Consider the following 56181-nt stretch of genomic DNA (forward strand, 5'->3'; position numbering starts at 1 on the left):
CATGCATAGTCATCCAAACTAAATGTGCATGCAAAAATTCAGCTCAATCGGAAACCGGGAAGTGGATCAAATTTGAATTGCAAGATTTAACTACAGACAGACAACGGGACAGGTGAAACTAACTAAAAGCTTGTTGAAAGATTTATTAAAATTTTCGTACTGAACAATGAACAGAGGATATTCAACAAAAATATTTATTACAATTCTCTTGAGAGTTAAATTTCTATTTAATCACTTATTTTCAAATTAAATTAACACAGAACGAAACTAACACTTCATTTAAAAACTATTATTGAATAAATTAATCGAAAAAAAATATAAATAAATTACGCATGTAAAAAACGTACCTACAAATAATTACATAAATAGTTAAATCAACGGATATGTCGATCAAAATATAAAATTAAAAAAAATAATAATATAACAAATTAATAATAATAATTTATTATTATGTTATAATAATAATTTCTTTTAAAAATTCAAAAAATTTTATTACATAATAATGGTTTATAAAATGATTTTTAAAATGAATATCCTTTTTTTTAACTATGATAAATAGAGAAATTTACGCACTACTGAGAAAAAATTAATTATGTCATGGAATAAAAAGTAAGTTATGATGTTATACTTTTTTATACCTTTAGTGCAGTGTGTGCGGTGTAAAATTCCCCAGCGCTGAAAAATATCAAACCGTTCGGTTTTTAACAATATCTTGGGGAAATCGTGTAAGAAGGTTTTTTTGCAATAAGTGGAAAAGCACTTTAATATAATAACAAAAAAATGGGGATTAGTACGCTAAGACAAATCTGAAATAATGAGACTAGTTGACGTGAAATTCGATGGAAACATTACGCTCCGTAAATAATAATGGGGTTTAACCTCCTTTTTCAGACATCTATCTATAACAGAGGCCACTCACATCGTTATTTTTTAATCTTTAAAAAAACTCGCCCCATTATAATTGTTCACATCGCTGCTGCCTGGAGTCCAACCCGCAACCAACCAGTCAGTAATCAAACGTTTAAATACCAAAGTCACTGAGGCGGTGTTAATAGTAACACCCTGAAGTAAAACTCATTTACGGAGCATTACCGGCTCAGTGATTTAGGGAGAAAAGTCGTCTTTAAACGTCGTTGCTATAGAGCAACGACACACCATTTATTAATATTATAATTGTATGGGTGGACATATAAGTCTTTGGATTGTATTTATGGTTAACATTGAAAAATTATTTCTAATAAATTTAAATAAGTAATTGTATAAAATATTATTTATGCAAGCTTAATTAATTCTTCATTTTCAATAAAAATTTTTTTTCATTTATTAAACCATTTAAACAATTGAAAATTAGTCGAATGTTAAATAAAACGCATGATTTATTGCAAATTTTATGAGATAAGAGCGCTGTGATCGACTAAACTGTTCCTCCACCTACCTTGCTCCCAGCCAATAGTTTACAATGCCTAGTGTTATGTCGAACAACTGTTGCTTTTTTTTTTAAATTATCGTAGGATGATTTGAATTAATGTAATATTTGTAAAAAAAAATTCAGTAAATAAAAAATGTCATTATAATTACTTTTTCAGATCCTGGTGCAATTGATTTCTTATTTTTTACAGAGAAAGTTAGATCACGGTTTTTTATTAACCAGAAAAAGTAATAAATTATGTATTACAAAACAAATATGCAAACAAAATTTTTTAATTAACTAATCAAATACAATAATCGTAGTACTATTTTCTCCAAAAATGGGGAACAATAATTATTATGTTATTATGTTGACGTTATGCATGATGACACAAAAATCTTTCGAAAATACCTTTCTATATTCCAAACATCGATGGATTAGAGAGAAAAAAATGCAAATACGTAGTATCGATTCTACTCAAAAACTTCAATCTTGAAAGAGTTTTTCAAAATTTAATCAAAAATTCAATAGACTTCTGAGATAAGCTTTTCACGTCAATGGTCAAAAATGATTTGGTTGACCAAGCAAAAAAAAGGTTAAAGACCATGTTGCTAATCCTAAATTAATATGGTCTTGTTTGGTCGACCATGTTTTATATGGAGGTTAAAATAAAAAATTAAATTCATTATTTAAAAATATTATGCAAGAATTAGTATAATGTCACAATTAGTTTATATTTTGATGTTATGCTTTGATTAATTTTTATTTGATAATTACTCGACTTCTAGAAAGGATATTATCTCATTTTAACCTATAGAAATAAGTACAAAGTAAATATTGGGTATTTCCTAAACAAACAAAAAAAATAAGGCCATCATGGTAAGCCTTTATTGCAGGCATGGGCGAGTTATTTTAAGTCGAAGTCACCATTGTTAAAACTTTATTGTGTATCTATCCAAGTCCGCATTGCTCATAGAGGAGGAGGCGAGACGGCTTTTCTACCTATCTCAGTTTCTGTTATAGTTGGTAATGAGATAGGTAGAAAAAAAATGTTGTCTCTCTGTCTTACTCGTATTTTACGTTGTGCGTAAGCGCTCTACGTACATGAAACTCTACTCAGAACGTAAGGTTACATATATTTAAAAATAGGTTGTGTGTAACCGCTCTGGGATGTTGGACTATAAATTGAATGATAAAAGTTAATACCGTTTTAAAAGTTCAATATTAAACACATATATTTGTTTCTTTTTTGTAATCCTTCACCGTGTTTTAGTCTAGGATGAAATTCTGCGCATTTATAAAACTGTTTTAAACAAAAGTGAATAAAAAAATTTCTTTCTCAAAAATAGTTAATTTCTTTCTCATAAACAGTTAGTCATTTATAAAATACCATATTTGATGGCGCCACACTGAGCCGTTTGCACCTATAATCATTTATAAAACTTGCAATACAATAAATTTTTTTATTAAAACGAAAAAATAAATTTACACATTTACACTACATGATAAAAAACATTAATTGGATAGTAAAATTATGAGAGATATTGGAAGAATCTGGATATCCTCATAATATCTCGAGTGTTTTTTTCCGAAAATTCGTACAGTTTTAGGCGTATATAATATTTAACAAAAACTAGCTTAAATGCATCTGATAGTTTTATTACGTAGAAGTTACTTAAAGTACAAAAATTGTTCAGCAGAATGAAGGCTGAAGTGGAAACTAAGAATTAGAGACGAGAGAATTGAATCAAAAGGTACTATATTGTTGTACCTGGAAGAAAGGAGATAAGATGGCGGATAATCTCTCCTTTTTTTGTTTGACCAAAACATCTGGTAAAAGGTTTTAATGAGGAATGTGAAAATGAGTAATATTTGCGAAATAGAAACTGCTTACGGTATCTAATAAATTATTTTTTGTATAGAAGCGCAATAAAATAATTTTTCAACATAATTTTTCAGTAATTTATATTTCTTTAACAGTTAATATAATTACTGATTGATCTGGCTTTGACTTATATATATTATATAAATAATATCTGTAAAGATTAGTAGATCTGAGTCGAAACGGCACGGGTTTAATTATCCTCTTGATTAGGAAGATAAGTTTACAATCTGGCTAGTTAGATTATCTAACGGAAAGTGCGGAAATGCGGAAAGTACAATTTTACGGTTTTTTATGAAAATAATTTTTATTTCTATATTCAAATGTTGCAATATTGGCATACCAAGTGTTGCATAAATCGTTTCTAACCTTGAAAGAATACATGGGTAAAATGATTCCAATGCAGTTTTACCAAACAGTTTACAAAAAATATTAATTTTTCTTTTAAATTACATTAAACGATTAGCATGAAAACAAAAATCATTGGTAAAATAATCTAAATCAACCAATTCAAGATCCGACACATGATGAAAGGTTTATTTACCTATTATAATTTTACCCACAAAATAGGGATCATTTTAACGTATATAAAGGAGATCATTTTACCGGTAAGGACATATTTGAATAACGTACTAAAAACTGACATTAAAACTTATTATACACCCATCAAAATGTGTTATAATATTATTAAAAGTCAACACAAGTCAAAAGTAAAACAACCAACCGAAAAGCGAAAACTGACGAAAAAGTTTAATGTTAAAATTTGACTGACCATAGATCATAAACACTAAAATTAATATTTTTGCTACGAAAAAACGAGGGATCATTATACAAACACAACTTTCTTTTTAAATTTAAAAATCTATCCGATTATTTTTTTGAAACATTTTATCCAACTTGAACTGTATATTATTTCCGGTTCTAAAAATTATCAAAATATGACATCAATACAAAGTGTTAAAACTATAATAAATATTAAAAAACGTCAATTTTATTTAAAAATGCTTATTTTTTTTGACACCCAATTAAATATGATATCTTTTTGGATTTTCCATAAAATATATGAGGCGAGATAATATTGACAAATAAATTTTTATACGGATAAGAGGCCTTCTTGCATATTCTTAACATTTAAAATCTCTTTCTTTGTTTTAATAAATATAATCGTTAAATGTTTATATTTGAGTAATAAATCAATGTATAATTTATAATACATTTTAAATAAATGTCGTAAATTTTCTTTGTCAATTTTTATATAATTTTTTTTCCTGTATATTTCAAGGGAATTATTATTATATATATTATTATATATTTATAGTTATTCAAAAATAATTATTACTAATAGAGATAATTAACCTTATATAACCTTAAAGATATCTTCCCAGTCGATTAGGTATTTTGGAAAAATAATATAAGAGTTTATTCTAAATAAAATTTCCAATTAAATTTAAATTTTAAGGGAAGAGATTTGAAACAAACTTCACTATTTTGAAGGAAATGTTTTACTGTCATTTCCCTCCTTTACTCAGGAAATCATACATATTAAATGGACCGCATTTGAGAAAAATTGCCTAAGCAGTTTGGCAATGATCAGCACTTATCCCAGTTGTGTATAGATTGGACGAAATAAAAAGTATAGAAGCGTTAGAAAAATTAAACGATTTGTACTGCATGTATTTCTAGATGGGAAATTTTAAAATAATTATTTCCCAGTACATATTAAAAAGTAAAAATATAATTATTTCTTTATAAAAACGTTTGCTTTAAAACGTTGTATAAGCAACGAGAAATGATGTATATATCTTTAACTTTCTGAATATGTAAATTAATGTATTTATTAAAAAAGTTATTGAGTCAATATGGCAGTAAAAAGAGATTTAAATCTTAAAAAAAAAGTGCAGTGGTATTAGCCCGGTGCTGGATATTTATATTAGAGAGTTACCATAGTAACGACAAGCTACTTTATTAATATAATTGTATGGATATACATACAAGTTTATGTAATGTAGTTGATTTCCATATCTCTATATATTATATGTGAAAGTAAGGATGTTTGTTTGTTTGTTTGTTTGTTAGGATTTCACTCAAAAACTAATGCATGTATTTGAATGAAACTTAACAATAATATAGCTTATACATCAGCATAACACATAAGCTATAATTTATAAAAATATATTTAAAAAAAGTAAATAATTAAATTTATTCTGACATATAAAAATAGTAAATGTAAAAAATGCATGGCCATCTTTTCTGATATACTCTTTTTCTGATATAATGAATTATGACAATTTTATTAAAAAAAATTGAAAACTTTACAAATTTTACCTTTGTAAAACACTCCCTACCATTAGTTCGAGTGTTATGGAAAGGGAATAAGTGAAAGCAAGGGAGGTGAAGGCTATAACGCGGTGGTCTTTACCTATCTTTACTTTTAAACCCAGCGAAGCTGGTAGGAATCAAGCTAGTATTATTGGAAGGACGAAGGATGAATGTTTGTTACTCAATCACGTCAGAACGGCTGAATGAATCTGGATGAAATTTGGCACAGGGAAAGATTAGAGTCTGGAATAGCACATAGGCTTTTCATCCCGGTAAAATGTATGGGATAGATTCGTTAAATTTTTCATAGTTAAGGGTAAGCGGGTTTCTATCCGGATTAATATATAGCACACTTATTATCTCAAAAGTATGTTCCCGTAGGAAAATTATTGCTGACCTTTTTTGGTCTTTTATAACTAACAGCTACTTACAATTCCACGGCAGCTTAAAATTATTTCACCTATAGAAAGTTACATTATCAGCGAGTATCATAGGCTAAATTTTTTTTTCAAAAAAAATTAGGGTTTCTGCTTAAAAAATTAAAATTCATGAAATTGTGAACAAAAAGAAGGATAAGTGAGGGCCGTACTACGGAAGTCTTTGTTTTTAGAGTTGAAATTACCCAGCAAAGCGGGCGAGTACCTGCTAGTTGCATATATTTTTAAAAACTTTAAGTTTACTGTGTTAAACTTAAAAACAAACTTAAAAACATACAAGAAATTTTCTTATAGAGAATTTTACGTTTTTGTATCGGTAGTACAACTAGTTTTTATTTAAAATAGTTTAACAGATTTTTTATTTCAAAAATTCTTTGGACAGAAATGGTCCAAAATTTTCATGTTGGACTATTCATCAAACTCTATTTGTCATCAAATGTTTACTTTGTTTGCAGAAAGTGAGAAGTGAAAACCCAAGATGATTGTACAATATTGCGTAACAGTTCTTGAAATATTTCATTTGGAAATTTGAGAATTGATTGTTTACACAGAAACAGTTTTTGCATAATTTTGAATTTATGAAGACACTTCCTGTTTATAAGTCAATCGATTAATATATTTGATTGAAAACTCCACAATATATAAACAATATGGTTGTGCAAAAAAAAAAAATTCTTTATATTCAAAATTTGGTAAGTTTTATGGTTAAAAATAAACTCGCGTGCAAAAATAATGAGGTTAATCACCATTATTATGACTATTTAAAGTTTTTTTTGTACGGAAATCTTACATATATTGTCTAGACCATAATAAACATGGGAATTTATAATTTTAATTTTTGTTAGTTTATTTTTAGAAAAACTTAAATACGCTTCAAAAATAGCTTGGATGCCATATCTCATTCTGATCGGACTATAGTAGAACTTATTCGCACCGTGCAAGAGTTTTACTTCAGGTTTTCATGGCAATGAAACATTACTTATTCATATAATTTTGTGGGTGGTGAACCTTATATAATATAAGGTTCTGTGGTTTGTATATATGGTTTATATTAAAAATATAACACCATTTTCTAACAAATATCAATTATTATGTTAATTAACGTTTAAAAAATATTATTTATGCAATTTCCTCTCATGCTCGTACAATTTTGAATGCAACAATGTTAATGAGTTGTTATTATTCAATAATTTTACTATACCCATTACATGTAAACAATTGAAAAATAGGCATATTTTAAATAAAACGTTTGATTTTTTGCAAATTTCTTGAGCGATCGATCCCTTCACTTACTTTTCACACAACGAATATACACACATAATATACAGCGTGTTCTATAATTGACTGCAGAACTTTCGCTTTCTGAATAGGCTGAGAAAAGAAGAAGAAAATTTAATTTGCCAAATTTGGATCTGAGGCCTAATTTTCGAGATAATTAACCTACTCTTATATTAATCAATACAATATACATTCATCAAAATAAAATTCATCCAATAAAACACTACTTAAACAGAAGATATGTTTTATCATAGTGTGAAAGAGTGACCTAAATAAAAATTACTACAAAAAAAAAAAAAAAAAACAACCAAAAATCGAAATCTTATACATCTACACTTACAAATACGTAGTGTGGTTTGTCCGTGAATACACTGTCCGTTTCGATCAAATACATGCTAAGGTATGTGATATGCTCACGATAGGTTGCGTACTACCAATTTACAAAGAAAGGAGATGTTATAAAACTTGGTTTTTATGGGTAAGTTTTTATAATAATATAAGTAGCCATTTTGCATAACCGTCACTCCTCTACACTATGATAAAACACATCTTCTGTTTAAGTTGTGTTTTATGGGATGAATTTTATTTGGCTGAATGCATTTTTCATTAATATAATATTAGGCAAATTACCACGTAAATAAGGCCTAAGATTCAAATTTGGTGAACATTTTCTTCTTTTTGTTTTCTTAGCTTATTCAGGAAACGAAATTTCCTGCAGTTCCTTATTCAGGAAACGAAAGTTCTACAGTCATAAACATATATTCGAAAATAATATGTTACCGAGATAGAGCAGGATTAAATTTACTTTTGTAAAGTAAGAAGCTAATGAAAAAGTAGCTTTAAACTTTTAAAACAATAATTGAATGTTATTACTTGTCAGTAGAAGATAACAATCTGCTAATTAGTATAATCCAGGAAATAAAACCGAAAAAATTGTCTGACCCAGGAATCGACTCCTTCGCAATTGATTTTTATGGGAGTCGGTGTCAAGTGATTGCCTGTGCGTACTCAACAAAATCAAATTCAAGCTTTGCATTGTGTTTATTTTTATTTACGACCATAAATGGAACATAAGTACCCTACTGCCGAGCACCACATTCTCTTCATTAACTTATTGGTATTTGACAATTTTCGCCAAATCTCACGGTGTTCGAGATATAAGCATTTGAAAAATAAGCGGTATGTAAGCATTTGTATACAAGTGAAATTTATCAAATTCAAAAACTCCCGATCAATTTTTCGGGTACTAAGACCGCACTTGAAACATATCTTTGTACACTCTCCATTAAATTACCTTATTTCCATAGAGCCTTCTCTAAACAAAACCGATTTTGAGGATCATCGCCTAATTTTTAGTTGTTCTGGGCACATAACCCTCAACTTCCACCTGAAACATAGGTAAGAACACTCTACATTAAATTATTTTTCTATAAACGAAACCAAAAATTCAGAATCGGTTCATTCGTTTAGGCGCTACGATGCCATAGACAGACAGGCAAGCAGGCAGACAGACACACACACATACATAGTGGTCAAACTTATAACACCCCTTTTTTGGTTCGGGAGCTCGGAAAAATGTCACAGAACGACTTTTTAAAAAAGTTGGCAACCACACTCTTTACCGGTATAACAATGCTATAACCATGATATAATAAAATTACAATAGATTCATTTTCTTATCTGCAATTGACATATTTAAGCATGTATGAATATAATTAATAATGTTCCTAGTAGCCATAATACTTAGTATTTTAATAACTTACCATTGTAATTACTTACATTTTCTTCTTATGTAAGTTTTAAAATTAAAATAAATTTATATTACATAAATTTTCTTAATTCATAATGATCATAATGTCATTTTCTTAATTCATAATGAATCTCATAATCAATCAAAAAATGCACACATTCATTGAGTAAATTGTTTATATATCCTGTATATTGGTTTTTGAGAATCTTTCACAAGACCAACTAGTGGTCTTGTCCCTAGTGTCAACTAGTAGCCCTAGTGTAAAAAGTGATGTTAAAGAAAAATGATTCAAACAAAAATTGTTTATCTGGCCACAAATAATTTTAACTAGTAGTTTTCGAACTACGGGCGATCATAGCTACGAATATATTATAGTTTTAGTATATGCCCCCAAATTGTTCTTCAGATCGTCTTGATCAAAAACTCTTACGGGCACAAACGAGAATTTTTCGAGCTACTACGATCAAAGCTACACACATATTATATTTATAGGACGTGTATGACTAGGAAAATGGCTTTCTATAAAAACTTTTTCAAACCAACCATAAAATGTTTTTCGTAACGTTCTGATCAAATTGCCCGTACCACGAAAACTTCCCGTTAAAAAATTTTATGGCCGTGAGAGCTTTTCGTGAAAAATATGCTTACTTAAAAAATCGTCCAAATTATGCATACGTAATTAATAAATGGCCACTAATTCTGGGAAAACATTCATTAGTTGTAGAATTACTAGACAATTCTATTCTGCTCCAATAATTTAAATTCTCGTTTATATTTTTTATTCAATGTTACAAAATATAATTGATAGATGTCGTCTGGCTTTTTATATTTTTAGTACAGTTGATTCTCGATAATCGGAACTTAAAAAGCGGTGGTACTCTGATTACTGGAATTATGTGGAAAATTTTATTATATATAAAATAAAGCATTACAAAAACAGAATTGGAATGTATATATTTAACATAGACTGTACACACAGCATTAAGCATTGTGGTGCTGTATGTGTTTTTAAAATCATAACAATGAATCATATTGGAAGAGCCTATATACAAACAAACAATATCATTTTTGAGTGATTGAATGAGAGCGGCGTGAAAAGTTCGTGCAGACGAAAAGTGTTCCGATTATTAGACGTTTCCGAATATCGAGTGCCCCGATTATCGAGACTATACTGTATGCCATTTAATAAATGATATGCCGATGGTGAACATCTAGACACACTGTTTAATTTAAATAACATGCAAGTTCTTTGTATGTACAAAGTGCGGCCGAGAGGTGTGGGATTTTGAAAATGCAGAGCATAACAACGTTTCTAGTTGTTATCGTATGCGGAACCCTAAACTCGAAATGAAAAATAATAAAGAACACTCTCGATCTCGAGCTACGATACCTCAGACACAAACAGATACACAGATACGGAGATATATGCTCTTTATTAGCCGGGGGTTAAAAACATTATACTGTTTGCTTAAAAACACAATTAATTTTTTTTCAGTACTTCCTTAAATGCTTTTTATGAGGAGCTTATTGTAAGGAGATGAAAAGTTAATTTGGAAAAGTTGATGTGAATGCTTTTTACAACCAGCGTCTTCAAAATCACACACTTCTCTGCTCTACCTTGTACATACAATATTATTAAAATAAAAACAAGATACCATTAATGGAAATGAATTTTATATGCATTCTTTTTTACCATTTTATGGAAGAAATCAGATTTAATTAAACAACATTTAATTTGGTAATTTTGTCTGTATCGAATTTCCTATTTGACAAAAATAATAAATGATTACTAATTAATTAGTACCTTGTGTTAAATAATTTTTTTTCCATAATTTCAAATTACACATAATAATTTATTTAAAAAATCATCGGTTGTACTTTCATATATAGTATGTTATAAATTTGAGGTTTCGTGTATGTTTAAAAATTGCATGGTTGGAAAAGATTTAAATTAAAATCAATTTGAAAATTTTGATAAAAATTTGTTTAATATTCCTTATCATTCGAGAAGTAATATTGCCCGTAGGGTGGATAATAAATAAGTTATCGAGTATTTATGCTATAGAAAACTCAATAACAAACTAATTGCAAAATTATGATATTGAATATAGAAAAATTGATCTTTATGCTTAAAATCGGTAAAAAAAACGACGTCATCATACCGTATGTTGAAACGCTGCCACATGCCACATGATGTCGATTACAACTGATTCGGTGTAATCCAAATTATATGTTTTTCTTTAAGGTCTAGTTTAAGAGACGGCTTATCCGTCCAATTAATTCTTTGATATCAATGGTTTTTGTATGAGATTTTTCCATTTAAGATACGATGTAAAATGTTTATTTATTTCGATGTACTTACTTAATAAGATGATGTATTATAGGAAAAGTTTAGGCTAGGCACTATATATTCTAAGACGTGTTGTATTTTAAATTTATAAACTTGCTTACATTACTTGCCAGGTAAACACACGTGTTATCTAATCGTTAAAATATTGTGAATGAAAAATCAATATGATTGGTAGACAAAAGTGGGGTGTAAAATGCCATTCTACAGAATCAATATTTACATTTTATATAAATTTTATTTTGAAATAAAGCGAGTGAAGTTTCACCTCTGTCCCGGGTCCCCCAATCCAGTTAAAGTTTTTTTTAATATTATTTGCGAGATATTGAGATTTAAATTTTTAATGTCATTTTTTATCTGTGATTCATATAGTGCCTAGAACTTCTTATCGAGTTGCGACACTACTTATTGTTTGAGTTTTAATTAAGTGTCAACACTACTTAATTTAGTGTAATAATTTAAGATAGAAAATTTAGTAATTTCATACTAAACGATTATTCCAAATACAATAAGTCACAGTACGTAAACGATATAACTATGTAGTATTAGTAGCATACTATATAGAAAATAAATACTATATATTATAAATGTGAAAGTAAGGATGTTTGTTTGTTTGTTACACTTTCACCCAAAAATTAGCGAATGGATTTGAATGAAACTGTACAACAATATAGATCATACATTAGAATAGCACAGCTATAATTTATAAAGAAATAATTTTAATGATTTATTCTGACATTTTACTGCTTCATCAATGATCATCATTTTAAACTAAAAATTAAAGATTTCTGTAAAAAATGCATAATATTGAATGTCAAACAATTCATGGCCTTCTTTTCTGATACACATTTCAATAAATTATGATTATTTTATACTTAAAAAAATTGAAAATTGTGCAAATATTTTAGCTGTATGAATCAATTCCTCTTCGAGTGTCGTAGAAGGGAAACAAATGAGATCAAGAGAGATGGATATAGCCTCCAAAAGCGGTAGATTTTACTTTTAAGCTAGTATATATAATAAAGCTAGTATATACTATAAAGCATACAAAGCCGATTTTGATTCGGCAAAACCGTTTTTAAAGCAAACACTATAATTTTTTATGCCTGCTTTATTGAGAATTGATGGAGATTAATTTGAAAATAAAGAAAATTGAAGTTGATTTACATTTTTCAATCAATTTTTTTTTCTGACGATTCTTATATGTGCTGTGTAAAAATTAGAATCGACACTCTCGACACAATCGCGAAATTCATGGCTATTTTACATATTGTGTTGTCAATAAGTTTCGCTTAACAAATTCGACAGACAAATAAATGTTCGGATAAAAAGTGAGTTTTTAATTAATACATTTATTAACTTTCAAAAGTGTAGCAAAATTAATACAATTTTAGCTTTATTATATGGGCTTGCAATTTATTATTATTATGATAGTCGAGTGAGTATTCCATATTTTTAATATAATAATAATAATTTTACATGAATTTTCATGTACAACGAAATCAATCATGATTATTGATTTCGAAATCAATGATTAACGGGAATATTTAGAAATTATTATTGAAACAAGTAAACACTAAAAGGTTAAGGATCTATTCAATCTGCCCACGCAATGCTTCTTTTTTAATAGATATTTCAGATTCACTATCTCATATTTTATAGTCAATGTAATTAACTGTAATTTTTTTTTGACATTTTGAAAATGAAAATTAACAAGTTTTAACAACACATGTTTCTCTTAAAGCAATTTTTTTTTTTTCAAAAAAATAATGATGTATTGAAATTCAAGTTTTTCAATAATTATTAAAAATTTTTAATTAATAAGAATTAATATTCAAGCTCAAAAAATCCATAAAATAAATTTTTACGGCATTGCAAAAAAAAAGTAAAGAAAAAAGGCCCCTTTTTCTTTCAGCAAAAAAAAAAAAAAAAAACTAGTTAAAAAACTAGTTAAAATTATTTATTTAAATTAAAAAAAAAAAATTAATTTTATTTTATAAATTTATAAATTACTCATGGAATTACAATTCGTTTACTTATTAATGACGTAAAATTTTCATTGTAAGACAGAATACTGATTCGGTTAGCATATCTCTCCAATTGAATTATTAAAATTTTATTAATTCTCCGTAAATACTATCAAATTTTTCCAAAATGCGGAACTAATTAACACTAAAATTAAATTTTCGTTAATTAATTAATTGATAAAAGTATTAAAATATATTGAATTAAACATGGTATAAAAATATATAGACATGTTTATAACATATTAATTGTATTTTAAATGACTTAGAATTTAGAAAGTATAAATTTTATTATATCCATCTTTGTCTGAACAATAAATAATTAATATAAAATGAAAAACTATCTTTGTTTGTAAATAATATTTAAGTAGTATGTATATTAAATAATTTTTTACCCGTAGAACAAGGTAAGCTAAAGGTAAGTGAAATCAGACTTACTTGTGTTAAGCGATCAGTTGACTTAAAATTGTCATCGGATAGTAACGTGTTCTTTCTTTGTATTATATTGAAGAGAAACGGTTAAGAAACGTGCGGTCGTGTTTTTTTGAAACTTTGCAGAGAAATTTTTCTTAACTAGTTTTAATTTTTATAATTTCTTTTATTCTTAAAAATTAAGTGTGAATTCTTTTTAAAAAAATATGGGAACATGAATAAAAAAATTTTTTTATAAAAAAATTTAAATAAATTTTATGGTGTGATAATGATGGCATTAGTTGCCAAAAAACAAAAATTTTTGTTTAGTAATTTATCTTAGTGAGTTTTTTATAATATATATTGAGCCTTAATTCGTCTACAATCTGTGATATTTTTTTTGTATATTTATTAATATTATTTTTATTAATTATTAAGGTAAGGAAAATTATTTAATATCTTACTTACTTGTCAAAATTTTAAAATAATTTCATAGCTTGCTTCACTAGAAAATTGAAAAGAAAACTTAAATTTTCTGTTTACCATGAGGAAAATAGAAAAGTTTATAACAATATGCTAGATAATAAATTGAATAGGTTTCTATTGTTGCATAATGATAATAAACAATTAAAAAAATTAGAAAATTTCATATTAATTTGTAGTGTGTTTTTTATGTAAAAAAAGAGTTAATTATAAAAGAAAATATTTAAAATAATTATATTATATATTATATATTGTTATTATTACGAATAAGAAAGAAATAGACGGGCACATAGGTACTGAAAATTTTATATTTTATGCTTGAATAAAGTTACTATATAATAATTACATCTATGTAATTGTATATATAAAAATGTATGAGAATGTTCATAATTATAGATAGGTTTTTATTATTAAATAAGACAGAAAGTTTTTTTAAATTTGTTATATTTCCGTTAAATCACATTAAACTTATAATACATTTTTTTTTCGTGAATGAGTAATTATTGTTACCTATTCGGAAAATCGAACATTAATGTCTGTTCGGGGAGAATATTGTATTTGTATCCATAGAAATATGTAGTTATATATTATATCTAGTTAAAAATATGATATATACATTTAAAGTTAAATCAATCTCCTTTTTTGAGATTTAATACCTTTCTTTGGGGTCAAATCCACGTAAAAGAAATTGAATATCGGAAACATATTTTCCACAAAAATTATCCAAGAGCCCTAACAGAAGCTTGCCTTACCGGAGATTCAAAACATCTATTACTTTCTCAGAAATATTTTGAGATCATACATAATATTGAGTGTCAAATTTTCTTCAATGTTATTTGACCGGTGTCCTCTTTGCAATGAAAAATATCACAAAAATTACTTTCAACAAGTAAATATTAGTACGGAGAGTTAAATTTTATCTCCAAGAGATGGATGAGGTATAAATCGTAAACAGTTATAAAATGATTCGGATATTAAAAAATGTTTAAAAATTATTTCTATTAGAGCTATTTGCATATCGATTCTCTGTATCTATAGCTTAGATGTAGTAAAACACACTGATATTTTATCGTAACTATTTTATACAAAAATCAGATATCGTAGAATCATAAATTTTCCCGACTCTAAAAAGTAGGAAATTTTGAATGTAAATTATAGCATTTTTAGTAAAAATTTATTTTTTGCCATACGTCAAATTTGAAATAACTTTGTGAAATAACGTCGATATTAAAAAGAATACAACAAGGGCTAATTTACTGAATTTACTGATTAAAACCGTTTAAAATTTAATAGGAAATAGGGTATCGGAAACGTGCAAGATTTAAAAGTCATAAAAATAAAAAACTGACTGAAATGAAACTTCGTGAAAAGTAAATTATCTAGATTATCTACTATTGAAAACATTTGTTATATAACTCAATGTTTATCACATTTCTCTATAAGTAAAACATCTTCAGATGATTTGTTCTTGAGAAAAATGAGATACATGTGACCAGATTTGAATTGACCTGAGATATAATACATAAAAGGTAGAGCAAATCTAATGATCCTTTCATTCATATTATCAATGTCGAGTAATAGAAATCTTGAGATTAGTTTTTATTGTGAATAAAAAGTTTAATCTGCGAGTGTGATTTCTTAAAACAAAATAAGTGAATAATAAGATTAATTCGAAATAAGTGATAATCATTTTTGTTCATTATTAAACAATTTTTTAATTAATCAAAATTTTTATATAAGGTAGGGGTTATTTTTTAATTGATTTGTTTTATATTTTTAATATTAATTTTTCACATGAATATTTTTCATTTTGATAAATTATTTTCAAAATTTTGATAAATTTTTAGATTAGTTAAGAATTCTTAACAATTTCTTTTAGATTTAAAAAAAATTTGATTTGAATTAGAATATTGGCAATCTTTGTTTAGAAGTATTAGTCTTCTATTTTTTTTTTTTTTTGGAAATCTCTAAATTTTGATTGATTAATATATCGAGAATTATCCGTTTTATCCGATAAGAATCCAATATTAATTTTTATTTTATGGAGAAAAATTATTTTTTGAACATCAATTTCTACACTTACATAGCCAATTTTGGGATCTTCATAATTTTATTTATTAACTAATTTTATGAACAAATTAATTTAATTGAAAATTATTTGAGTTTAATCCAAATAATTTAAATCCAAATTACTTCATTTTTGTCGATTATTAATAATTTTGAATAACTTTCTATAATTGTCAGCTCACAACTATCTAAATATAATTTGGTGGTGAATATTTGAACATAAATTTGTTGTGTATTTAAGCAAAATAAATTAACGACTCATAAAAATTCAATAATATTAAAAAATAAAATTACTTTTGTTATTCAGTGTGTTTCAAATGTTAAGATTTGTGGAAAGTGCACAAATTTGGTAAGATTTACTAAAAAATAAAATTGATTGCTATTATAACAAAATTCTTTGATTGTTAATATAATATAATTGGAAAATATTTTTTAATAAATAAAGTGCTTCAATAAGTTACAAAAACATATATATCGACTAAAATATTTATTTTATGATAGAGACTTTAGAATTGCAGATTTTAAAAAAATGATGCGTTTTATTGTGGATCGACAGGTTATGAGCAGTAGGAAAAATCATTCAAATATACCGAGAAAATTAATCAATTTTGAGACATTCTTTTTTACATACAAGTAATGTTTGTATATCAAATCTTATATAATCTTAAAGTAAAAAATACACAACCAGTGGAAAAAAACAACTAACTTACACATTTAAAAACCCTGTATATACTTATCTGTACGTATTAGTTGATATTTATAGTGACATTATTTCAATATTTAGGTCTTGTTTTAAATCATGATAGCATCTTTATCGAAGGAAAGTATCGTCTTGAACTAAATCAGTTGCAAGAACAGGATAAGACTTATGAATCGAAAATATTTATTTCTTTTTGTTTCTTTTTTTTAGTTTTTTTGTTTTATTATTCTATATTTTCTATTTATTTTTATTTGTAAATTTATTATATTTTCTTTGTTCTTAATAAGAGAAAATAATAATTGGTAAAAAAAATGTTTTTAAGCCAGGATTATCAAAGTAAATAAAAATATTTTCTCAAAGATAGAAATTTTTTTCCATTATAATATTTTCGGTTCAAGCTTTTATTACTTGTTCCAATTTAATTTTTTTCTATGTAGGTATAATCGTTTGTTTTTATAAACTTATAACTTTTTTATTCTTCTTTTGAAAGCTACATTTTTGTGTGCCTCCAATATCAGTGACCGGTAAACCTAGCTATCTGTGTTCGTTTTTGAATAATCGTGAACTCGGCTAAACATAAAGATTTTAAGAAAAAAGGCTTTATCTACCATCAATTTATTTTACACTAACAAAAAGTAAATTATAAAATTCTAAAACCAAGAATAGTTTATCTTAAAATAATAATTCAAAACGAAGAAATATTCTTGTTCCAAGAAGAAATTTGTTTGTGGATAGAACAAATTCTTGCCGCAAAGTTTTTTTCTTGTCATAAGAATATTTTTGTTTTTTTCTAATACTTAGGAGCCACTATACAAACTTTGGAAATATAAATATAATATACTTTTTTAACACTCTTTATTTGCAATCTCAAAACAGACTTCCTTATCAAATAGTTTCTTGTCAATAATAATTTCATGTAGTAAAAGCAATAGCTATATTTTTTTAAAACTATCTATAATTATGAACTGGACAATACAATATATACATATTTTATTGTTGCTGTTTTTTGTTTCAGTGAAGTAGTGAAGTGATTTTATTCAATTTTACTTTCACTATTTTTAAAACTTTGTTTATTTTATAATCTCCATACATACAAACATACAAACATACACACAAACATACATACATACATACATGTATATTTTATTAATTTGTACCTTTGTATTTATTGTATGTAGTAAGAGTAACCAGCAAAGAGTCAAGTCAATCTACCTTTTTAATATTTTGGAAATAAATTACAATATTATTATTACATTTTAAATATAGTTAATAATAATAACAATATAATATGAAATATATGTGGGCTTTGAATTGTAGCTTTTATATTCATGATTGTTATATAAACAAAAATTAAAGATTTGTCATACTATTATTAAATATTTTTAAAAAAAGTGTAGCAATTAAAAAGATTTTGCAAAGTTGTCGAAGGGCAACTCTTACATTCTACAGTTCCTTCAATTAAAACATATTGTACCTGATTTTTGTTGTTGTTTCAAAAGTCAATTTGAATTGTCAATTTTGACATTCAATTCTAACTAACTAAAACAGTAAATTTCAGTATAATTAATGTTAAAGATTGTTATATTATCATTATAGAAGCGCAGGGAAGTGATATAATTAAAATTTCAAAGTAGAAATAAATCCTACCAAGCATCTTCACTATTTCTGTTATTTATCATACCCCTATTCAACAAAGAAAAAATGAAACAGTTTAATTGCTATTACTGGTCCTAAATCAGTTTGTTTAAAGTATGTGTTTGTTTATTCCTATGTCCACCGAGGAAACGATTGCGTAATCAACACTGTCTCAACATGGTATTTCAACAATTAACTCAGTCAATTGTTTGTTATCTTCCCAATATAGGAAGTTGTTGTAATGGCTTCGATTTTCGAAATCGAAATTTTCAACATATCTTTACGTTTTATGGTTCGGACGTGGCTCTAACACCAATTTTGAGAAGAAGTTTGTCTCTGTGTGTGTGTGTGTGTGTGTGTGTGTGTGTGTGTGTGTGTGCGTACGTCCGTAGACATTTTTTCCGTCGTTCCGTCGAAATATAATCCGAAAGGAATTTCTAACATTCGGTCGAGCCGGACGAGTTTTTTTTAAATTCTCTCCTAATCGATATCACACGAACGAAAATGATATCAATTTCTTTGAGGTGTCGATCGAAGCGTATTTAAGGCAATATGATCCGAAAAGAATTTCATTACATTCGATCAAGTCTTTTCGAGTCGGCCGAGTTTTTTTTAATAACTATTTATTATGCTGGGAAGTTATTCGTATGGTCCTCAAGGGTCGCACCACTAATTTAATCGAATATTTTTTTTCATTACTTCAACAATGTTTAATGCGTATTTTTATAAATAAAAATTATTTTAAAGGTTAAAAACACATCTTCTTTAGTATCCACAAATTTAAAATGTTACTTGGATCATTATGGATCTACCGTCCCCATATACGAGTAGTTAAAATATAACTTTTGAAATTTCTTGAAATTGAAATCGAATTTGTAAGTTCGATTCTCATGTAGACGTAACCTTTTGGTAAATATCTTTATTTAAAACACACTTTTAATAAAAAGAACAGTTACCTTATACCTCAAACACTCATATACATTAATAAATATATAATACGGTAGATACGTCATTTAAAACTCATTGGTGCATGCAAGTCCAACACACTTACATGTTAAATTTGTTTCCATAACAGTAATTTATAGCAATTAACTTTCAATTGACGAAAAATTTATTAAATATTTGTACCAGTTTTTTATTTTATTATCCGTATATTTTTGAATTAATTTATTTTTGTATTAATATAGTCCAAGTTTAGTGAAATCATTGAATAAGTTATGAGTAGAACTAAAATTTTTACGAAATTAACATATTGTCCTAAATATATCCCGATCGAGTTTGTTTAGGAATTGATTTTGTTATCGTTTTTTAACGGTGAAGAGAGAATGGATAAAGTGTTTTAGTCGATCCATGAATTTGTTAGTTTATTCATATCGCAATAGATTTCAAAATATAAAGAATTTATGCGGTTTTGTATGTGCAGAGCTATGCAAGTATAGTACTATCAAAAATAATTATCATTATCTAAAGAAAATATAGGAAATATTATTACATGAGTGTAAACACTTGTAATATTTAAAATATTACAAGTGAAATTTACAAAATTTTAAAAAACCGCGACAAATTTTCCGGGTGCGGAACCCCAAACTCGCACTTGAACTAAGAACACTCTCCGTTAAATTACCTTTCAAAATGAAACAAATAAAATTAAAATCGGTTCATCCGTTAAGACACTACGATGCCACAGACAGACAGACACACATGTCAAACTTATAACATCCCTTTTTTTAGTTCGGGGGTTGAAAACTTTATTCTTTCCACTCGAGATACATAATTTAAAACATTTTTTTCCGTAACGAAATAGTGATTAATATTAAAAGATAAAAAGATATAAGTTAAAAAAAGAAAATAACTAGTGAACACAAACAATTGACGGAGATAATTGTCAAAATACCATTTATAGACAATGACAATTTACAGACACACATAACTGATATTCCCGTATAACACGTATTATATAATTTGTGCCTAATTTGGACCCTCGAAGGTAAACAATGATGTTTACGAAAAAATGTTTCAAAAAAAAGTTTTTTATTTTTTTTAAAGGAACATCTTTTACATTTAAAGTTTTGGTCTATCTCCAAGATCCAATTGAGCTATGTTGCTCATTTACGAACTCAACCTCTCTTTTTACTTTTAATTTCAGCTTGATATCTCTTTTCGTTTTTGAGTTATCGTGTTTACAGAAGGGCAGACGGACAAACAGACAACCGGAAATGGATTAATTAAGTGATTTTATGAACATCTATACCAATATTTTGTTTGAGATTCAATATTTTTAAGCGTTACATACTTGGGCCTAAACTTAGTATACCTTGATATATTTCATATATAGATGGTATAAAAAGAAAATTAAAAATTTGCCTTCTATATCTATCCTATATAATTAACTAAAATATGAAGTTACAAATATTTTTGCGAGATGGTGCTTACTTTGGTTTGTAACTGAGCAATAAAATCCCCTTAGGAGATGAATTTCCATTTCCGTTTGAACGTTTGAGTAAAATTTCATGCTTCAGGCCCAGCAGTTTCAACTGTGCTTTGATCGATTAGTCAGTCAGTTATTTTATATATATATATATATATATATATATATATATATATATATATATATATATATATATATATATATATGGATTAAAATATAAGTAGGAAATAAAAACAGTTTATTTTTGGCTCCTATGTCAGAAAAATTTCCTTTGAAGAATTAAAACATTATCACCATTTTTTGTAATAAATAAAACCAACCAATTTTTACGAAACATTAAATTTATGTTAGTTACATTTAATATTAATTTTTTTTTCTTATTGTTTCAGATACGTTTTTGATTACACATACATTTTCCGGTAAAACCGAATGGGGAATATCAAAATTTTTTATTGTAAACTAGTACATATATTATGAGTGATATTATTTTAGTAAAATTCAAGTGTTTTCATAAATACCATCATCAATTTATTATTTAAATAAATTATTTTTATATAAATATTCTTTTTAAAACGGCCAAGTAAGAACGTTGGAGGAACGCGTGTAATTCTATTTTTTAAACAAACAACATAAACAAATTAAAATTATACAATATGGGAACTTTTATACCATTTTTAAATGCAGTTAAATCATCGGTATCAATAGTATTTTTAACGTTAATTATAAGTTTAACAACTACAGTACATCATGGTATTGCAGAAAATGTTTATTCAAATGTAAGTACACTTATTCTATTTATTAAAATCTATCTACTTTTAATTGAATTTATATTAGGTTTTTGGGTAGTTCCTACTATAATATGGTAGCACATATAATTTGACAGTACTATATTAATTTTATTATTAGTGTATGACTACAAGTTTTTTTATTTCATCTCAAAATTTTTCGAACTTGCGTTCATTCTCAAGAGATTACGAACTCCTTTTAATAGATTTTGTGTGGTGAACTCCTATTTTGAGTCTAAATTTCAAATAATTTTCTTTAAATTTTCATTTCAGTTTTTCCAAATTTTGTATAAATTAGATTAAATCTATTGAAAATGAGCGCAAGTTCGAAAAATTTTGAGATTAAATGATTAAAAAAACTTGTAGTCATACACGTATAATAAAATTATTTTTTATTATTTTAATTATTTATTATCTACTTTTATTCCTTTTCTTTTAAATCGTTGTGTCTGTGCGTCTGCTTGCCTGCAGAAAAAATTTAGGATCGATTTTTAATCCTTTTCCCGTGAACCAATCGAGCTGAAAAAAATTTGATTGAACCAGATGGAAATGTTAACAAATAGCGAAAAACTAACAATATACAATATCAATATCTTCTTATACATTGTCCTAATATTTCCACTATTTAAGAATCAAATTTAAAATGTATTTTGACGTATGACATTCTATTGTTTTTAATAATATAAAATTTAAATACTTGATTGTGAACAATTTGTACATAATTTTGGACTTGGTGAGAAACCTCATTTAATTTTATAAACAGATTGTTTGATTTTATTAGTCTAATCTTTTACCGCCATTAAAATTATTCCGCCTCCAACTTTTCCACAAAATAAACTCTTTTGCTGACACCAATAATTTTAAGCTGACATTATTTTAATGTTAGGCAAAGTATCAGCATTGAAGTAATCTGATTATTAAGTAGAAATCTGGAGAGTGGTATAATTTAAATAGCGGTACGATAAGCCAAACCTCCTCTGTGTTATAAAAGTCAAGTATAAAATCACCCCTTTTTTTCGCATCACCCATTGGTTCCACTCATATTTTTGGTAGAATGGTGCTTGATCTTCCTTTGATAATAAAAAAATTTACCGACATAACAAAGCATTCTAGAATATTTTGGATTTTTCGAGAAATTTCTCTAAATTGACTTAAAGATAATGAAATGAAAATTCCATCACTCGATTTACTTACGATCTGAGGGTTTGAATAAGTTTGGCTATAAGGAAATTGTGATTTTAGCCTAGTTCGACTGCAAATTTATGCAAAACGAGTTTTCTTTGTTATTGTTTTTCGAAGATGTTCTTTTGTCTGTCGTTTAAATTAAAACGAAGCGAAAATACAATATCTACGTTAACAATGACAGGTAGTTGATATATACGAAAAAAAATAACCTTTTGAACCCTGTGGGCAGCTGCAAACTTCCTACCATATTTTTTACGTATTGAATTGTCAATGCTTTTTTTAATATTACTGCAGGCAAAAATTATTGATTATCAGTAAAACACTAATATTTAAAATCGTGATTTCTAAACTTTAGGTAAAAAGATTGGCGTTAAAAATGAATAAATTAAAAAGGAACTATTGAAAAACGATATGAGATTCGATATTTAAAATTAAGCTGCTCTAAAAATATGGCACCTTGAACAAACTTTAGTTAATAAACCTTGAATCATAATATTATGATATTAATTCTTTCCAATTCAGATATCGTATTTTACTGAAATTTTGTAAGCTCTAGAACTAGATGGTAATTAATAAATATTTAATCTTTTACTTTTTAACTTAACCTTGTATAAAGTTTCACTTTTAACGGTAAATGTAGGCGGGAAATGACACTCTTTTTATTCAAAGACAATCTTATAAATGAACAATTTCCATCACAAGGACAACTTGATTGACAAATTCAGAACAAAATTTATAAGTAATTTAAAATATTCGCTCTATTAAGAATAGATAAACATGATAAAAATGATTAAAAATATATGATCAAAATTTAAGTCACATTTTGAAAATTAATCGTTGTTATTTGAATACGGATCATAACTATTATTAAAAATTTAGTATGCAAGAATTAATAAAAATAATAAGTTCTATTCAAACATTAATTTTAGAGTATTTTATAATACTCAATTATGTAACTTTATTTTATTCGCTTGATCACAAATGAAATATTTGAAAATATTAAAAAATTTTTTGAAACTTATGTTTTAGTACAAGTAAATTTCGCGTTCTTTTTTTAAAGTACCTATGAAATGAAAATAAAGTTTGTTAAATCGAGGCATCTTACGAAAACGAAATTAAAAGGCTTACGAAATCCAGCACATATTATAAGACCTTACGAAAGCCAATACAATTTACCTAATAATTCTTACGAAGACACAACTAATATCCGTATAGTTTTCATAAAAATATTTCGAATTGGTTGAGAAGTATTCGTAAGAAGCGTCGAGTGAAGTTTTTGATCAACCACTTACCGCCATTAGATTTGACCTTTGAAATGACAGAAATAATTGTGTTTTTTATTTTTCTTAATCTTTGAATGCAGAAATATTTAAAAGTATGAATGTCTGAGAGAAATATTTTGCAGTAGAAAAATATTAAGTAGAAGAAAAGTATATTTAAGTAGAATTATTTAGGAGTATATTTTAATTAAAGAATAATTCTTAAAAAGTAGAATAATTTTTAAAGTATAACTATTTAAAAATAGTTTCTTTTAAGTTGAGAAATTGTAGAGTAGTAAACTAAAAAATAGAATTCTTTTTATGATTTTTGATCCAAAATTAGTTATGTGCATATGTATAATTAGTTTTGGATGTAAAGGAACTTCGTTCCTAAAGGGGGTCTCACGACCACAATCTTTATTTCTTAATATTTTTTCCTCCCTTAGTGAACATTATGTAAAATATGTAATTGCTGTTTATCTCGTGGCCAAAGCCACGGGATACATCTATTAAATAATTAATTTTGTGCAAATAAAGAAAAAAATGAAGAATAGACTATGATTTAACTAATAAAATATTAATTAAACAAAAAATACCTTTTTTAGGTAAAACTATTTAATCGAGGCCATATGTATTTTTTTATTATTAATAATAATTACAGTTATTTTTTAATAAAATAATAAAATAATTTTAGTACCATCACGAATAAGCCTTTTTGTTGTAATAATAATTATAAAAATAATTTTTTTATATAAATTTTTTTAAATAATCATAAATCAGGAAGTAAAATATGAATTATTTTCCCTGAATAATACGACAAATAAAAGCACCCGCGTAATTCAAAAATGAATAAGAAACCTTGTCGAAAACAAATTTATTATCTGGAACTAAATCATTATTAATTGTTAATTAATTATAACTATTTATTAATCAATTTTTTTTTTTAATTTACATAAATTTCTAATCTTATTATGTATTCCCTTTTATTGTGAATATTTTTATTTTTTTTTTTTGTGGTTATTTTTAGATTTTTTTTTTTTTTTTTGGTAATGAAATATTAAATTGTTTTTTAATATTTTGTTAATTTATGATGATATGAGATTATTTACATATTTTTTTAAACTGTTTTTATATGATGCACAATTTTTCGGTTTCTTTACTTATTTTCGATTAATATTATATCTAAAAATATGATTCAAATTAATAAAGTTGTTTCCATTGCTTGTTTCTATTCGCAGCCGGTTTAGTTCAAAAATTTATGTACTTAGAGCACCCACAATTTGTAGAATTCAATTTCATAATACTTATTTTTTTGATTATTAAAATTATTTTGTATTTCTCAGTTCATATGCTTATAACGCGTTTTTTCTTACTTTTATTTACACAAAATAAAATTTTTTTAAATTAAACCTTATTATAAGGTCTTTCAATAAGAGTAATACTTTTTAAATTTAGAATTTAAAAAAATATTAAAGTAAATTGTATCTTATTTTGTAGCTTAGCTACCACAGTTCGTTTTTGCCGGCCTGAATTTGAAAGGCGAAATTTTTCAGCTACACAACTTCAATTACTTGTGAATACGTTGAATGTTGATTTTTAGTAAATATACTTCTTAAATAAATTCAAAGGTCCAATTACAAAATTAGAAAATAATTAGAATGGAGCCCTAAGAAGTTTTTTTGGTAGGTGAAAACCTACAAAGGAAAAAGGACTTCCAATGTCCTAATAGTTTGGGGGTCGACCCCACTGCTCCCAGATGGTTACAACTGAGCTAGACTCAATTAGAAACTTTTCTTTCTTAATGATCTCGAGTTGTGGATCTATCTTATTGGCTAGTTCCATAGTTGTAATTGCCTCTCTCTTTTAAGTCGTCTTGTTATTGTTGAAGCTTCCTCCAACATGGTTAATAATTGCATAATTTCCGGATTTTCGTGACAATGGATCCGGTGGATATGGCTATCCAAATACTTGGTTATATCTCGGTGAAATGCGACACAAGTCTCTATGGAGATTAAAATGCCTCATATAACAAAGAGCTTCAAGTATTGGTCTCGGTACCTTATTTTGGAATGTTTAGATTAAGTTTAAATTAGATTTTTTCGTGCAACCCAATTGTAAATTTCGCCCCAACAACCAATGCATTTTTTTAAACTTTATATTGAGTTCTTCTTTTTTACGTATTCTTTCCACTTGAGCTTGCATAAAGCTCCAGCTATCCATTGATATATACTCTTACCGATTCACATTTACGGTTGATTAAAGAAGTCGTGGTTAATTTTTTATATCTTGTTTACAACAAAACGTAAATGTCCTAGCTTCAAAAGAAAAATCATCAATTTTACTGGAAGACCCTATACATTAAAAAAATAGATTTTATCGGTTTATGGTAATAATTTGCATAATTCTTCTTGTTACATTCATTTAATAAATTCATATGATGAGTTGTTACATAAATGTATCTACGCATACTGACACATTCTATTGTAGGAGTAATCTGTTTAAAATACCGTTATGGTTCTGATTTTTATTAAATATAATATTATAACAATACGCAATTATTATTGGATAAGTGCCACCTACTTACCAAAGCTAAATTACATATCAAGAATATAATCTAAATTAAATTGTCTTTTTAATGCATACTTTTTTATATGGGTAAATTCTAATTATTATTAAGATATCGAGATGTTATTAGTAATTACCCGAATGTTATTAAAAAAATTAACTATTTATATAAAAAACTTTGCAATGAAAAAGGATACATTTTCAAGAGAATATTTTTTTACCTACTTTTTGAAATATCGAAGTAAAGACAGGAAGTTTCGTGTCTGAATTTTTTTGTTACCAATTAGTAATATAATGTACAATGCCAATTAGAAATATAATACCTGCCATGTATGACAAAAAATCTTTTTATTTAGACGGTTAAAAATTCATTTGTCTGATATTTTGAGTAATGTCCATCTTGATTATTACCTAGTTTTAGACTCATTAACATAAAATACATTTTCAAAATATCCAGATTTTATAAAATTCGCTATGTGTGAAACATACTTTAAGCCGGTTTTCCACTAAAATGACCAACAAAAACAAAACTGAAAATGAAACTGCAACAAAAACAAAATTAAAACTGTAATAGCCATTAAATTGCCAGTCTGCAAAAAGTTAGTAAAAATTTGCGTTTTTACAAAAAGATGCCATTAAATTTGAGACCAGAACGATTTTCCCGCGAGTCATACGAACCGAGTACATAAAAAGCGAAAAACGCGATTTGATCTTACCAAGTCTCATTTTTTTCGTTTTATATCTCTAGAATCCACTATTTTTGTTTTTTATCAAAATTATTTATAAAAAAACCTTTCTGATTTTTTTCAAACAACTTCCTACACTCCGATTTTTTCAAAGTGTGTTTTCTCAAAAACTTATGTTTTTCTCTTAAATATCCCGTTGATGAAACGGATGGGATAATTATTTTAAAATCTGAGGAACTTTCTTACTGCACTTTATATCTAAACTCATAAGTGTGGGTCATTAAGTGTAAGAGACAAGCATAAAACTATTTAGGTAAAACAGATCCCTATCTCTTGTAGCTTAATACATATAGTAAAATGTATATTTCTACTTCTACGTCACTGCTTTTGATCAATTCTATATTCAAAGATAATTCTCTCCGTACGTCACTGCTTTTGATCAATTTTGAAGGTACACTAGAATGTTCCAAAAACTTTACAAAAAAATAGGATTTTATTTATGTTTTTAAGCCTTGGAGCGCATTAAATAAAATCAAGGTATTTCTTATAGAAAAATATTAATTTATCGAAATCAGTTCGATTCTATGATGATAAAATCTGAAAGTTAAAAATAGATCACCTACATTGACACTGGGTAAGCAGGTAATATGCGCACTTAGTAAAATAAATCTTGTCGGGTTCAAGACCGTTTTTCAAAAGATTGCAAAAATATCTTATCATGTAATGCTGTAAAATCTTTTCTGATGAAAGTCATTTTACTGAAAAGTAAATTTACTTCTATATACTGTAATTTTTGAAATGGCCAAAAATTATTTTAACATAAAATTTCCGTTTAAAATTCTAAATAATTCATTAGATTTTGTTTGAAGATTAAATTATATTAATAATAACCGATTATTTCATTATTTTTGACATTTAAAAGTAAATAAAAATTTACAAAAAAAAAAAAAAAAATGCAACAAAAATATTATTGAAAAAAAATATTTTTTATTTGTTTGTTAAACATTCATGTGACAAAAAATTAATTTATTTGGTGACAAATTTGTATATACTTACTTAATTATTAATACCTACTAAATTATAGGTAGACATAATATAATCAAATAATATTTAATATAGTTGTTTGTCCAATGTGCGATTAAACATGTTCTCTCAATCTATTCCAAAACCATTTAATCTCATTCCATCCAATCCTAAAGCAAAACTGTTGGCTTTGACAGAGCTTCAGTTGAAACAAAAAAATTTAAGTTCTACTTCAGTTTTGACCTCAAACTCAGATGCTTATATCAACTTATCTGTTTTGCATAACTTGTATAAGCATACATTTTTTTTCTCTCATAAATTCTCTCATAAATTTCGTAAATAAGATGGATAATCAAGAAACGGAAAAATTATCAGCTCATTTTTAACTAACAAAATCTCAAAATAATAATAATTTTACAGATTATTATTTTTTATGGAAAAAAAGTTATTTTTCTACCAATTTTTCCCGACACTTTTCTCACAATTTTTCTTTAAAAAAAATCTAGTTGAAGAATTTTTCAAACTAGGTTCTTGTAAAAAAATTTGACCTCTGTTTGACCATGAAGATCGTATATAAAATCTATAAAAGACTGTCTTTTAATTATCCTTAAAAATAAGCCAATACGTGTTTTCGTGTTTTATGATGTTCCATTCTGTAGCCGAAAAATAATGCTGAAATCTTTTTAAAAAATCACCTTGTACTTATTGTGTACGATTCTTTTTTCAACTTTTTTTCTATGCGATAATATATTTTAATAATTATAATTGACAGTTTTTTTTTGTGTGTAAAAAAGAATTACTGAGTATTTATTTACGAGATCGTCACATTTCTTATTATTGATTTATATCTCAGATATTCGTAGAAATTTACATAGCCGGTTACCTTTTTTACGTAAAAATTTTAATTTTTAATATTAATATTTTTGTAGAATAATAATTATTAATAATTTTGTTACAATCCAAATTAATTTCATTTAATAATTATTGACCACCCATTGATTCGAATTGATAATTTTTGCATGTAATTAACTTGTTGTGTCCCGTGGTCTTTCCTAGAGGTAAACTTCAATCACGGTTCAATAAATATTATGTGATAAATGAATTAGAAAGATATATGAAAATATCCGTAGGATAATATGTAATAATATATAAAAAATTTATTAAAATAATTTTTAATAATAATTTTTTAATTATTTCCGTTTTCATCGATACACGATTATTTAATAAATAATGTCATGAATAAGCAGTTTACACACTAGTAGAAAGAAAGTATTTTCTATTATTTGCGACACCTACACAGTTATGTTTGTTACAGAAGCCTTAAAAACCAACAAACAACAAATTACTTTAAAAAAAATACTAATATATTTTAAAAACACTCTAGCACCTCTTGATCTGAAAAGTTCAAAATAATTTTAATAAATGTAATTATATTGACTTGTAGAGTAATTATGAGAGCGCTTATAGAGATTATTAGGCGCTTTTTTACATTACATATAAAAATTTTAACCCCCCATTTCAATGAAAATTAAAAACTTTACTGGCGTTTTTAGATATAATTACTTTCTGCCGATTTTTACCTTTCAAATTTAGTTTTTTCCACCGCTTCCACCAAATTGATTGACCACTTCCACATTTACTCGGTATCATTGCTATATTTAGTTTGGGAGAATTAAAAAATTTTTTGTGGCTAATACATACTCTATCAATTTTCCGTCGAAGATTATTATGAGTGAAACTCTCTTTTCAAGATGACTAGAAAATTTTATATTTATGTTTTTATCGATTTTCTATTTTTTTTACTTATGCTTACTAGAATATAAGTGAATACGCAAATCTATTTTTGTCTTACATTAACATTAAATCATTAAGCAAATCCGACCCTGTTAACGATAAATTTCAGTTATCGTGATGAGAAAAATTCTCACAATTTCTGAAGGATTTCAAAAAAATTATTTTAAAAAACCTGTAGTTATTTTGAAAAAATCTCGAAAATAGATAAAATTTTATGAAGATAAAAAATTTCAACCACATAAACTATTTGAAAAATAAAAGTTATACATGTCGAGCGTGAGTAAAATACTCATAACGCGAGTGCTGACGGGTTAAGAAATTTTCCCAGTTTCAAATCGATACAATTATTAGAAATGGGTGAAAATGATTTTTTTTCAATGGTTTGAAGTTAGTTAACATAAAGTTAAAGTCTTACAAATCACTTATTCATGACCGCGGTTCACGAACAGAAACCTCATAATCATGACTCATCCTCATAAAATGAATGGCTTAATGACTTTTCAAAGAAACTATCAAGGAATTATTTTAAAACGTCACACGATTCTAATTTTAACCACATGACGACGTAACCTTTCAACCACTAGTTAGTTATAAAAACTAATAAAACCGACAATTAAAAAGTATAAAACCCATTAAACAAAATAAAATTAATAATTCCAAAAAAAAGTTGAATTTTTCCATAATTATTCAAAAAGTAAACTTAAAAGAATAACCTTCAAAATTTTGTAAATAGTAAAAAAATTAACCAAAAACTTAATCCCTCAAAAAATACATAGTAAGGATAAAAATACTGGACCATAAATTTTAAAACATAGGTAATAAAAAAAAAGTGTTTGGTTAAATTAACCAAAATGTCCTTAAATTTATTTTTTATTAATATAGATAATTAATTAGAAAATGGTAATTAGTATGACAAAATCGATGAAAAAACTATTAATTATATTTGACATTTAATTAATAGTGCTTAAAATCACAATATATATTTTTTTATACGCGATCTTGACAAAGGTTAAAGTTTACTCAGCACAATCCACATGTTCCACTGAATATACTGTCTTCAAGGGTGTAGAGATACATAAATGTTAAAGCCACCGATCGCATTTAATATCATTTACCTATAAAAGAAATATCTATAAAATACTTCCAGCACGAGGTTTTAATATTTCGCTTGTGCTATCGGGGAAAAGATATACCTTGCGAAAAAATTTACCGAAGAAAGATCCGAGAAACAAGTTGGCTATTCATTTCGAGGGAATCAGATTATCACGGTTTTGGTTTAAATTACCAAGTCGAATTTATTCGGTGGTTTTATTTTACCAGTAGCGTTTTTCTAATAGCGTTTTTCAAATTTTCCATTAACCTGAGTTTCTGGTCAAAAATTTTTTTCGGCCTTTTTCGAGTGTATTTTTTTAAAGATTAGTTGATGAATGGCTACGCTTAGACAAAACTAGGGAAACGAGCGAAAAAAAGAAAAACGAGAAAAAAAATTGCACGAGCGCCAGGGCAATTAAAAATAAAAAGCCTGATTTTGTTTATATGAAGTTGGACTAAGTATAAATCACTTCTGAAAATTTTAGAAGGGGTTGTCCGATTATTTAAATAACTAATGAAAACGGTAGATGGATTATATGTTTCCACTAACTAAGGATGTATGAGCACGGTAGTTGGGACACAAATTAAAAAAATATATATATTCAATTTTGATTCTGATTTATGTTATAACTTGACAATATAAGAAGAAAATAAAGACGTAAAGTAAGAATAAAATTAAAATTTTTCGATATCTGAAGAAATTTTCAAAATACCGAATGAAGTTATAACAAAATTAATCATCAAAATTGAAAATAAGGTTCAAATAACTTAAATCACCAGCCTAAACTTGCCTTGGCGCTCGTACTACCTCAAATCTGAAATAGTAAGAACTCTGATATAAGCTTTTTTGGTATTCACATGCTTTTGAAACCAATTTGAAGTATGAAATTTGATAAACAAATAATTTTAATTTTTGCATGAAAAATTTAAACAGTTTTGATTATTATTAAATTGATTAATGCCCTTCAAAAATGTTTTTTTTGATTGCTTACCATATCTCTCGATCAACATAATTTTGACTTACTCTGATTAGTTTCTATATATAACATGCGCTCCCACCATAATTCTAATTTGCATAATTATTTCACATATCACCAGAAATTTTGAACTTTCAAGCATTAAATCTAGAAAATAGTATATTCATGATCAGCTTCGTGGGAAATGTAGCTTAACTTAGTGTTATCGTATTAAATGTGATCATTTCTCACTAATTAATATGTATTTTTTAAATGTAAATTTTCTACACCAAAATCATTTCCTCAGAATATTTGCAATGAATTATTGGATAATTAAATCCTCAATAATATATTCTGCTTATTACAAATTAAAAATATTAAAAATTTTTTAATTTTAATCCCAAACCTATTAAAATTATAATCGCATAACTTTTTAATTACTTTTAAGAAAACCATTTTTGCGACGACCACTGTAATAAAATATATAATAATCTACTATATACTATATACTATAAAAATCAGTTTCAAAAGTTTTAGCAAGCAATTAATATATACATGGGTATAAAGAAACCATAGTTATTTACAACAAAGCTGTTCAAATGTACTAAAGAATTATTTAATAAAAAATAGGCCTATTGGTCTAGTAATTTCCTAGTCCAATACTGAAAATTTTAAGCCTGCAAATGACGCTAATAACTTCTTGACTCCAATAGTCATTTCCCCAATAGAATCAGAGGAAATTTTATTGGAGACATACAGTCTTTAAGAAAACAATAAATGAGACTATTAAAAAATAATAATGCATATATTTTATTACTTTTTAATAAAATCAATTCATTAATTATTTATAATTTTTTTTTACTCAATTAATTGTGTAAACTTTGAATGTATTTTGAATAAATTATTTCATTATGATTAGATATATTTATTGATAATTTCGATTAGAAAAACAAAAAAATTAATTTATAATTAATTCAGTTTGTTCAAAATTTATAATAAGATTTTATATTATAGTTCAAAATTTAAAATTTAAATTCTTATTTGAGTCATACATACGTCTATGAGTATTTTTGCCGAATTATGAAATTTTTGATAAACTATTTTACAGAGTGGACCAAACAAACTAAATCAGTTGTTTTTTTGAAAGAGCAATCAGCAAATTTATAAAATAATATTCCAAAAAAGTGGAGGCTCGTTTTGTTTGCTAATAGCAAAAAATGGTAATGCAGTTTTATTTTTATAAGCATTCGATAAGATTTTAAAATTTTATTATATTCTTAGTTGAACCACAATGGACATAAATTTGACTTTTTAAGTGACCTTTTATTATTTTTTTCTAGTTCCACAAAAAGATTAGATAGAATTTCACAAAAAGATGTACCACATTGCCAGATTTACGCCTCACGAAATATTCACTTTGAGAAAAAGTAGCTTTTAAGCTGTTTTTTAATATCATTTATCCTACTCGAAAATAAAAACTTGCTTAGTTTTATGGATGGACTGATTTATGGTACTTAGAGCAAACCTTTAAAGCCTTTTGTATCAAAATAATAGCGTTGTTGAATGTTTAGACTTTTCCAATGAATGTAGTAAACCAATTTTTTTTTACTTTTCGTTACGTTCCGAACTGGAAATGTAAAGTTACAGCTTAATTTTTCTAGTCTAAAACTAAAACTTTTTCCAAGGCATTCATTTTAATATATTTCACTTTTTATACCATGTATATGAAATATATCAAGGTATAATAAGTTTAGTCCCAAGTTTGTAACGATTAAAAATATTGATGCTACGTACAAAATTTTGGTATAGATGTCTGTGTGTCCGTCTGTCATCACGATTACTCAAAAACGAAAAGAGATATCAAGCTGAAATTTTTATAGCGTGCTGAGGACGTAAAAAGTGAGGTCTAGTTCGTAAATGAGCAACATAGGCCAATTGGATCTTGAGTCGGTAGGTCCCATCTTGTAAACCGTTAGAGATAGAACAAAAGTTTAAATGTTTATCCGTGAGAGCGCAAGTTAAGCGCAAATTGTATAGTATGTATTATGGGTATATCAGTTATATGTGTGTGACATGTATGTATGTGTAATGTGACAGAGTAATCAACAATGTCTATACATGGTATTTCAATAATTAACTCAGTCAATTGTTTGTTTTCACTTGTTTCATTGTATGATGATTTCGATGCAAAGCAGGTGGAACTAATTCAAATTGAATGTAAAATTATCAAAAATATTTCATGAGAACTAACATTTTCACCAAATTTCAAATCTGTCTGGTACATTCTGTTTAAAAGCAACTCAAAACAATAAATAAACACTCATTTATAAAAAAGAAAAAAAAAACCAACTAAAAACCAGAAACAGTTTATCAAAATATTAATAACTGTTAATAACAATTGAATTTACATAAAAATTACTTTTCAAACGATCAATTATAAATTTATTGTTTGATTATGATAATTTTTAATTCAAATTTATTGATATTAGTAAATAACCCCCAAATATAATTATTTAAAACATAGACATATTATATTTTATTTGTTCCTGCAATGAACCACACTAGACTATCCAACCTCCTACACACCCCCCTTGAAGTGACAATATTTTTTTCAAATTATTTTTTAATAAATAATTTTTACCTTGAAATATTTTCATCTTAAACCATATTTTAAAAAGTGCTATTTATGACAACTATAAATTTTATAAATATAATTTTATACTTCATATACAACAATATCATTTTGTAAAATCGTACCAATCGCTTGTTGGTAATAAATACGTGATATAAATTACAATTACGGTTGTAATATTTCCATGAAGTTAACATACTTTCAGCTCGATTCTAAATAAATTATGAAAGCATAAACAGTTCAGGAACATAAGGGAAGAAGAGTTGTTTTTATTGTCTTATATTAAAGTTTAGATGTAAAATAAAATTCAAGATCAAAATAATCATATTTAATCTGCATTTATAAATGCAATTTCTCTACAGGGTTGTTCAATAAGATTTTACAATGAAAATGTTTTTTTTTCAAAAAGGCGTTACCATATAAAAGGAGAAACACATTGTCCAATTTTAATTTTAGGAACATATAAAAGTAATATATTACTTTAATATAATTTATTACATGTATTATATTATTCCCCCTTAAAGTGGTGTCTTCTTTTTGAATCATATCTCTCCCATTTAAGTGGTAAAATATTTTTTATCAACACTATCAGAGACCCACGAATAAGGTTATGACACTTTGAATTCACTTTTTGAATATATCAGCCATATTTCAGCTATTGTGGTAGATAAACAAATCATGATAAAGAGTTATGGCGCGCTATGAAATAACCGAAATATGACAGAAGAGTGTCAGACTCTTACTTGTGGATCTCTAACCACTATCATTCAAATCAAAGTTTTTTAAGGATAACAATAATATAATCTGAGAGGAGTTTCATCAACTGCTCCATTGACTGTAAATCTATGAAAGAAAACCCCGTGAAAAAAGAGAAGAAGAAAACCTTGAAAGAAGAAGATTTACATTATTGAACATTGGTAGAGTGGGAGGTAAAAAATTACTTGAAGAAAATTATTTTTAAAAAGTTTTTTTTTTTATAGTTTTTGGATATTATTTTTTAGTTCGCGAGAAAGATGCCTTTTTGTTAAATAATCAACACATACTTGAAAATTCTTGAGTAGCTTCCATTTGGCGAGTCTACCAAATTTTCTTTCTAAACATGATAACATACTTAATTCTCATAATCTTAATACTTAATCCTTACTCATAATTTTGTTCTCAAGTGGTCTTAATGTCCGACAAATTCTCTCTTGCGTTTTCCCAGATCGATAGCTTAAATATGACGTTTTCATTGGTGGTGCTGTACCAAGAACTATTTCAGCACCTTTTTTAACATTGAATATTCTAAGACTCTAATTACTTGCCGTAATACCTTGAGATATGGTGGAAGAGTGGAGAAATAAAAAACATATTCATTTCTATATCATTAATATTCAATTTTGTTACTTCCTTGCACTTCCACCATAAAAGTATAATAATTTTTCGAAGAACGCGTGCTCTTTTACGCCATGTTATTGATTTACTATTTTAATATTGCCAAATTTAATGTATAAATACAATGCTAGTCCAAACTTCATAGATCAATATGTTGGTAATAAAAGTGTTTATTTCTTATTTGAATTTAAAATGTACAGATATTACTTTAGTAGTATCTTCTTCCTTTTACTTATATTTTCAATTAATAAATGTAATTTATTATAATAAATTTTTTAAATTTCTGACAAGCCTTCTTTTTTTTGTTCTTTAAACAGAAGAAATATTTTATACGGATGATTTGATAGTTTTTTTTTTACCTCTATACACGTAATACTAAAGCTAGAATTATTGCAATTATATGCCTGAAATTACCACGTATTTAATTTTTGGTCTATGATTCTTTCAGTCATTTATTCTTCAAAGGTCTGTATTTATAGTTAACTAATGAAAACAAACAATTGACTGAGTTAATTGTTGAAATACCATGTATGGACAGTGTTGATTACTCTGTCACATTACACATACATTATACATGTCACACACATATAACTGATATACCCATATCATACATACTATACAATTTGCTCATAATTAGCGCTCTCACGGGTAAACAGTGATGTTAACGAAAAAATGTTTCAAACAAAAGTGGTTTATTTTTTTATAATGAACATTTTTTACATTTAAACTTTTGTTCTATCTCTAACGGTTTACAAGATGTGTCCTACGGACCCAAGACTCAATTGATCTATGTTGCTCATTTACGAACTCGAACTCACTTTTTACGTCCTCGGCATAAAAATATTAGTTTAATATCTCTTTTCTTTTTTGAGTAATCGTGATGACAGACGAACAGACGAACAGACGACAGACAGACAACCGGAAATGGACTAATTAGGTGATTTTATGAACACCTATACCAAAATTTTGTTCATAGTATCAATATTTTTAATCGTTACAAACTTGGGACTTTGGGATTTCATATTCATGGTATGACAACTCATTAATAGTTACTTAATTGTATAGGAACCTGATAGGTTCTATTCTTGTACACAGAGGTCGTATACTGCTCAAACTAAATTTATTTCCCATAAAGATTATATTTATTTATATAATCCGTATTTTATGTAATATTTTTGCTATGAACACAGTCAGCAATATTATTTATGTAATAGAATAACTTTTTTATTTATTTTTTCTTTTTATTTCTAATCTACAAGGACATCACGTATCTCAATTCTAGAAATGATTATGGTGAAATGGGCTTTGATTACAATCAAATTATATTGCAAGTTTTTGCATTGAAATGTTAAGGCCATATATATTGAACGGTTTACGCCTAGAGGCGGCTTGCTATAGATATTTTATTTATATGTTCATTAATTTATTCTGACACATTTTTTAATTGTTTTGTCAATTTTACACTTATCCATCCATTGTTAATTAGGATCCTCTACAAGGTTATGTTACTGGCCGTGGTGGCTTTCATTTTCTTATCTTTGTATTTAAAAGTATATCTGAGAAATTTTAACATTCCTGATTTACAGAACGAAAATGTTTTCTAGCGCTTCCAACCAGTGCTCTACCTATGAACCACTAAATGATGTATACTTCTCTATTAAGAATATCTGAATTCGAATCTACACTGAAAAATAATTAAATTAATGACAACCTCATCCCGCAGTTGGCCGTTTCATATTGAAATAAAGTACAAATTCTTCAAAGCAACTGCCTAATGATTGGAACAAGTACCGCTGAATATTTGTATTTCCAAAAAAATGGGATTGAATTTAAAAAATGAATTCATTGATACAAAATCACTGAACTTTAATAAACAAAATCATTACTTCTATAAAAGAGATTGATTTTAGCTTAAATTCATGCCTTTTATTGATGGAAAATAAAATTGTACTTGGTGGGAATATATAATCGTGTAAATAAAGCGATCGATTCGCGACTTAAAAGATAATTGATTTGCGTTTGCTTTAAATAGAGTATTTGGTTATTATGATGGCCATATATCATGTCTAGTCCATATGTGATTGAGAAAACTTCATGAATCATGACCATTTTTATAACATTTACCATAGTTTTTGATATATATATAACAAGCATCGATAGCGCAGTTTGTTAAGCTGTAGACTTAGGACAGTAAAATCAATAGTAATCAATATTTCGCTCGTTCAAATACGAAGAAATCTAATTTTTTTTAAATAAAGCTAAGTATAAACCAATCACATCAGTTTGGGTCATCACTTAACCCCATTCGCCATATATGATCTCGTGATGAGGTTGAGACAACATAATATCGGTTGGTATTAATCGGTTAGTATTAAGTTTTGATAATTGTGGATATGTGAGACATTATAGCCTTCATATAGTCCGTTTTTTGGACTAATCGATTAATTTAAGAATAAATTGACAATGTGCGTGCAGATTTTGCGTCAATAGTGCCTACATAGGTTTACATATTATATTATGACTTTCAATTAGAGCCTTGAAATAGTCATTGGCAAAAGTAAGACAAAGACCAGAATTTGACTATATTTTGTATTGCACACATATGCTACTGACATTTCAAATATGGATTTGCATTTTCCCACAAAAATTTAATGTCAGAGATCGTATATTTGATCCCTTCCCAGATGTGCATATTTCTTTGTAGGCTCATACTCTGTGTGCCGTCTTCAAATAGAAACAAGACCAAGATCATTTTTCATACATATAGCTTCGCAATCTAAAATGACTTTATTTTCTACTGTCTAAAATTCAAAATAAAAAAATCAATCAAAATGATTTTAAATATATTGTCAAATTGATGTCAATAATAAAATAAATTAAAATATGATATACAATAATTAATCCATAAAAACAAAATACAATTATCAATTATTGTAAGATATCTGCCCACAATTATTCATAAATCATAACAACATATTACAAAACAATAAACAAATACAATGTGTTGCAAAATTCTATTTTATACTTTGAACTCAAAGGCCATGAGCACATAACTTCAGAATACTCCGGATAAATGCCATTTCGCAATATATCCACAATCCCACTAGGATTAATTTCGTGTTTCAAAATGTTTTCAAATTTCAAATCTACTTTCTAGATATGATTTCTTTTTTATGATATGTAATTACTGGAGTGCAATAAAGATTAAGAGAAGAAATGCATAACTTAAATTTCTGCCCTATACTAGTCCCAGGAAGTTATGAGGCTAGATGAGATTTAGATGAAATTTTCAATGTCAGGGTTGCAGGATGTCAATTGTCCTTCGTTATGTTTATATCTTTATAAGTTTTAGTAAAAATTTTTAGTTTGCTTTAACCCAAAATTTTTTTTCGAAAACAAAGTGTATGCCTAAAATTTAAAAAAAAAAAATTAAAAAATACCTGATCACCGCTTCGCTTGTTAACTAGATAGTTGTTCAGGTGTCTTTATGAACTGTAGATTTTGATAAATGTAAGATGAAGAAGAAATAATATTTTCTTTCTTATAAAAAAAATGCAATAAATCCCATCTGTAGGTACCCATGGTACAGATTAGCATAAATTTATCATTTTTCGTGCTTGGTCCATAATTTTGAAATACTTTGTAGTTTAAATAAATTATATGATGCTATTAATAAGCAATTGTTTTAAGATATGTTAAATAATATTTGAATATATTTTTTAAAGTTTAGCATCATAGTAATAAAAATGTCACTATAACTTAATTTAATAATAGTTATTTAAAAAAATTTTATGATAATTTAATTGCAAATACCTACGAAAAAAACACATTAATATCTACCATTTATAGAAGTTATCTTAAAAATTCATCAAGTTATTAACCTTTTTTGTAATTCTAAAATATTTATTTTTTTTTTTTTTAGAATTGACTTATTTTTGGATATTCTGTCTGTTTTTTTATACCATATGTATATATGAAATATACATAGTATTATAAGTTTAGTCCCAAGTTTGTAACGCCTAAAAATATTGATGCTACAAAAAAAAAATTGGTATAGGTGTTCATGAAATCACCTAATTAATCCATTTCCGGTTGTCCGTCCGTCCGTCCGTCCGTCTGTGGACACGATTACTCAAAAACGAAAAGAGATATCAAGCTGAAATTTTTACAGCGTGCTTAGGACGTAAAAAGTGAGGTCAAGTTCGTAAATGAGCAACATGGGTCAATTGGATCATGGGTCCATAGTACCCATCTTGTAAACCGTTAGAGATAGAATAAAAGTTTAAACCTAAAAAGTGTTCCTTACAAAAAAATAAACAACTTTCGTTTGAAACATTTTTTTGTAAAGATTATTGTTTACCCGTGACAGCGCAAATTAGTTCAGAACTTAATTGATATGTTATATATAACACATAGTATCAATTATTTGCATAGCAACAACATTGTATACAGTGGACCCGCGATAATCCGACAAACGTTTTGCAAGGTAATGTCGAATTATCGAATTTGTCGGACTATAGAGTACTGCCACAAATCTCCTTGTAATCCGGAACTTTTTGAAAAAGAATGCCTTGTAATCCGACAAATTACATATCAAAGTGATTAAGATTTTCTAATTTCAGCCACGAAGAATTCATGTATTTATAAGAAATCTGCATTGTAATTACCGTTATAGTTATGTCGGACTACAAGGTGTGCCGGATTAGACAGGGGCCGGATTACTGCGGGTGTACTGTATTTCAAATATATAAGTCACTTATAAGATTGTATTATTTGTTTGTGTATAACATAGTGTATCCGTCCGTCCGTCTGTGGACACGATAACTCAAAAACGAAAAAAGATATCGAGCTGAAATTTTTACAGCGTATTCAGGACGTAAAAAGTGAGGTCAAGTTCGTAAATGAGCATCATAGGTCAATTGGATCTTGGGTCCGTAGGACCAATCTTGTAAACCGTTAGAGATAGAACAAAAGTTTAAATGTAAAAAATGTTCCTTATCAAAAATTAAATAACTTTTGTTTGAAACATTTTTTCGTAAACATCACTGTTTACCCGTGAGGGCGACAATTAGGGCGGAAATTTTATAATATGTACTATACTTGATTATCAGTTATGTATGTGTCACATGTTGGTATATGTAATGTGATAAAGAAATCAACACTGAATATACATGGTATTTCAACAATTAACTCAGTCAATTGTTTGTTTTCACTTGTTTTTTTAGAAATTTTCTTATAATTTACACGTGTTTATGATAATATTTAAAAACTATAGGTATATAATGTAGGTTTTAAGGTAATATTTTTTAATTAATGTGTTATATTAGGTATAGGCGATAAATCTTTAGATTTGAATATTTAAATGAAAAACAAAATATTTTTTATAAAGAATAGGTATTTTTGGATTATTAATAAGATTAAAAAGACCAAAGGAAACTTCTTGTTGCTACAGAAATATTTTGTATATTTCAAAAAAACATGTATGAATGTATCGGCTATCACAACATCGGTTATTAATATATTTTTTCAGATAAACAAAACAATATTAAAATACTATTTTGAACCTTTCAAGGCTTTGTTTTGAGACTTATTAACTTTATTTTTACATTATTTTTGACTTTTTAAATTTATATATCGGTTATAGCCACCTATTGTCAGTGGAATTATTCAGAAATAACGACCAACATGAGGGTCCGCATTTATCATTAGACAGTAGGGTTCCCGCATCGACTATCGGTCCCACGCAGGCATAAAACATATTGAAAATGCTCCATAGAGAAAATTAAATTGGATTTTGTATTCATAAAAGTTGAAAAAATTTGACTTCTTTGAATTCTTTCTTTAAACGTGAAAATTTAGGCCATAAGGCACAATATTGTAATTGTAAAATTTTTGTTGATGGCTCCGAATGTAAATTACGCGTTTTTGTTTTGGTGTATAAGGTGGGATGTTGCACTTTTTCTCATTTTTACGTGCAGAATTAAAAACTATTTTCAAAAATCGAATTCTATATACGTGTAAATGTATCGTACGTAAAATGACAAATTTCGATTTTTTGGCCTTCAAACATCACAAAAATTTGTCGGTAATTTCTTCAATTAACCAATACGTGTTTTTGAGGTTTGTGATTTTCAAAATATAAAGGCGGAAACTTTTTTTAAAACCATCCTGTATATGTATTTAACTATTACCAACCTTAAACAATGAAATATGTGGACAAAGAAGAATGAAATGAACATTAAGACCTTCACTTAGGCATATCTTATGCACAAGACTTTCTCCAGAATTCATTATTATCAATTAATCTTTTATTAATCCAATTAAAATATCTATTTCCAATTCATTGGGGTTGGGGTCAATCATGTCAATGTAAAATAGATAAGTAGATTAACTATTTTACGTTCTGCTTCACTGCAATCATATTTACCACACCCTTATTTTAACAAATAAACATACAAATACGAAGTTGTTTAGACGTAATATGCAATTTTACAAAAGTTAAAATTAATTTTAATAAAATGGAATTTTGAAATATTACCTTAAAATAATAAAACGAATAATAATAATAAAAAATAATAAAGATGATTTTTTTAACTTTGTATTTGTGATTACAAATCGAAGAAGAAGATTGTATGTGTTTTAAGAAAGTGAAAGTCTTCTTTCAAAGATAAACCTTTTAGTTTAATTTAAAAATAAAATATTCATATGCTGATCATTCAGTTAATAAAGATGAGATATTGCAGCATAAATGTGTTTTTAATCCATCTCTATCTGGTTAGCGTCAGGGTACTGTACCATAATATACATAAAAGAACGTAAAGTTGTTAGACTTTAATGATTATTATGAATGATTATTACTCGACCGATAATAATTTATAGTTACGACTTAGCAACTAGAAATATTTCTTTTGAAATTTAAGTTGAAAATTTAATTAATTTTTTTTTTTTTGCAATGTTAAACGCTTATCCAGGATGCATACATAGATATTCGACATCTTCGTTTTATGATGAAGATTATAAAACAGCCAGCACAATTTTTTCTTTGAAAATTCTTCGAAAACCAAAAAAGTGTTTTCTGTAAATAGTAATAAGCGCTGATACTCAACAATGCCTATACAGATTGTTTTTGGAAGTTGTTATATCTTATTCGATGTTAAATTCGTGAGAAATTGTCCACTTCTGAACCATGAATGTGTTTAGTCAAACATATATGACCGATTTATTTATTTTTTTTTAAATGTTGATACATCATAATGAGAAACTACTATTAATATTAATTTACAGACAATTAACTTGTAATATTTATATGTGTGCAAATTATGAAATGATGATGTTTTAATTTATATCTAAAGATTATATATAAATATTTATATCTATCTATATATGTGTATTTGTTAAACATACCATTCATTTGGCGATCTGTCTATATCTACCATAAACCTTCATTAATGAGTTCATTTTACTTTACAATAATTATATAATTACATGATGTAAAACCCGTTACATATATTTGGAGATGCTATTTTATTATTTTTGGTCTATTCTACAGTAGGTAGAATAACGCTAACCATCAAACAAATACGCTAATAGATAGAAAAATCTTCAATTTAATTTTTCGTTAAATTCTGTCGAAAAAAAAATTGTACCATTGCTTTCACATAGAAACTGCAAATACCATGCTGGAACATCCTTAATAGATATATATCTCAAAGGAAAAATCTGGAATTTAGGTTTACTGAAAATAAATGGGAAAATAATTGTTATCCTTGTAACTATTACATACCCTAATGAAAGAAAAATTCAAAAGTTTTTATCAAAAACTATCTTATTTTAAAAAATAAATTTTTGATCCTACTTAAAAGAAAATCTCGCATTTGAAAATGTTAATATTTTAGTTGAAATTTAAAAAATATTTAAAACAAGTGAAAACAAACAATTGACTGAGTTAATTGTTGAAATACCATGCATAGTCAGTGTTGATTTCTTTATCACATTACACATACAAACATGTGACACATACATAACTGATAATCAAGTATAGTACATATGTAAATGACTTTATAGGTTTCTGCATTACCGACCGACATTTAGTATATAGTTTGTACACATATTATAAAATTTCCGCCTAATTGGCGCCCTCACGGGTAAACAGTGATTGAATTCACTCACAGATGGCGATAATATAGTTCGCGATGTATCTTAAGAGTTATTCACATCATTTTTCGAATAGAGGCAAATATAGTAATGATTAGAATATACGGAACACGTGTGGCGATACTGCCGACCAATCCCTTCAAACTAAAATGTCATTTTTACATTTAATGAAATATTATTATTGAATTACAACCTCTTATTCGATTGACTCTGTCCTTATACAAAATATCATATTGGATATTTCTACTATTTTCAAGTTTTGTTAAACAGAAGGATATTGGACATCGGCCATTCTGCGAAATGTAAAAGGTGATTATAATCAAATTAAATTAAAACAAGATTAATTGAGTACATCTTATATCTACTTTGCTTTAATTTTTTTGGCATTTAGTTTGATGTGTAAAATGTAAATATATTAAGACATGGAGGATATGGTTTAGTTGACACGTAATATATTAAAAGATTATACCTAAATTGCCTAAAGTCATATATCTTATGGTAAATGTTTGTTGAAATGCTTCTTATCTATTTAAATTTAATCTTCATAAAATATTATATAAATTATGACATTTTATGAAGATATTCTAAAAACAAAACAAAACAGCGCTTATGTCACACATATATATCATAGTTTCCTTACAAATTATCTAATAAAAAAACTAATAATAAAAGAGCTGGAACTTCACGGAAAAGTTGAATTTGGATATTAGGTACTTTTTTATTGAAACTAGATAGGAATGAAGTACGTTTGACACCTAACCATTTACCACATTTGCTAGTGCTCATTTCCGAAAAATGCAATATAAATTTTAATTGCCAATATGAATTAAAAGATTAAAAACTAAGCAATTTAAATTATAGGTAATAGGGAAGTATAACAGTAGAAAAATAATATTTTTCGAAAAAATTATAAAAGCAATTATTAAGATAAAAGCCATCATTGTTTCTTTCTAGCAAACAAGAATTTAGCATGTAGTTCTTATGGCAAACAAAGTATGTGTCGTCAAATATTATGTCTAATCTTTCGGTCTGATATGTATCTAATTAATTTTTTTAAATGCTTATATTATCCATATTTACTGGCCGCTTTTAGTTTTAATTTCACTTTTTGTCATCTCTTTAACGGTATTTTCATATTTTGTAAAGATATACGAAAAAAAATTTCATGAATATGCCCTATTTCCAGACAGTTTTGTTGCTACCCACGTATTGTCACATACTATTCCTCAAATTTTAAAAGAATTAATCAAATCATTTTCGTGGGACTTTAATTTTAATATGGTTAAATAATGAAGCATAATTTTAATTTTTCAGGCAGAAATTAATTTTTGCTACGAGCATTTGGCCCGCTTTAAGTAACGTAATCAATCGATGATACAATACGTAGTTTATCTTTACTCTCTAATTGTTCAATAAGGAAAGAAATGTATAAAATTAACCATAATAAAATAAACTTTATAATAAAGGTACTCAATAAAGGACAAACAAAGTACTACTAAAATATAATCGCTGGTCGTCCATACTTTAAAATATTTTCCCCATTATCTTTTTCAAGTTAAAACTACATAAAAAAGAAAATTAATTACTGAAGAAAATTTCCTGGGGTTTCAATGTCAGTTTATTTGTGTTTTTAAGTCAATTTTGTTAATTAAATTGCATTAGAAATCAATATAATATAATTTCCTTTCGTCTATCACGTTTTTCCTATCTTTCATTTAGTCAGAATGGAGTGATGAACATACTCCAATATTGCGTTTCCGCTGTGAATATTGTCATTTCTACCAAAACAATATTGAAGCACTAAAAGAGGGGATCCGACAAAAAGTGATTGAAATTTCACTGGCAATGGAAAGAAAGATTCAAGAGTCATTCTATAAAAGTGTCTACGTGAACTTCATCCTATTGAAATTAAACTTATAAGGAAATAAACTGTATTTAGATACTAAATTAACAATATATAAAAAAATTTTAAAAACTAAAAAATTTGCCTATCAACAATACTTAATTATTAACAACCTTGTCTCAAAAAAACAATACATGTTACAATCACCTTTTTACACCTCATTAAATGGATTCTTTTGTAAAATTATCGATAACAATGTTTCAATTCCAATTCGACTTTTGGTGAAATATTATATGATTCATATTATTAAAAAATTTCGCAGTATATTTGTGTAGTTTATACTAATAGAAGAATATTGATATCCTCCTACCTACATAATGGAAATTTAATAAGGTATTAAAAATTTAACTCTTTAAAATAAATTTTAAAAAACTTCAATAAAAAGTTGCATTTCAACAAAATGTAATTGATGAGACTTTAAGAGATCAGGCCAAAATTTACGGATAAGAAAAAAATTTGATCTAGCATTTGCATTCTAAATTAAAGGAAAATTTATGCTCTTCAACTTTTTTCGTAATTAATATTTCCCTTTGTACTAATTCTAATCGAGAAATTCAAGCATTTCGTTAATAGACAGACCTAGACCCGGGTTATTTTAGAGAGAATTGAAAAAACAAGATACGTTTTTAAAACACACCTATAGTCCGAGAGCCGGCTGTATAAAAGTCCTATGGATCACGATCTAAGAGGCACACGCATACAATAACTTTTCCCTCAAATTCGTATTGAGACAGCCAAGGTACTATAAAAACATAAACAAGTCATAATATTTTTTATTTCAATTTTCGTGGTGAATACAATAATTTTATAGCAGAAAGTTCAAAACATTAATTCACCATTGGCTGTAAATAATTCATGTAATGAGGTGTATGTATATATGTAAGTAAATATGTATTTATTATAAATACAATTACAGTATATACATTATACACATATAAAGCCTGAAGGGCATTATTGAAAATGAAAGGTGTATTGGACGGAAATGTTAAGTTAGATAACACTTTAAACAAGTTTTATTATATATTTAGTACTATATAAGTCCGAATATCAGATCATTTAAAGACTTTATATGTGTGATAAATCTTACAAATATAACTTTCTTAATTATGTATGTATACTACTGCAAATAAATATATTCGATATCATAACAGCTAAATTTGCTACTTGCGAGCTTCCTTGTATGCTTCGAAACGATATATCACAGATTCAAGTATGAGTAGTGATAATATGCCAACTTAATTTATTTAGCTTCCGTAAATAAGAAGGCTAACTAAGTAAAAAGCTGCGATAATGACAGTTTTCTGCCGAAGATAATCGAAGACAAAACTTCTAACTACTAACTTTTCTATAATTTTCTGTCCTCCACCTACATCCAAATGATGTAGTATAAGTATATGTTGATTAGCTTTATGTTTAGTTAAAATTAAAGAAAACAAGCAATAGAATGAGTTAATTTTTGAAATACCATGTATAGACAGTGTTGAATATTCTGTCACATTACACATACATACATGTCATACATATATAATTGATATTCCCATATAATAAATACTATACAATTTGCGCATAATTTGCGCTCTCACGGCAAAAGTGGATTATTTTTTGATAAGGAACATTTTTTACATTTAAATTTTTGTTCTACCTCTAACGGTTTACAAGATGGGTCCTACGGACCCAAGACCCACTTATGTTGCTCATTTACGAACTCGACCTTACTTTTTACGTCCTAAGTACGCTATAAAAAAAGATTTCAGCTTGATATCTTTTTTCGTTTTTGAGTATTCGTGATGAAAGGCGGACAGACAAATTTTATGAACACCTATACCCAAATTTTGTTCATAGTATCAATATTTTTAAGCGTTACAAACTTGGGACTGAACTTAGTTTGCTATATTTCATATACATGGTATAATAATATATTACAAATTTAAAGAACTTCGCAGTATGATCGATTTGTTTGTGGCATCGTATAGTTCCAAAATGTATAGACGATTTTTGATTTTTTTTGTTTGTTTAAAAGGAAATTCGATCAATAGTGTTCTAACTTATGTCTCAAGAAATCTCCCCATCCTTTAGATGATCATCGCTTCTTTTCTAGTTGTTTCAGTTTAGCAAACCTAAACTCGTACTTGAAACATAGCTAAGAATACTCTCGATCAAAACGGATGTCAAAATGTTCTTAAGACCATCGTATATCTTAAATCATATTTCACAAAGGCCACTTTTACATTCATATAGGATAACACTCCACGAAAAATTGACAATTCTGACTCTTGTAACAATAGAATTAAAAAAACGATTCCATGGTTTTGGTATATTCGGGATATAATTTTTGAGCACTATAATAAAGCATTTCAAGTTAACAGTAATCGGGCTTTTACCGTACATAAGCACTTATACATGACTTGTACCGTACAATACAATGTTTTAATTCTGTAATAATTTATTTTTTTATTTTAATATACAAGAAAAAAACCCAAAGACTGGTACCGTGTTTATGCTTCTTAGTAAATTTTTATTAATATTATTTTTATTTGATTTTATTCATAAACAATAACCAGACATCAATACGCCTTTAATATCTTTTTACATAAAAAAAAGAGAAGATTAAAATAAGAAAATTAATAAAATTTCTTAATGAATTACATCTTAAAGAAATAAATAATAGATTAAAGAAACATAATTTTTTATTAAAGAATATATTACTTAATTTTAAGCTATAATTTTATTTTGATAAGCATGGAAATTGGTTTTAAAAAACAAGTTTTATCTTTTAATACTGACTGCAAAAGATTTTCTGAACAATCACTTTAACACTGTATATTCAAGGCAAAATTTTCACATACCTTACCTTATACGGAATTCAAGAATTAGCCATGATATAAAATTATGGTGGCAGCGACATCCACTTCTCCACTGCTTGTTTTCGTAGTTTATGACCACAACTTTAAATCTTGAAGAATGCTCAGTTCATATTGTGTGTCAAATATCAGATTTTTCTAAACAGTCATTTTGGCAATTTTTGAAATTTGGAAAAATTTCATTTGTGAGAAAAGTGGGTTTTCCGGCTGTTAGTGTATTGAGAGCTAATCATTATTTTAACGGTATCTACCGTTTACTGAAGTCCTGCTGTTATAACTTGGACCGCTCTGTTTATGAGAATAAAACTTTGGGTGCTCAGGAAAACAAAGTCCACATTAAGTTCCATAAATGAAAACAAATATTCCTAATTCTGAATTATTTAAACGTTTTTTCTAATTTTTAGTCCTAAATGTGTTTTGAATTCAGCACAATGCCTATTTTTGTATTATAAATACGTAATTGAACTATATTGTAGTCATATTAGCTAATTTCCAGAAATAAGTCAGGTTCGTCACTAATATGGTGAGATTTTCACCAAGTTGGTGTTTTTATTGTGACTCTGAATAAGGGACAAGTTACAAAGAATCTGGAGATCATATACCAAGAGGATAATACGATCAGCTAATTCAAACTACTTTATTGTAATCAAAATACGTATTTATAGTCTAAAAATTTATCCAGGCAAATTTGATATTTTTATATCAAATGTCAAGAGTTCTCAATAATAATCTTTGATACTTTAAAGCCTCTAAAGATATCATCCTGTTATTCATTATTTTCTAATCTGACATCAAATGTATTTTCAAACAATTTCTTATTTCGGCTCATAATTTCGCAGCAGTCTGAATGGATAAAATTAAATGATAGCTACCTTGTATATTTAAGTTTAATTGAATTTCTTTCAAATAAAAATAAATTACATTAAATGTTGCCCATGGCAAAATATTTTGTCAAAAATTTCTTATTTATGTTTTTTACACATAATTTTTTTTTATCAATTTTAGGTAATTTAATAATCAAGCAATTATTTTTGTATAAATATAGACATATATACTTAAGTATAATACAAAAATAAAATAAACAGTAAAAAGATACATAAGACAAAAATAATATAAAATTTGTTAATAATTATTGACCTTTCGTCTGCATCACACATTTATACTTACTTTCACTCTAATTTAAGACCTTCACTAATGATGTTGGTTAGTATTTCTTTATATACGTTAAATTGATTTTTATTATAGTCTACATATACATGCTACGTCATAATACATATATATAATTTTTATTGTTTTTTCTAACCGAAGCTGAAGATTTCGTTTTCCTAGATATGGAATATAGCTTTGGTTTGTGACCTGTGGCAGTTGCTTTCTGCTTACCGAATCTTTTGAAAACTTTTACTGCATTTATGATTAGTGTATACTTAATAACTGCAAATTCGTACGTGTTATTTAACTGAATTGATTCAAAGCGTTTAAATTAAAAAGTAAATTTTTATACGTTTACTTAAATGTTTGTTAAAAAAAAGCATTTTGTTTCTATCATCTATTCGTTGTATTCGTAGTCATGGCAGAGACAATAAAATCGATGCCAGCACTTCCAATGAAAAATTTTGACGATAAAGGAGGCTGTTATTACTAATTTGCAGTTCTTTACATGTTAATGTTATAGAAAATGTCAAATTAAAATTATTGAAAAACATTAATTAATTAAACTTAATGCATTAAAAATTGTGAAAATAAGAAATCAAATTGTGTAAATATATTAGTTTTCAAATATAAATTATCATAATTATTCATTTAAATTTGTGAGACAATAATATAAATTTTTAAAGGTAAGCCATAAATGCAATCCAATTATATATGCATCCATACAATTATATTATTAAAGTAGTATATCATGACCATGGAAACGCCTCCTATAAAACTCACGCACGTTGCGAATAAGTTTTATTTGTAAATTTTTCAAACTCTTTATTGCTGGATAAACATACCGGATTTTGAAAATGAATTTGAAAAATTTTAGCAAAGGGCAAATTTTTTTTAATAGATATCTTTTGTAAAATACAAAAAATGAGTTTGCTGGTTTCGCAAGCTGCACGCGATTTTATCTCTAGATTGTTTTCTTTGATGACGTTCTCTTGAATATTTCTGCTTATATTGATCGGATTGAGGCAAATAAAAAAAAAAAAAGAATTGGTAAGAGTTTTTCTGAACATAGTAAAATAACTCATGTTTTCAACTTTCTCTGATAAATCGAAAAATGAAATAATTGAGTTGCAATTGCAATTAAAAGTCTATATGGTTTACCGTTTTTAAAATATGTCTTAGATTACTACTTATTTATACTTTTTTGAGTTGGGGGAAATAAACGTGACGTCATCACAAACCATAAACGCTATTAATTAACAAATCATTCATAGGTTTTCGTGTTATCGCAAATTATACACACAAAGATTTTATTATAAGCCCAAATTCGAAAGATAATCTATGTAAGCCATCTTCTCACAAAGCCGGGAAGATATTACTGAGCCTTGAGATTGTTTAACAAATAATTAGTTTCAGATTTTATACAAAATCAGTCTTTGGATCAGTCCTTGCGTCTACACACTTGTTTTTTTCAAAAGCAAATAGCTTTCGACATAAACATTTCATAATATATGAGTTAATCGCAACCAAAGTTGTTCTTAAATGTTTTGTCTGTAAAACAAAAATAAATAGTTCTCCGTGAATTAACCTTGAGTCGAGTTTTATTAATTAATGAATATTGTAATTTTAATTGACATGTCTATTACAACAAATAATATATTTATTGATTTATTCAATTATAATAATATATTGTTTTTTTGTCTCTATTTGAAAAATTTATTTAACCGACCACTTAGAAAACAATTACACCTAATCACTAACGCAATTAATTTACAAAAGCTTAACAAATTAAGTTTTTATAGCCATAAATCACTGGCAAAGCATTATTAAAAACGATTCGTAGATTGTTAGATAAAAAGACCAAATAATCTTTAAGCTACGGAAGATGAATCCTTAAATTTTTAGAAACAGATTTTTAAGTATCATGGCTCAGGAGATTTCGAATTCGCATGAGACCTTCATGTTCCTTATGGCCTTAGGGCAGGCTTTCTGGACTGTATGACAATCGTTCAACAATTCAATCAAGCATAATTACATGTATATCGATAGTCATACAGTCTTCTCTCGCAGAATATACGTTAATAAAGAAATATGTCCACATCAAAGACCTCTTTTAGAAACAAAACATATGAATTTTCTTATTTATAAGCAACTGTAAGAGTAATTTGAACATGTTGAATCTTTAATACATTCATTATTACATATTTATTTTTACATCAAAAGTAAAAGAACAAACAAAAGAACAAATTTCGTAAAAGTTCTATGAGTAAGTCCGAAAAAGTAGGTAAAACAGACATTTACATCTCTATTCTTGACACCAAAATACTAATCTGATTTCTGCTAATTTATATAAAAAATGGAGGATGTAAACATTAGCTTAGACCATATAACTAACTGGCATAAAAGGAAATTTCTGCTAACTGATTAAAGAAATAGTTTTGAATGATTTAAAATATATTATATGTTCAATGGTTTTCTGTTGGTTTATGTTTTGCTTAGGAAAATATTTCTAATTAAAAATTTACTACTCTTTAAAAACGAACTAGTGAAAAGTAAAACAAATCACTATTTTGTACTACATTTGTACAAAATTTGTAGTGACCATTCACTATTTGCTAGTGAGAAGTATACCACTATTTGAAATAGTAGTATACTTTTCACTAGCAAATAATTTCCTTTAAGCCTTTCCCAAACTGAATCGATTTAGAAGATCATGGCCAATTTTTTAGTTTTTTCGGGTACAGGAATCTAAACTAGCACTTGAAACATAGCTAATAACACTCTCCATTAAATTACCTTTCAAACGAAACAAAAAAAAATCAAAATCGATTCGTCCGTTTAGGCGCTATGATGCCACAGAAAGGCACACACACATAGCGATCAAACTTTGTTAGTTCGGGGGTTAAAAATAATGACCATCAAAACATTTTTTTTTTTAAGTGCGTTTTATATAAACACCAAAATTCTACTGTTCGAATTTCTCACTATTTGTGTTTATTCCACTCTCCCTTACTCCAAATAATAATGTATTGGTTTGTAATGAGTTTTTGATATACATAATATATCTAATAATATCGATAATATATCGATAATCGTCAATAAACAAATTATAGGCGTCAACTTCAATGAACTTATTAATTTCTTCTCAATTAACAATCAAATCTATTTAGTAGAGTCTGTAATAATAATAATGTAATACAGCTAAGTAACATCCTATTTTTAATTTTGTTTCAGGTACATAAAGATATGAATTTAGATGAAATTCGAAGTATATTCCACGTAGATTCACATCTCGAAGTTCCTGAATATGAAGTGATACATATAAAACCTAATCGTCCAAGTCATAATGACGAAGATTCTTCCACAGCTTCTTCTACAGAATATGATTATATTAATCAGCAAAATATTGAAACAACTACAACATTAATTGATGAAGCAGATTATATGTTAATTGATGAAGAACCTACCGGTAATAAAATTAATAATGACCAACATTCAACCGATAACTCAATAGTAGTCGATAATAAAAGTGAAAGTAAATTAGTAAAAGATGGTGATAAAAATAAAAAATTTAGTAAGAAATATCCTAAAAAAACAACACCAGGCTTATCAAAGTATAAAAAAAGTGATAATATAAATAAATATAAAAGTGATAAAGTGTTTTTTACAAAAAGTAATGTGAATGTATTATCCAGTAATGAACAAGCTGATAAGGATCATTTAGAAACTGTTATACCATTAAATAATGGTGTACGTATATTAGAAGAAAATATACAATTAGAAGCATTTGGACAAAAATTTAATTTAACATTAAAACCAACGGATGGTTTAATTAAAAAAGGTGGTTTAAAAATATTTACTGTTGAACCAAATGTGACGTCACAACATGGTGTTGATTATGTTGAAATTCAACAGGTAAGTGTCATTGATATTCTTTACTTATGTGAGCTAGTTCACTTAATTTTAATTTAATTTTTAAAATAAATATACAGAGTGCTTTTTTAAGTTGACATACACTTGAAACTCGAAAAATAACTTTTGACTAATTAAATACTGCAAGCGAAAAATGTTGGGTTTGTGGGCGCACATCATATGCAGACATTAATATTGACCCAAATTTTCAAGCTCAATAAAAAGCTCTCTCTACTCCATAACTGGTCATCGATAGATGAACACTTTAAAATAGACAGTTGTAATTGATTAAACAAGTAATATTTTTTGTTCGAAACATTTTTCCGCAAACCGTACAGTTTAAACAAAAACGGAGTTTTACCCGAAATTGTTATTTCATATAATTGTTTCATCGAAATGTAGCCACTTTTTGAAATAAAATTTTCAATAAATTAAATTTAAGTGGTTTGTTTTTCTTTGAAGACCATTTTTGTTCAAAAATGCTGATTTTTAATGACAAAATATTGATGAACAGGTTCATTCTTTGATTATTTATAAATATTATGTTTTACCATGGACTATGGAAATCAAAGACCATAACAATATTACGACTTTAATTTAAAATAGCGCAAAGATATTTGTTTTAATTCCATCCGTAGCTATACTCAAAAATGACAAATTTATGATAATTACTAGATGAAACCCTTTGAAAAAGCCAACGAGAAAGCCTTTTGAAAAAACCAAACACTTTATTGTAGCGATGAAATGTTGCCAATGCAGTTATTGAGCTTACCGGATAATTAGTAAACATATTTTTAATAAGCAGAAAAAGGATTATGATCAATAAAGAAGTCAAATCTTCTTATTCAAACATTTTATTATTTCAAATATCTAATTTTTAGTAAACTTCAATGTAAAATTAAAATCATGATGGTATATGTTCATAAGCTAATGTCTTCTAAATACTATAACTTCTTAAGTATAAGTTCTTACAAATTCATAATTATTAATTTACCGATAATTTCATCGAACATTGTCAGAATTCAACATAAACTAATTTCTATGATCCACTGCTTGAAATATTAATTACAACTGCCTTAAATAAAAAAATTTTATGAATTTAACAATCAAGCAATGCATCTTAAAAGGTTTTGATTTAAATAGAAATAGGTATGGGTAAATGTCATAAATGCGAAAATTCTCTCATAGAAGAAACTACATAAAAAATGAATATTCGAGTTTAATCGTTACTTTTTTTCTTAGATTGTTTTAATAACCTTTAAAAGAATAATTAAACTTTAAATTTTTGGTTAATTTTCACACATTGCCTATAAAAGCCTAATATTGTTTCACACATACATAACATATTTATGACGTCAAAAAAATAAAACAAAAATTATACCTTTCTAAATTAATTTTTTTTTTTAAATGCATTGTTTAATTTATTTTCAAGGTGAATATCACTTGATTAAAAAAATATATATCCGGTGAGATATTTTAAATTAAAAAAAAGTATAATTTCCTCCCTCAGTTTTCAACAATCAAATTTTTACAAACAAATTAAGAAATAAATGTAATTATAAAAAAATAAATTAAAAAAACATTATTTTTTATTTTAATAATGAAAGAATGAAAATTATATTTAGAATCGTTGCAAAGTAAAAACATTTTTTATATTATGGCAAAAACACTACCACAAAACA

General features: G+C 26.7%; 1 protein-coding gene across 1 annotated transcript; it reads left to right on the forward strand.

Moving 5' to 3' along the window:
* The first annotated feature begins 21536 nt into the window (after window positions 1-21536).
* LOC123296805 lies at window positions 21537-55946 on the forward strand. Its single transcript, XM_044878499.1, has 5 exons — window positions 21537-21945; window positions 53822-54201; window positions 54262-54341; window positions 54429-54502; window positions 55932-55946. Exons 1-5 carry the CDS (start codon window positions 21823-21825, stop codon window positions 55944-55946), a joined length of 672 nt encoding a protein of 223 aa, XP_044734434.1. The 5' UTR covers window positions 21537-21822.
* Window positions 55947-56181: the final 235 nt, after the last annotated feature.

This window comes from Chrysoperla carnea, chromosome 1 (assembly GCF_905475395.1).
Source record: "Chrysoperla carnea chromosome 1, inChrCarn1.1, whole genome shotgun sequence".
Lineage (NCBI taxonomy): Eukaryota > Metazoa > Arthropoda > Insecta > Neuroptera > Chrysopidae > Chrysoperla > Chrysoperla carnea.

Excerpts from the sequence above, each read along its gene's own strand:
- LOC123296805 (XM_044878499.1), top strand. The coding sequence starts at position 21,823 with ATGGGAACTTTTATACCATTTTTAAATGCAGTTAAATCATCGGTATCA. Across the intron at positions 54,202-54,261 it reads ACAACACCAGGCTTATCAAA|TAATGTGAATGTATTATCCA; the intron begins GTATAAAAAAAG and ends TTTTACAAAAAG. Across the intron at positions 54,342-54,428 it reads ACCATTAAATAATGGTGTAC|GTGGTTTAAAAATATTTACT; the intron begins GTATATTAGAAG and ends TAATTAAAAAAG.